Source organism: Corvus hawaiiensis, chromosome 4 (genome assembly GCF_020740725.1).
Source record: "Corvus hawaiiensis isolate bCorHaw1 chromosome 4, bCorHaw1.pri.cur, whole genome shotgun sequence".
NCBI lineage: Eukaryota > Metazoa > Chordata > Aves > Passeriformes > Corvidae > Corvus > Corvus hawaiiensis.
In genome coordinates this window covers 46,425,246-46,486,193 of record NC_063216.1, presented here as the reverse complement: position 1 = coordinate 46,486,193, position 60,948 = coordinate 46,425,246, and the positions used below count along the sequence as shown (strand labels likewise).

The window sequence follows — 60,948 nt, the reverse complement described above, 5'->3', positions numbered from 1 at the left end:
ACCGCTCCGAGCCTATTGGGAACATCGCGCCAGCGAAAACACCCGGAGTGACCACTTTTGAACAACATCCGACTCCCACTTTCCCATGTTTCCCAGATGTTCCCCTGTCTCGCGGTTCACTGCCGCGGGGGCGGGCGCTGCTCCCTCGGCCCCACCGCGCACGGCTCCCCCTCCGTCCCCGCCGGGCGGGAAGGGCGCGGTGGCTGCGCCGCCCGGGAGGTGCCTGGCCCGCTCCGCCTCCCCGCGCCGCGGCAGGAAGCCGGAAGCGGCCGGGGCGCTGGGCAGGCCGGCGGGAGGCGGCTGGTGCGTGGGGCTGCCGGGCCGGGCAGGGCGGGTTCGGGGGTGGCCGCGGAGGGCCGAGCCGAGGTGGGCTGCGGCGGCTGCTTGCCCTTGCCGCCACCGCGCTGGTGCCGAGGGGAGGCGGCCGCCGCCGGGCGCGGTGGTTTCAGTTTCCCGGGGCGGCGGTGGGGCCTTCCCGGGAGCTGCCGGGTCGCGGGCGGCGGCGGCGCGCCCCGAGGTAGCGGCGGGCCCGGCCGTGCAGCCCGGGAGGGACGAGGCGCGGCCGGCCCGTGGCGTCGGCGGCGTGCCCGGGGCCTGGCCTTTGCCCCGGTCTCGGTGACATATCCCCGTGAATGCGCCTCAGTAAGCGGCGTCACCTTCATGGCTGTAGGAGTTGTTAAGGTTTTACCTCGGGAATCTCGTCCTGCTGTGGGGATGAGCCCCGGGGATGTTTCCGCCGTACCCCACGTCTCTGAGAGAGGGCCGTGGCTCTCCGTTGGTTTCCGGGAGCTGCAGTCCCAGACAGGCCAGTCCTCTTCCTGCATTACGGACTGGACATGCCGAGAGTAGGGGTGATGAGCAGCACTGGAGCCAGGCTTGCCATTTGTTTTGTGTGCCTTTGAAAGAATGTGCAGTTTCCTTAGGGTTCAAGCAGCACCATGTGTGGCTAAGGGCACGGTATTTCCATGATTCAGATGCTAGCTGGTGGACTAGAAACTCCTGTAAGGAGGTTGCAGCTGAAGCAAGCAGGAGCTTTAAGGGAGGAAACTTCTTTTCTAAGCCTTGAGAGAGGGCATACAGGGAAGTATAAAGTGTTAATAGTTACCAGACTGTAAGTAACATTTATTTGGAGCCTCAGCACCTTGCCTGTTGGCTTTGGTTGCCTATAGGATCTTGCCCTTAAACAGAAAGAGCCATCACTTTAACTTCATCATCTGTCCTTGCTTGCCTGGTGAAGTTGTACATTGCAGCTGTCAACAGGGGAGCCATACCTGCTTTGTGTGCTTATCCCGTGTGCCTGAGGTAACAGAAAACTCCTTCATATTAATTAGAAGCAGTCAATACTCCTGCTTCAAAGCATTGGGAGTTTTTAAAAAAATCACATTAGCAATGCAGTCTTTTTTTATTACAATCCCCTCTGCTAATAAGTTAAAAAAGTAGTAGCGTGACCAGAAGCAGAAAAATATTAAATAGAAAACACCTAAAAAGCAGCCCTCAAGCCCCTGAAATGCTAATGAGTCATGGGGGCCAATAAATCAAGCTGCTAGCTGGAGAGATTTCTTTAGATGTATGTGAGGAGCTTTTGACTCATCTAATACCAAGCTTAATGACCATAAGTATGATGTGAAGAAACAGAAAATTCAGCATTAAGTCTAGTGACAGGATCAATCATACAGTTAGAGCTTTTTTTTAAATTTATTTTAATAGGAAACCCTTAGTGCCTTGATTTAGGAATATAGTGGAAGAAATTAAAAGAAAACTTGACATGCGAAGTATTTAGCAAAGATCAGTTATGACTTTGTCAGAGAATGCAAAGTATTAAATCAAAGGAGGCCTAATGTTATTCGATCTAATTGTTATAATTTGAAGGTTAAAGCTGAATGAGACTTTATACCTAAAAAGTGAAGACTGCCAAAAAGAGCGTACTCTTTCAACAAAAAAAGGGTAACAGTGCAATACTGACTTTGTTTTGTTGCTTAATATGTACCCTGGGATTATTATTGATATATTTATATCTGTAGTTTTAAGAGTGAAAAAAACCCCAGACCTTGAGAATCCATTAAATGACTTGCTGGTTTGGGGTTTTTCTTAATATCTACTGAATGATACTGAAGATCATCTGTTGCAGTCATGTCCTTTTGTTTTTTCATCCACTGACCTTTGTGCATACTTAATTATAAAGTAGGAAGGTAAAGAAAAAGAGCTGATCTTGTACGTAAGCTGCCTTTATCGTTTTGGGAAAGGTAATAATTCAGTTTCTCAATAGGCTACTAATTTTTGTTTTTATTTGAATAGACTTCGATGAAGAATTTCTGTGCACTTTCTGTCTGATTAGAAAGGATTTGTTATGGTTCTATGTCTTGGTATGAGTCTAATGAATGTTGCTTTGAAGTAAATCACAAAATACATGGTTACTGGTAATGTGCCAGCTGGCTTGTTACAAGCAGGGTTTTAATTATGTGAGGAATGTTTTAAATTGAAAATTTTACAGATGGTTTGCAGAGCAGGCTGTGCATTATTTCTTTGCATCCTCTCTTCCTTACCTTCTATGTCTGCATCACAGATAGCTCTTTGGCATCTACAGTAACTGCCCCGTGGGAGAAGTCATCTTATTCTACTTTTGCTAATTGTCTTGTCAGAGTCAACCAAGAGTTGTAAAGGTTGGGGATGTGGTGTTAGGTTTTTTTGTTGTTGTTGTTGTTTAGATTTGACATAAAACCTTTTGTCCCTTCTAGAGGCATTAAGAACTTTATCTAGATTTTGCAAATAGCATTGCTGCATGACTCTCAATTCGTTGCAGAGTAATGTCAGGTCTTTGCATTGTGTCTTTGCATTCTGTATGCTACTTGTTATCGCCTAGATGTTTTGGGACAGCTTTGCAAGAAACTTCACATCTCACATGAGCAAATAGCTAAATGAAAATGTGCAATCTGCAGTCACTACACGCAGAGAAATGTGCTCAGAGTCATGAGAACGCGTGTGCCTGCAGTGTAGCACGGTAGGATCAGGAGCAGTGCCCGGGTGTGTGCTCCAGCTGCCTGCCGGGGCAGGGTGGGTGAATGGTGGGGGAATGGTGGCTGGCATGCGGCTTGGTCCGCTCTCCTGCGGTGTGCACTGTGGGACTCCTGTGTCACCTTGTGCACCAGGGAGCTCTCAGAAGGTGCCAGTCACCTTCTGGTGACAAACACAGGAAATTCTGTCATGCCTCTTCTTCAATAGTTACAGAAAAGGCTTCTTTCTTTGAGTATCAGTCAGCAGTTTCCTGTCAAGTATCACGTGCAAGGAACATGCAGTGTCCCCTGCCAAGCTGAGCAAAGACAGCTACAGCTACTGTAGGAGCTTCCCCTGGTCCAGTTGCCATTCTGCTTTTGAGATTCTTTAGGTTTGGGAATCTTTGATTTTAGAGCCTTTTGCTAGGTTTAATGGCAAAATCAGTGTGTTAAACCAAAAAGTTAAGCATATTCACCTGCATCTCTGCTGTTTTGGCAAACAGGAAGATCTGGCAGTTCTAATGTTTTATTTTATGTTAATAATTTTAATTTAATCAAAATTTTTTTCCTTTTGAATTTGTGAAGACATTTGGGTATTTGACAGTTCATATTTCAGGAAGAATGGGAAAGCCAGGCTGTCTCTCTAGATGTGACATACCCCATATGAAATTTTAGAAATGAGAGAAATGTCCTTTAAATTCTTTCAGTAGTAATTGCTGCATCTAGCAAGTGAATGAAAATACTTGCGTTGTGACTTTTTTTGAGCTCATGTAAAAGGAGCATTCTGTGAGTTGTTAGTCCAGTTCCTTTACAGTTCTACTGAAATGCAACTTCCAGAGCCAAAGTAATCTAAAATATGTGTACTTATCTGCCATCATCTCTAATGTCTGTTCTTTGGGATATGTACAGAATAATGGAATTCAGTTACAGGTCTTGCTTTCCTTTAGAAGATCTTGTGCACGTGGTTTTGACTCTTTTCTATATATTTTGTTACTTTATCGTTTAAACACCATGTACAACACTAAAGGGATTATAAAGCTTTCACCTTTCCAGTTGATTTTTCACACAAAGTTTGGGGAATATAGACCTTAAATGCAGAGAGGTGTTGTGTCAATGGCATTAGTTTTGATTGTTGGGCTTCTTTTTGTTTCCAACGTTTCACCTCTTATTCCTCTACTTGGTTGTCCTTAATTCTCCATGTCTTTGGAGTTACAGTTGGGGTTTGGACATTTATATTTCCTTCTAATTAAAATAAGTCCCTTTCATGTATTTTACTACATTATAATTCAGTGTATTGAACTTTCTGTTTTTAAGGTGAAAAAGAAAACTGTCTAATCAAAGAGCAAAGATGCAGAGCACTTCAAATTACCTCTGGCTGTTGTCTGACATTCTAGGACAGGGAGCTACTGCAAATGTTTTCCGGGGACGACAGAAGGTTTGTGAGGAACTTTCATATGCAAGTTGCTTCTTGAAATCAACAAAAAAAGTTCAAGATTTAGGCCTAAAGCAAATGTATCTGTGTAATTGTTCATGCTTAGTTTTTAATTTTTAGTATTTGTCCATTGAATTAGAGTTCTGTAGTTAGATTTCTAAGGATTTGTTTTTAATGTTGTAATGTTGTACTTGTTGTAATGTTGTATTATTTTTCCTTGTAAAATATTAACTGTTACGAATTCTTCATTCCTTTTTCTTTAATTTTATGGAAAAAATAAACCTTGTTTAAGACTTTGAATAGGAATAAATGACCTACCAGTTTCTATTATACAATCCTATGATTTATATCTTCATTAAATTGTCTTTTAATTTTTTTTATCTGTTCTTTTAAAACCTGTTTTGGTGATTTTTATTATTTCTGTGCATGAAATATTCTTATTGTAGTGGATGAAGCTGTTGTTAGTTGTTGTCTATAAGTCAGTGCTTTTTAAATGTCTTCTTGGTGATGTGCCTTGAGTAATCAGTGCAAAATAGTAATTTTTTTGCCATGTAAATGATACACTGATGTATGTGTGTGTTGCAACCTGAGTGAGGGGTTGAGATGACCTTACTTGTGTAGGTCATTCTATTCCTGTGAATTTCACAGTATGTCTCACAAAGTGAAGATAAGTGTAGTTGTTAAAAGTTCCCTTACAGTAATGACAGTCTGTGTGAAATCAGTACAAAGTGATTTATAGGCTATAGTGTTTCTGTGTTCCACGTTTAAGTGTGAAACAACTGTAAGCAATAATTTAGTGGTTAATGTCCTTTTCTGGGTGAGTGAATTTCAACACAGAATGATTCCCCTGTAAACTAGTTTCATGGTTGCACCTGTCATCACCCTCACTAGTCTGAGCCTGTGACCTGCAGCTCATTGTCAGTGGGAGAAAGCTCTTACCTGGACACCAGTAGTGCATGTGAGTGTTGCTGCAAAGCACACCTTGTCGAAGCATAGGAAGGCTGTGTCCTTAGAAATAATCACTAGCGCAAACTGCTAGTGCAAGCTTATTCCTAGAGTGGGTACAGGGAGATGCTTTGCCCTGGGAAAGGGACAGAAGTTACCAGCTGGGGCTTAGTCTGACTTGAGTACAAGTGTGATTAAGCTTGTAATTGTGCTTCTGACACTTACTATGTGGGTTTGAACTGCTTCAGGATTTTACATGAGTGGCATGTAGTGCTTGAAACTGCCTTTAAAAAATCAAAATACTGGTTTATCAGTATAAACAGAACAGTAAAGAAAGAGAGAGTAACGTTCAGCTACCAGAAATTGTCTTTTAATTTAAGCAAGCCAAGTATGTGTGTGCCTCTCATTGATAAGTGCAAGTAACTTGCTGAAAAAATATTTTTCAGCTAAGTTTATGAGTAATTCTTAAATGTGTAGACTTTCTTATGCTAACTGTTCTTTTTTTCAAAAGCACTTAGGTTTTGTGACCTAAGGAGTTTCCGTTCTGCTAGTCTGTTTGCTTCTAGTCTATATTAAATTAAACCAATTAAATTTTTTTAGCAGAACCTTTATTTCCACCTTAGCACAAAATACTATTTTGAAATATTTCTAGTCTGGGTATGCTCACATGTACAACAGAAGATCTCAAAATTCTTGGATAATGTCTATGTGTACATTTACAATCTTTTGCTTCTGTTTGATGAGTAGTTTGTTTGTTTTCAACAGAAAACTGGGGATTTATATGCTGTCAAAGTATTTAACAGTATAAGTTTCCTTCGTCCTGTGGATGTTCAGATGCGAGAGTTTGAAGTATTGAAGAAACTAAATCATAAGAACATTGTCAAATTGTTTGCCATTGAGGAAGAGGTAATGCATTGTTGTAGTTGTGATCTGAGATACGTGGAAGTAACCGCAGTTACTGTTTTTTTGTTTTATCCATAAATATAGAACATAGAGTTACATTTTTAAAGAATGGTATCATATATGATGATTCAAATACTCCCACCCAACCACCACCATATTTTGGTTTTCTTTCTTCTTTGTCGTTGTTGCTTTTGAAAGAACATGCTTGCTTTCAGGAGGTGAAACACCTTCAGTGTGTAGGCACAGGTTTGTGTTTGATGATTCTTCATCTCAAGAAGCCTTTGTCCTAAGTTTTATCTTGAATTAGGATTTTTAAGCTCCCTACATGTATCAATATTTAATAGTTGAATAATGGAACTGTTTATAGTTGAAGGTGTTTTGGTAATCCTGACAATTTTATGTTTTTCCTTTGCTACCAACTAAATTGGTGACATAGGATACTATTATACAGTAGAACTGTATAATAGTGTATGTAAATTGCAGCAGCTGAACTGAAACTGAGACTGATCAAGTGAAATGACCGAGATGCTGAGATGAGTAAAGAGTAAAGGACAGTCAGTACTCTCAGCACTTATGGTGTGTAGTTTCTCACTTGTCCACCTGTCAATACTGCTATCAACCTGCTAGTGCCTAGAACTTGAGGCTTTCTCAATTATTTTTCCCTCTCCAAGTTGGAATACATGAAACAGTTTAAAAATCCACTTGTACTTCTTTTGAAGATCACAAGAATGGGATTTATGATATAGCTATAGATTTTACTTTGCTTTTCTTTTTTGATTGTAAGATCTTGTGGTTATTGATAATTTCTGACATTGGTGTCACAACAGTCAGATTCTTAATCTCTTTTGATTTTTTTTTTTTCAGACAACTACTAGACACAAAGTACTAGTTATGGAATTTTGTCCATGTGGGAGTTTGTACACAGTTTTAGAGGAGCCGTCTAATGCCTTTGGTTTGCCGGAGTCTGAGTTCTTAATTGTTTTGAGAGATGTGGGTATGTAGACTTAGGTCTAATTTGTTGACTGAAACAAACTCATACTTGTTTTGTTTATCTTGAAACAGCAAGAGACAAATTTAAATGACTGTCAACTAATTGAACAAATTAATATGGTCTTACGGAATCACATCTTTCATTTGTGTCTATGTTGGTGTAGGTAGCAGCATTAAGAAGCCATTTCTGTGTAAAGTATTGATGTAATTTTTTTTCTTTATTTCAAGATTATTTTTCACACATTGAACTGACTTCTAGTGATAATTTCAGAAGAGTAAAATAGAAAAATAATATGATTCACTTGTGTTTACCTGCTATAAAATTTTCTTCCTAATTTACCTGCTATAAAAATTGCTTTATGGGAAAGATGTTACTGAGAGCAGGAAATGCTGTAATTTAGCTGTTTGGAAAGAAAAAAAAAAGCAATCTGTGGTCATGGTCTTTTTGTTAATTGAGTGTCCCTTCTCATTCCCATTTCCCAATGAGAACATAAGCATGTCTTCCTAGTTACAATTCAGTGTTTGCCCAGTCTGTGTCACAATGTATACATGAATTCTGTGTTTATTTTCTCAATTGAAGTGGCTGGGATGAATCATCTCCGTGAGAATGGAATAGTGCACCGTGACATCAAACCAGGAAATATAATGCGTGTTATAGGTGAAGATGGTCAGTCTGTTTACAAACTTACAGATTTTGGTGCAGCAAGAGAACTTGAAGATGATGAACAATTTGTTTCTCTCTATGGCACAGAAGAATATTTAGTAAGCCCATATGATTTAATTTAATTGAAGCAATGTTTGAAGCCTGAGGCCCTCCGTGATTATAGTTGAATAGGTGAAGGTCATGTTGTTGGGAATTAGTATTTAAACCTTTGTATTATAATTGTTTTTATAACTTTCCGTTGGGCTTTTTCACCTTGGGTCATGCCATTTTCTGCTAAAATACATCAGCCTTGAAATAATTTCCAGGTCCAACTTCAACTGTTGCCTTGTGTGAAAGGAGGAACAACAATGTTTTAGTTATGAATATATTTGCCTTTATCTCTGTAGATGGGTTTTAGTTTGTGTTTGAGCTACTTGGATGACGTTAGGTGCAGTTAAGATTCATGTGAAACCTTGGCCAAAGAGAGGCAGGTAGAGAAGTATCAAGACAAGCACCTTAGCATGATTTTCTTCCTGACATGTTTTCTCACATGTATATCATAACTGATACTCTCCTCTACTATGGATCTTTTTTCAATTTGGTTTCTGTTATTTCAAAATCATCTGGAGGAATACTGAATTTCTTCTCTTCTTTAGTGGTCTTTTATACTAGTAGTCACTCTTCAGCTGAATTTTAAAATATTTTTTGCAAAGTTTTCAATAAAAGTGACTGTCACACCTAGGAATATAGTGATATTTGTCAGAATAGCTTAAGGAACTTCTATGATACAGGCAAGATTTGCTTTTTAAAAGAACTGAAAGCTTAGACTGACAAATTACCTTGCTGTGGAAGGATAGATTGGGTTTTTATCTTTATAAACTTTCATAAAGCATTTCTAACATTTTTTTTTCCTCTTTAGCATCCTGATATGTATGAGCGAGCAGTTTTGAGAAAAGAGCATCAGAAAAAGTATGGAGCAACAGTTGATCTGTGGAGCATAGGGGTCACCTTTTACCATGCTGCAACAGGGAGTTTGCCCTTCCGACCTTTCGAAGGACCTCGTAGAAACAAGGAAGTGATGTAGGTAATCTAGAAAGAGAATTTTATGTTGGTAAATCACATCAGCCCTTTAAATGCTTTTTACCAAGAAATCCTCCACACATACAGTAAAATTTAAAACAGTGAAAATATTTAAGGAAAAATACTCATTTGTTGTGGTATAGCCCCAGTAGGCAGCTAAACATAACACAGTTGTTCGCTCAGTCCTCTGCAGTGGGATGGGGAAGAGAATTGGAAGGGTGAATGTGCAAAAACTCATAGATTGAGTTAAAGACAGTTTAATAAGTAAAAAAAAGCCCCACAACAAACAGCAACCCTTGCCTCTTAAACCCAAAGGGAAACAAAACCAAGAAAAACAAGTAATGCAGAAAAATGCCCAGTTGTTCATGACCAGCCAACTGATGCCCAGTCAGTCCCTGACCGAATGCCACCCTGGCAAATTCTTCCCCACCTTCTCCTTAGCTTATGTTGCTGAGTAATATGGTGTGGTATGGAATATCCCTTGGGTCACCTGTCCTCCTGTATCCCCTTCCAGCTTCTTGCCTGCCCCCAGCCTACTTGCTGGTGGGGCAGTAGAAAAGTAGAAGAGGCTGTGATGCTGTGTAAGCACTGCTCAGCAATGGCTAAACATGCCTGTGTTATTAACACTGTTTTGGTCACAAATACAAAATATGGTACCATACACTACCATGAAGAAACTTAACCTATCCCAGCCAAAATCAGTAGAAACATTCTGCTTCAACAGGGATTTTACTGTGTGACACCTTAAAATCTGAATTAAGCATTTGAATTGAGAAGGACCTGAATTAAGCTCCCCAAAATACTGATGTTTTTCCACACATCTTTTCTTCAGCCTGGCACTAGGCTGGTCTGTTGCAGTGTCGTGTATATAACTTGGCTACTTGGGCAAAATTACGGTATTCTGAAATGGGTTTTCAGTGCTGCAAATTTTTGTTGTCCTTTAAATGGTGGTCTTCCCCAGCAGTCTTGAAATGGGTGCACTACCCATGAGACTGACATTTGAGTAGTACAGTTGTGGACTGCAGCTGAAGATAACAGGGGTGGCTCCTGAACGGAAAACAGAAGTTGTGTCTGTGATGTGATGATTGTATTTGATTCTTGTTTCATCTTGGTCTGATTCTATTTTGTTTTTCTGTGTGTTGCATTTTAAAAATAAAGCAAGGTGGTACTTGGGACCTCTAACACATCAATAACATCTCTGTTCTGGTACTCCGTGTAAAGCTGACTCCAGTTTCCTTAGTTGAAGAAATTGCCTATCTTGTGATTTTTTTTTCCCTGTAAGAATTCTTGTCGTAGATGTTTGAGAGATGTTTTATATACACCTTGTCCTCCCCAAAGAGAAAGCACAACTGAAATTTTCTATTGCAAAAAGCCTATTGCTCCTCATTCGTTTCATGAAAAATTTGAGAAATACTTACCTGTGCAATGCAAAGTTAAACAATGCCAAATTGTATCCAGATTTCTGGATGTTCCTTCTATATGCCCAAGCCACCTTGTGGTGGCTAAATGTCATCTCTTGCTATAGAACATGCTAGAAGTTAGCATTTTAATGTGTAAATTGAACTAAATTGACTTTGATTAATTAACTCTTGTGAAAACCTTTGGTTTCCTTCAGTATGCTGGAAATATCTCCTGAACTTTTCCCCAAGGCTGAAGTAGACAAAGTTACTTCTCCAGCTAACTCTTCTAGCACTGCTCTGTCAGCTTGTAAGTGAAACTTCCTAACTGTTGCACCATATACAAATTTAGGCCAACCTGTTGTTTTAATTTGTATTATTGCTGCCCCTTTGAGAATTAGTTACAAGACCTATGTATGTATAAGAGGTAGTAGTTGAAGTCTCCATTATTTTTGTAATGTGTTGCAGGTATAAAATAATCACTGGAAAGCCTTCTGGTGCTATTTCTGGAGTACAGAAAGCAGAGAATGGACCTATTGAGTGGAGCTGGGAGATGCCTATTTCTTGTAGCCTTTCAAAGTAAGTTTGAACAAAAAAATGTTCAAAAAATGTTTCAATGCCACTTGATTGGACTTTTCCAGTCATATTCTAGGATTGTGTCTTTGGAGCAGAGATTTGACGCAGTTTTTTCTTTGAACTCTTCAGTACATCTGTACAGTCTGATATTTGGTTATAAAGTGGTTTTTTCCTTCACATCTGTCCAAATAGTTTTATGATTGCTAATTTACAAATGAGCACATCTGATGTGGTTTGAAAAGAAAGATTATTACTGCATTTTCTTTACCCTCAGGAATGAAGAATCAATACCTTTGATGGCCCTCATTTCTTGCAAGAATGTGACTTCAGACGTGACAAAGATTAGGCAGTAGGAAGGAAATGATGAGCAAAGACAGTTCAGAGGCTTATTTTTTGCTAGGAAAAAGGTCACAGCACATTTTAACACATATTCGTATCTCTTCAATTTTATCATCATATTTTTGCTTTTTATGTCCATAATATTCAATAGGAAGAGCCATGAAAGATGTAATTTTGGTATGACTTGGAAAATACCTCCCATAACCCATTTACCTTCCTGAGACTTCTTCCGTACTTTAACGTTACTAATCCTTCATGGTAAAGGAGGAAATAAATTCTTCTATGAAGAGACTCTAGAAGCAAACTTTTCTGAAAGCCAAATATGTACATCTTTAAGGGGTGTAGACTCAAAGTCTGGTTTATATCCATTCATTAGTTCAGAGTGGGCAGAACTTGCGCTTTGTATGTGGTTTTTGTAGTACTGCTCATTTGTTTCCTCTGCTTATTCCGTATAATTGAAGTGCTTGAAATTATAAAGGAAGCAGATTTTTTCATTAAACATCTCTTCACAGTAATATTTTTAAGTAGCATTCAAACAGTATTTAGTGTTATAAGTTTAGTACTAAAGTGAGTTTGAGCACAGCATCCACTGACCTCTAATGGGGTCAGCAGTGTGCTTGCAAGCCGCTGCAGCTTGCTTCAGGACGTTACCTGTTACCCTGGCTTGATGTGTACATAATGTTAAAATTTTGGAGAAGTTGTTCATGATAATGCACGAGTGGGATCCATAAAGATCCATTCAGGTGCCTAAGGTAGAAATGTGAGAAATTTAAGCTGACCTTTCTCCTAGAACAGTAACAACTGTAAGGCAATAGTTGCATGGGTTCTTTTGCAGCATTCAAGCTGCATGTGCAGAGTATTTATTTAGCCCCATCTCAGTCAGGATGAATTCTTAGTGTTGACAATTTAAATAATGAGTCTTTTCTAACCCAGCTGATTTTGATTGAAAGCAGCAGTGTTGCATCTCCACCAGCAAATCCTAAATGGCAGTAGCTTGCTTCAGAGTGATACACTGTGGTGTGGGGGGTGAGCTGGGTAAAATGCTACTGCAGTGGTAGAAGGTAGCCTCAGCTCAACAATGTAGACTTACTAAATTCTATGTAATTTTTGCACTGTCTGTGAAATATTTCAAGTACCAAGAAAAAATACTTGATAGTTAAGCCTAAAAATGAAAGATTTAAAGTAAGTGTGTTTATGAAAAACAATGGACATTGCCATTGAACATTTTGTTGCTCGCTGTAGGAAAAAAGGCGCTGACATATTCTTGTAAGGGAAAATAGATGTGTATTCATGAGGAAGTATGAATTCATTTGGATAGGTCAAATGAATTATTGCAATTGGTTTGCAAGGTAAAATGTTCCAAGTAGAACCAAGTTGTCTCATCTCTTCCTGGTGTCTTCTAGGGGTCTGCAAGTACTGCTCACACCTGTCCTTGCGAATATTCTTGAAGCAGACCAGGAAAAATGCTGGGGATTTGACCAGTTTTTTGCAGAGACGAGTGACGTACTGCACCGAATAATAATCCACATCTTTTCATTACAGCAGATGACCTTGCACAAAGTTTATATTCACAACTATAATACGTAAGTGTTCTCTATTTTCATTACTTTGCTCTTGTTCAGGCTAACAGCACTGTGACCTCAGATCACCACAGTTGCAAATTCAGTAGCCTGTGACCTCATGTCACAAATGTTACAAATGTTACAGATTCAGCAGCCTTTCCTTGGCAGTTTATCTGAGGAAGCGAAAGGGCGCAATTCTCCTGTGTAGTCATAGTGCATTTAGAAGCATGTTGACCAAACATAAATATAAAGTCATTGAAGGTCAAATCAACTGATCTTACACTTAGTCTTACTTAGTGTCAGAACACAGACTTAATCCTGGATGTGTTAACAATATGTCTGTTTTCCCAATAGAGGCCAACTCATCGCCCATTTGTATATGTTCCTTATTTACAAAGTAGTTTTCTGGACACTGTATTCATCTCTTGCTTATCTTGTCCTCAAGCATGCAAAATGCACACATTGTCTCTGATGTAAAACTCTCACAGGGTTTCTGAAGTGGTAATTTGTACAGTTTAGGATCCTGATTTATATGGGGTTCACTTTATGACCATGAAGTGCTAATGTTAAAAGCTGTAAGGTATACAAATATATTCTCTGCTGTATTACAGATAATACAGAGCATGTGTTTAGTTCTAATACATGGATACATCCTGTTATTTCATCAAATGTGTAAATAAATTTCTGTCCACTTCAATTTTTCTTTTCTATTCCATCATTTTTCTTTTGAGACAGCCCAAATAGTGTTTCTGCAGAGAAATTTTGCTTCTATTTTTAAATTTTTATTTACATGTATGATCTTCTATAAACTAGCTGTAGTATTAAGAAGCTGTAGTGTACTAGTGCTGCACAGGAGGCAAACTGGTCCTTCCTGTTAGTGTACTGAAGGTTTTTCTTCTTTGTGGGAGGTTTTGCTCGTTTGGTTTGGCTTGGTTTCTTGGTTGCTGTTGTGGTGGTAGGTTTTTGTGGTGGGGAGAGGTGTGGTGGTGTTATAAGTTCTTATCCTTGTATCTATTGATTGCTGTAAATAAAATTACAGTGTCTTTGTTCTTCCTTATCACTGCTGTTTTAGGAAATAATCTGGCTATCTGTTAGCCTACAGGCTGAATTTAATTTTTTGACATGTAAAACACCAGACTTTTCTTTTGGAGAGACCATCCATCTCCTTTGAAGAAAAGGGTACGCCTTAGAAAACTTAAGTATGCTTCCTTCCCCTCATCTGTTGTTGCCTGTTTTTACTGACCTTAAGACCAGAGCAAGTTTGTTTAGATAGACGTGCTTTTGCGAAAAATCAGAGGTAGAAAGGAAGTTTGGTATTTTGCAGGAAATAGCATTTATTTTTGTAACACAGCAACCTGGAGCCTTAGGCAGCATGCTGCTTTTTTTCTACTTAGAAGTCAAGTGCTTTATGTGTAAACCCAGTTCTTAATTAATCAGAAATAAAAGCAATTTTTATTTAAATAATACAAAATCAGAATTGTTGAACTATCATAGTGAGCCTAACTGCTACCAATTATATTGTTTGTGTTATAGAGCTGCTGTATTTCATGAGTTGGTCTACAAACAGACAAAAATACCATCTCAGAATCAAGAACTGATATATGAAGGTCGGCGCTTAATACTAGAGCCTGGCAGATTGGCACAGCACTTCCCCAGAACAACTGAGGAGAATCCTATCTTTGTAGTAAGCAGGGAGGCTGTGACCATTGTTGGATTAATCTATGAAGAAGGTATATGAAAGTAATTTTGCTTCTCTTACAGCTATCTTTTAAAAATAGTTTGGGATACTTAATGTAATTGTTTTATGTCTGTTATGTCTTAGTGTTGGAAATTTTCTTTTGTTGATATCTGAAGTTCTAAGTATGCAGTCCAATGTTTTTCAAAACTGCTGATTATCCAGAACATTTTTACAGAAACAGTAGGTGCTTGTAATGTTCCAAGTCCTTTGAACCTGAACATTTGTGTGCTAAGACGTAGTGGTGCTTATGGAGTTCTGTGCGTTTTTGAAGCATGACACTTTAAACAAGTACAAGGAAACATTATAGAAAGTAATTCAAAGCTGGTTCTTTTGTTCCATTATTCACTACGTGGAAAGTCAAGTTTTACGTATTTTTTTTATTTGTCATGAATGTGGTTAGCCTTTGGTTAGTTAACAGAAGTGGTCTTACTATAACAGGGAAAAAAAAAAAGAAATTAAGGTTTTGATTTTCCATTTATCATTGAGAGGTTTTTAGAGGGATCTATGCTAGAGCCCTTTTTTTAATAATGATGAGCTGGAGGACATGGCTGCAGGTGAGAAGTCACTATTGCTTTTGTTACTGTGTCCTAAATTCTGACTGCTCAGGCACTCTCACAGACGTGCTTGAAGAGTGTGGGTAGGTGAGCTGTTTGTGGAAGGATCAATAGGGCCTTTATATTGTGTCACAGAGCTTTCTGAAGGAGCCAGTGAGCATGAGAACAAAGGAGATAGGCTGATAGGGGCTACCTGAGGTTTAGAAAAGCTTTTTGGTGAAGTCCTGCCCTTAAGAGCCTCAATGAAAATAAGCAGCCATGTGATAAAAAGGGGATGGTCTCCTGTGTGGGCAAACATGGGGCTGAAGAACAGAGACAAACGGTTGGCCCTCTCAGTGGAGAGAGATTGCTGGTAGAGACCTGCATGAAATCTGTGCTGTGCAGCATGTTCAGAAGTGAGTCTGGAAAAGGAAGGACAATTTGCTGAAGATATCAAGTTATTTAAACACTCAAGACAAAGGCTGGTTTTAAAAGTGTGCATGAGAACCACATGATATTAAAAGGCATAAAAGCAGAGTACAGGGTGGGGAGGGAAAACAATCTGAACTTTTGAAGTCTCTTCTGGAAAATAATAAAATACAGATACTTGTTTTATGTTTCAGTTTTACTTCCTAAAGTACATCAACGTTACGATTTGGATGGGGATGCCAGTATGGCTAAAGTGAGTAATTACCATTTTAGATTATATACTTGTCTTGGATAATGATACTGAAATGAAAGCTACGTCATTTTCAAATTAATAATGTTAATAAAATGATTGTAATATGCTAATAAGGATTCTGATAGAAATATATTTGTTAACAAGGGATCTAAAAGTATATTAAAGCCATACTTTGTATACAAAATATGGCTTTTTTTTTTTAAAAAAACCAAACCCAAAGTCCAGTCTTCTAAATTCAAAGTGCTCTGTTACTGTATAATTCAGTGTTGGGGGAAAAAGGAGCCTGACACTGTGTGGTCCTGAAGTTAGTTAGAAGCTTCATAACTTCACTTTCTGATGGTGCAAAATCTAACATTAGAAAAATAACTCTTGCTCCATAGAGAGGAGTCTGTAGGACTCTGAAGAAGGGTGGAATTTATTTTGCCTCTTAAAAACTTTCAGAATCTGTGGGAGACAAGTAAAGGACGTTTCATTCTTTTGGTTGTTTTTCTAAAACTACTGAATGTATGCACGGCCATGCTTGACTTTGTGACGACCGTTTATACATGTGAAATACTGACTGCTGAAGAGCCTTGTATTCAGACATGGAAGTCCTGAAAATGTATGTCCCTTTAAATACCAGTAATCTTGAAAATTAATAAACAGAAAGGCATCAGTGGATACTAATTATTTAAAATATTGTAAAGTATAATATCTGAAACTTTGTTCTCAATTCTAAATAATATAGCAATCTTGTAAGTGAAATTGGGTAAACGAAGAGACTTTCTAGCCTTAGAATTAAAAAGGGTCAGTTTTTACAAGTTTTTTGTAATGTATGTGCTTGATTCCTAAACTATAAATGAAATGTACTTGTGACTTTGACAGAAATAGTAAGTTGTGTCATTTTTGTTTGTGAGATTTGTTTTCATCCCTAACAGATGCTTCAGCGTAAGTGGAAAACCCATGTTTAGCTCTGCCTTCATAATGGGTGTTTGGTTGTTGCCTGACTAAAGCTTAGGCCAAGTTATGCATTTTAAACTACCATCCTCATGTTGCTCTTTTTTTTTTTGATCTTTCTTTGTTGTGTTGTATTGACTTGAAGCAATTGTTAAGTGAATGCCAGATCAGTACTTATGTTGTGGTTTTTTCCTCCAGGCAGTGACAGGTATTGTATGTTATGCCTGTAGAATTGCCAGTTCTCTGCTACTTTACCAGGAGCTGATGCGAAAAGGAATTCGATGGCTAATGTAAGCAACTGATCACATTTTATGATGTTTTTTTTTTTTTTAATTGAAATATGCCTTGATTATCAATACATAGTTCTGTGATCTCTTGATATCTTGGGAGGTTTCGTTTATCCTTGAGTAATGACAGGCTGAATTTTCTCCTTTTTTTCTGTCATTAAGGAAACAATTTTTTTTTAACAATAAAAATGAAGGTGTTTGTGAATTTAATTCACAAATTAATATACAATTAAACAGCTTGCACAAGGTATTTCTATATGAGGATTATGTTAATGCATCTCTAACTGAAAAGCAATTCCTCCTGGCAGTTAATGCTGCAGGTATATTATTGTGTTACTGATTGCTGGTAGGATGGCAATTGAATACTTTTTTTTATAGACTAATGCTTCACTTTTTTAGTGAAATAATCAAGGATGATTACAATGAAATGGTTCATAAAAAGTCAGAGATTGTCATCAGGCTGGATTTCTGCAGCAGAAACATTGAGAAAGCTGAGAAAATGTGAGTAGAAGTGCTACACCAGACGCACTGATCTTTCATTATAATTTTTAGTGACAACAGTGGTTTAATTTATGATTATTTGCAGTGGTTTTGCATTTAAAAATTTAATTTGACTCAGCATGGATTTTCTGATGGCAATGACTTAAGCAGATTTAGTCATATGTGTTACTCAAATTAGAGTGTTAATTTTGCTCCTTAACCTAAAGAGAACAAGCAATTACTAATGAGTGGTAACTGAGTGTGTTCTTTTTCTCCTTTCTTCTCTGACTCAGCTCATTTGCTCTTATTGACTCTAGAAGCTATAGTAAAGTTTGGACAAAGAACCAAAGAACATAGCTTTGCTTTCATTAGTGCTTTTATCACTGAGTTTGGTTGCATATGACTTTAAATACTGCCCCCTTACACGGTTTTAAGACTGCAGCATTTTCTGTATGGAAGGAATTTTAAAGTTTAAATATAACATAGAGCAGCTGCAAAAAAAACCCCAAATAACCAAACCCACCTCCCCTTGCCCCCTCCCAAAAAGGTGTTATTCTTATGCGGTGTGATAGGAACTTTAAATACCACCTCTTCTTAGCATTCTCCTATGGGTGGTAGTTTTCCTGTTCAACCTCCTTCCAGTCTTCCCCAAGTGCCGTCTTAGTCATAGGATTCTCTAGACTTGCCACCAGGCTGCTCTGAAAATGCAGATACCCAGAAGATGATTAACTCACATATGTAGAACCACTGGCTTTGCAGAGTAGAGTTAGAAATAGACTTAAACCTGTTGGAGCTGCTATGCCTGTGCTCATTGAACACCTTGTGTGCAGTAATTGTGGATACCCAGGTGTTTGACAGATTTGCTGTGTGTGTACCAAACCTACCTTAAAAGCCAGGTGTGTCTGTATTGGCTTCAATAACACCACAAAACCACAACAGTGAAATGTGAGGTTGGTAACTTGCAAGACAACACTATGCCTGTGCAGCCTGGCTACAGATGGTCAGGGCAGGAACCCAAACTCCCCTTCAAGCCCATATGCACTAGTTGGCAGGACTAGATCTTGTTCAGTCTTTTGTTCAGATAGTTTCTTCCCGCATTCTGCCAGAAGAAAGCCACTCAGAGCTCAGAAGGAACCACTGTTGGTTCTGATTTGTGACTCTGGTGCACTCAAGGGTAACTCAGCAGCAGTTTGTAAAAAAATTATGTTCATTTGTGAACTGAAGTAGTTCTCATTTGGACAGAAATTTTCTATGTGTTTGCACATGGTCTTCTGGCCTCTTACAAAGGGGCAGGATTTTCAGTTTGTTTGACTTTGCTAACTCCATAAAAGTCTTCTAAAGGACATGTCCTCTTGTTTGTCCTTCCTTTTCAAGGCTGTGCTTCAAAGCATGACAATGCAAAGTCTTTGTTTGAAAAGGTAAATCAAGCACTGGACTTGACAAAGTATGTATTTTTTGAAAGCAGTTGAGCTGTTTGTGATGTTGTTTTTAAAAATAAAATGTACATGAGACTCAACAGGAAAAATATTGTCCTCAATAATTTATTTGGCACTTGAGCTATGGTCATTGGAAACTATCAATATGAACAGATGGTCCTACTATCCCAGCCTGTAAGCATTTAACCCAGTAAGTTTTCTCAGAAAAGCATTTTGGTGCACTGAAGTATTAGTCTGTTAATGACTACTTTAAGTTTAAAAATTACTTGATGAAAGGAAATATCCTTTCACCACCTGTCATGTACAAGTAATGAGACTAGAATAAAGAATTCAGGAATGGAAGTTTCAAAATTTATTTTAACCGTTCCAATGTAGGAAAAAATCAAGGAATGTTTTTTTTAAATCTCAAATGTTTCCATTGTTTAATGGCCACTTAAATTTGTCAGTTTCATGGTTGTTGCTTGAGAGAGACTGTATTTCATATACAAAAAGAGGCAGTTACTGAATTCAAGGAATACTTCGAGTGTATTCACTGCTTGTTTATTTTCTTTTTTAACTGCTTTTTTTTGCTGGTCAGATATGAGAATTTGATGCAGATCAACTTGGAAGCGTCAGAAGTGGATGAAATTTCAGAGATACACACAAAACTCTTGCGCGTAAGTGTCTTACAAAGTTACCCTGTCATTGAAAATGGTGTTTCTACAGAAATAGCCAAATGCATGATAACACAGGCTTCTGTGAATAACAACTCTGAATTTTCAATGTAATTTCTAAATTGCCAGTAGTTGTTAAAATGTCCATACTAATGTGAATATCTTTCTGAAAACAGAGCAAGTACTTTTGTATTAGCTCAGTGTAGTGAAAATAAGTTCCTGAAAATACATTCCTGTTTTCTAAAATACTCAAGAATTATAACCCTGAAGTATATTTTACTATGCTTTTTTTTCCTTTTCCATTTTTTTCCTTTCCTGAAGGAATTATTTACTGCTTTTTTGGCTTTCTAATTTGTTGCATACAGAAACACACTTCAGAGTGATTTGCTTTGAAATATGCATTGTGTTTCCAGACATGTAAGGAAAAACTGAAAATAACTTAATACACTAGGAGCAGGTATAAAGTTCTCCATTCTAAAAGCAAAAGATGATTAGTGCATTTTTATTTTGAAGGTTGTATGAACTGTAGAGAAAGGAAGGTATGAATTATGTGGATAGTGAATTCTTAATAAACCAAAAGAGAGTACGGGTAGAAGTAAATAAGGGTTATATGAAAGGTTGAAAGATATTGTTGAAAGAAAAGAAATTTTAACTAACAGAAATGCCAGTGTCAAATATGATTCTTTCTTTAATAATACCTTGCTTTATCTGCTTCTAGCATAGCCTAGGCAGATAATTGGACCTATTTCTTTAATGGAGATCAGTGAAACAAATGGGTTTATAGTATTAACATGCTAAAGTAATGCTCAAGTAATTTTTCACTTTACTCAGTGATAAGATTGAACCTTCTTGCTCTTATGTAGCTCTCCAGCTCTCAGGGCATAATAGAAACTAGTCTTCAAGATATCAAAACCAAACTTTCTTCTGGTGGTTTACTGGCTGACACCTGGGCAAATCAGGAAGGCATGCATCCAAAAGACAGAAAGTGAGTAACTGTACTTATTGTTCTAATATGTATTGAATTCTGCATTTAGTTGTAGTTCATGAAACTCATTAATAGGTACTTGAGTTTATGTATAAAATATCTCATTTTCTTTCTTTTGTCACTCTAGTCCAGAAAGGTTGCAGGCACTGCTGTCTTCCATCACAGACATCTACTATCAGTTCAAAAAAGACAAAGCAGAACGAAGTAAGTAACTTATGTGATTCACTTTTAACATAAAATGTGATGCAAAGGACAGTTTAGTCTTAGTTTGACTAGGGTGTTAGTGGTAGGTATGGAGAGTTAGCCCCAGTGCATTTGTCTGTAGGTCCTTCTAAGCGTGATACCATGCTAAAGCCCATATGAGTGAAAGGCCACTATTAATAGCATTAAATTTGAATTGCAAGACTGGAGAGGAGGAAAAAAGTATATGACCACTTTGACCTATCAAAAGAAGGAAAGTGTGTAGGAAATGAGTAAACCTAGTAGAGTTTTGCATAAATACAGGTAACAGAATTAGATTGGTAATGTCTGTCATCTGCTCTGATCCTAGGGCTTCCTTATAATGAAGAACAAATACACAAGTTTGACAAGTAAGTTTTGAAGTTACCTTTTGGAACTACCATGATTGCTTTCAGATCCTCCAGGTGCTCTTGCCAATGACCCATTCTCTTGATTTTTATTGTAAATCGTAACCTCTTTAGGATTGCTTTGTAAAAAATTTCTTTTAAATATCTTAAATACATAGGGGGAGGAGTGTATGAGAATAAGGTGCTTTCTGACTGTAGAGTTTTTTTGCTGATAAGCCTTCTAAATGCAAAATACCTGTTCATTATCTGAGCATAAATGTTTTATAGGAAGTACACTTTTTTCCTGGTTTTTTCAGGGAGGAAAAAGCCCTGAGTAGGATTGAAATGCCTTTGTGGCTAAGGTGGATATAATTTTCTACAGATGAGTCAAATATGGACTAGCTGAATGAAATTCTAGAATGATTAAATCTTACAGGAAATACAGCACACGAAATTAATTTTAATGCCATTCTCCATGCCTGTTTAAAATTGTCACTCATGCAAGGTGTCCACATTAAGCAGCTGTGTGTAACTTGGGTCTCTAAACTCCCATAGTCTCCACTGATTCTATACTGTTGTACTTGTCTCAGGATTTATTCAGTTCCTCTCATGCAGATGCCTAATGCCATTTAAATTGCCCTGAAGTATCTGAGACATGCTCTGAGACTGGGAGGTAGGACACAAATCAAATGGCAAACCTACACCTTTCTGGACAGGTGATCAGAAGCAGGGCAGGGTATCTTTGCTGGAGAAGAGAAGGTTACATGGAGTCCTCCTAGCAGCCATCCAGTAGCTGAAGGGGGGGGCCTACAAGGAAGCCAGAGAGCGACTCTTTTATCAGGAACTGCAGTGATAGGACAAGGAGTAATGGCTTTCAAACTGAAAGAGGGGAAATTTAGGTTGGATACATCAAAGAAGTTCTTCTCTGTGAAGGTCACGAGACACTGGAACAGGTTGCCCAGAGAAGTTGCATCTGCCCCATCCCTGGCAGTGGTCTGTGACAGGGCGGGTTGGAACTAGATGATTTTTATGGTGCCTTCCAGCTCAAACCTTTCTAAGTTTCTATCTTAAATGATGCTAGCTGCTTATGTGTAAGTGAATAAATTATTCTCCTAGTGGCTGGTCAGTTGTGTGGTTCCCTAGACTTTGCTGAATGCGGCATGAATTTAGACACCACTTATGTAATTTTCTAAAAAGTCTTGCTCTTGATACCATGAGTGTGGCTTCACTGACAATTACAGGTACAAAGCTGTCATGGAGAGGGCACAACCATGCCACTTGATCTTCCCATAGTGAAAGCTAAACTGGATAACTGCCAAGCAGAGGAGAGGGTTTTCTACTGCTAAAACCATATCCTTGTATATGATAAACTTCAAATAAATATATTTCATTTTCATGGTTTGAATACCAGTATATTTTTTACCACAAGTATCTCCCTGGGACTGTACAGGTTTGAGATCTTAAGTCCATCTTTTTTATACTTGATTCAGCCCAGAGGGAAATGGCAGTGGCTTTTGTTAAGGACTGTGTGCTATTATCAGCAAAGGCTGGCCTTTGTAATATTTACCTCTAGGCAGATAAGGGAGCAGCACTCAATTTGAATTTTTTTTTTCTGGTTGAATGATAGGTACGCATTCCTGATGACCGTTCAGCTACGCTCTAGCTAGAATTTAATTAACCAATATCTGCCATGCAAGACTTAATGAAATACCAGAAGTAGGTGTTTGTAGTGTTCCTGTATCCCTTACACTTACTGGTGCAATGCATAGAATGGCAATGCTATTACACTGGGACTACTGTCTGCCATACTAACAAGAATTGGGTTTTGTTTTCCTTTCCTTTTCTACTTGTTTCTTTTTCCTCTTGTCATAAAATTAGGCTGACACAAAACTCCTGTTCTTTTTTTTACGTGTATGTTACTCAGCAAAGGATTATTCATATATGCTGGAAGTTCCAGGTATCTGCAGTAGGAAAATATGAAATGATTAGGACTTTTGTCCTTTCTATTTAGAATCCTTAAATACATCAGCTGACTCAAAGACTACATTTGGCCATTTATTAATATACAAATATGAATACAAGTACAAATTAAATGCTTCAAATAATTTTTTTTCTCCCTGCTAGGGAATATTTTTGAGACATAAATTGTCAGTTCCTGTAGAATGTTGAGTTCTTACACCTTTCAACAGCATGAATGAAGGCGGCTGCACAGATTTGAAGTGCACAAACCTTTCTCCAAATTTCAGAAAGTTAAAGGAATGGGGTTTTAAAAGCAGGGTGACACTGTTTTGGTTGTTTCTGTGTTGCAGGCAGAAGCTGTATTTGCATGCTACAAAAGCCATAGCTCTTTTCAAAGATGAATGTGTCAGCAAGTATGATACATTTTTGGACAAAGCTGAGGACTGGACAAGGCAAGCTATTGATTTCTTTAATATTTGGTAATGTTCACTGCACCACTTTTATATAGGGTAGCTCTTAAAACTCTTTTTCTTTTAGGAAAATGCTGCACACAAGGAAGCAGTTACTGGCTCTCACCAACCAGTGTTTTGGCATTGAAGAAGAGGTGTCCAAATACCAGGATTATATAAATGAGGTAGAATGCTTCAAAATTATGTGAAGCATTTGCATAGATAAAAGATTTCCACGTATTTTCATGTCAATAGTGTTGTTTATAGTGAATCTTATATTAATGCAGTTGTATTAAAATACAGGGCTTTGTGGGTACAGAATGTGGTCTACAGTAGCTTCATTGCTATGTCAGAGTGGACTACAGAATGGTGTTAATTCTTGAATAATTTAATAATGTGATTTTTCGAATTGTGACTTGATTTTGGAATTTGGTGCGGTTAGTTTGGTTTGGGGTGGGGGGTTTTTTTATTTGGGTGAGGTTTCTTTGGTGGGGTTTGTGGGTTTGGATGTTTTGGGGTTTGTGGATTGGGGATTTTTTTGGTAATGTTACCCTTTCCTCCCCCAAAAAACCAGTGCAAATGGATGTGGGTTCATTGAGAAATGTGCTGTGCAACTGTTACTATAATATTTTCAGAGGACCTAGAGGATTATCCTAATTCTCTTAGGAAGTACAAAAATGCTACTTCCATAGTCAAGATTATGGGATACACACTTAAGGATGTCAAACTAATGATTTGGACAGTGACTCTACAGGATGCAAATTTATCAGAATTACCTCAAGATTGAGAGAATAAGAACATTTTCATGTGGTAAAATTCTTATTTTTTTAGAAAGGAAAGATAAATGAAAGAAAAGCCCTTGCTAAGTGTAAAATCAGTTTAGGAATGTTGGACAGCTGCATTTTACTTGTTATTTGTATTTTAGTAGCACCATCAATCCATTGATTAGGATCCAGTTGCCCTAGGATATCTACAGACATAACAAATAGATAATTCTTCCTTTCCAGAATTTATTATGAAAGTATTAGATAGGAAGATGGAACAAACCAGGGAATTATAGGGTGTGTCAATACAAAACTTGCTGTGATGTTCTCAGCTTAGAGCATATCAGCCACCTTAGTACTGTAATGAATTTATGTGGTATCACAGCAATGGAGCATTTTAAAAAGGATTTTAAGGTGGGCATCAAGATATACATGACAACTTCTATTGTAACTTAAATTTCCTTTTTATCTGTTACAGTTACAAGATGCCCTGCCACAGAAAATGTTTGCAGCTTCCAGTGGGATGAAACATACAATGAATACAGTCTATCCAAGCTCAAACACATTAGTAGAAATGACTCTTGGGTGAGAATTTCGTAATGGGATTGATGTAATATTGTATTCTTGCTATACAGGGAAATTTAAAAAAATTAATTGACTTAGTGATTGCTGTATTAAGATCAAGAATTTTACATTGCTATGGTGGTGGCACAGAATCAGAAGTGAGTAGGGGAGAGCACTAATATATCATCTGTCAACTTACCTGTCCCTTATTTTGTATGTAATGGCAAGTTGCTGGAAACTGTGGTGGTGAGTGATCAGAGCAGGTAACTATCCCTATAAAAACTGTAACCTTTCTTTTGCTTCTGGTTACTACAGGATGAAGAAACTAAAGGAGGAAATGGAAGGTGTTGTTAAAGAGCTGGCTGAAAACAATCACATTTTGGAAAGGCAAGCAATTATTTTCCCTATTGGGGCTGAAACTAGGCTTAATTTGGTATATTCTATAGATCCAGAATTTAAACTAAGGGAACAATTCTATAACGTCTTTAATTGTAAACATATTTTGGACTTTCAAATGAAGCGTAACCAAAAAAAAAATTCAAAACCTTGGAACATTGCTGTAAAATCATTCTGACACAATTATTTTTGTGGCGTTTTTGTTTCATGTTACTTTGGTTTAGCTAATAAAAATTCCTGTTGCAGAGACAGATCAATTCTGAATTTAAACACAACACTGTTGCAGCAATGCAGTGGTGTCTTTTAATTCCTCAGTTTTAGATGTTATTTTTAACAACTGTGGAATTACACCAATCTGAATTAATGATTTTGCAGTTTTCAGATAGCTTAAATAAAGTAAAGAGTTTAAGATTTTCTTAAAATCCTGAGAGGGTATTGTCATTATCACATACAGACTGATGTTGATTTTTTTCCTATGATGATGAGAAAATACATAAAAATAAACATCTCCAGGGTAAATTGCTGGTAGAGTGGAGTTTAGCTTCAAGCTGAATTAGTTTTATTTTGTTCCCTACTCCCAGTCCCATATTTGCAGCACAGCTTCCTCTCTTCCATCTTCTTTGCAGATACAAAAGTTAGGTATAGATGCCTCTGTTGGCTTGTGGCAAGGGAAAGGAAAACCCCATAAGTAAATTAAAGATTGATTCCATAAGCTAGTCAACTGTCTAAAAATATACTGGTTTTTTGGTTTAGATTTGGTGCGTTGACCAGGGATGGTGGCCTGCGGAACGTGGACTGTACCTAGCTTCCAGAGGACCCAAAGAGGACTTGTAAATTTTTTCAATGGGAAAAAAATACTGTTGGGACAGTTAAAGGCAGATAATAAATCTGTATCCGGGCTTTTTTTTTCCTTCAACAACTGTAATATTAAAGAAAATGTAAATATGTATAATATGTAAATACAAAAGAAATATATATCTTTTCTTGGTCACTTTTAGGATAGAATAACTTCTGGCAGGGAATTGAGCCCTTTGGAGGATCTCTGAGGAGTCCTAACGGGAAAAAGTATTGTTGATGAAATTGACATTTGTCTACTTTGAGTATTGCCCCTTTTTTTCAGAATGCAGTTTAGTCTTCATTACAAGAGGACTTGCAGTACTCCAAAACACTCTTGTATAAAGGGTATTTTGGATTTCCTTTAACAACCACTATTATGTAGGAGTTTAGCTGAATGACTCTGATCATCACAGTACATGATGAATGTTTTAAATGAGATGTTTCTAAATGAGTGTGAGTAGGGACTAAGAGCGCAGATAGGACAGAACAGAAATGCATTTCTCTTTCCTTCACATCCAAACTGTTAGTTCACTTCTACTTGAGAAAGCAAATTCACAATATTTTTTTAAGTTCTCTCTGTATTTGGTGCTATGTTGTCTGTAATCACTTGACTGCTCAGTATATGGAAGTTTTGCACTCCAGCTTGTCAGAGTGAATGTAAAAATTCATTTTTTGGAGTACAGCATTTTCAGACTTTCCCTGAAATTTTGTTGCTCACCACAACAACAGTGGGTACTTCAAACAGCTTGTTCTTAATCTTATTTGCAGGTATAATTTTTTAGAAAGGTTAAAAATTTGGTATGAGAAGAATTTGTGGGCAGTCAGTAGACTGGATAGCATCACGCCTCGGTAGTAACTGAATAATGGAAAATAAGGTACCAGTCTAGATCTTTAAAAGGGACCACTCCCATTGCTGACTTAAAACTGAGGTACCAAACTTTGATGGAAAATTTAGTGAGACTGTATATTTATTTTCCAGCATCAGTAGTTACTACTTCCAGGATAGAAAATACATTATTGGGTTGCAGAGATGCAGAGTGAAACATTCTGCTCCAAAATACACAGAAGAAAGAGAACAGGAAAACAAAACCTCTGGAAACATCCCTTTGTTTGGATACTACAGATTTACATACTTGTTTCAGAGGAGCATGCAAATATTACAGAACTTGTTCTTTCCTTGTGGAAACCTGGCCATGGATGTTCAGTGGCATCCAATAGCACTTCTCATTGCTGCATTACACCTGTAAGAGCTGGACCAAGTATATTTAGAATTAATTACTGGTGGAACATTTAGGTGTAAACCAAACAATATTGACCAGTGATAGCATCTGGCAGTTTTGTGATGCTTACTCCCTGCTTATCTGTCCGGGCCAGAACACAAAACATTTTCATTTCCTTTTTAGAAAATATTTGGAGAGAAACTTAAAAAATTTATAATCTAGTCTTTCATTTTAAAAGAAAAGGAAATTCACTTGCCTTGATGTCCAAGACCTGCTTTCCAGTGTTCTTGGTGAGAATCAAAAAAAGGGAATTAAAACATTTTTACACTCATGTGAGCAGCTTCTGTCTTTGTCACCCAAAAAATCTAGCTATGCAAAAGGAGTGCAACAGTTTGTCACACATCTTTTCTTGGCATTCTTAATAGTTTTAAAATGCTGGAATCATGTCTAACTGGAATGTTTTAATGCCTGCTTGTACATTTGTTCATTCACATCCACAGTCTCACTGAGTATCACATGAATAAATGTTAAAAGAACTGGGCTCTCTAGCCATGCATAAACTGTATTTTGTTTCCAACATTATAATGCTTTGTTGTTTCAAAGTTCTTAATCTTGAAAGAAGTCAAATGCTAGGTGGAATATATAATTTCCAACTTCCTTATACTGAAGCAATCTGAAAAAGAAAATTAATTGTAGTAAAAGTATAGTCTGTATGTTGAAATATGTGCAGCTTTCTTTTACATGTTTGAAAATGTTTTGTTGCATTTTAGATTCATTTTAAACATTGCTGGCTTTAGTCTTGCTGAATACATCAGTAATCTTAATCATGTTAAAATTTCTTTTTCTAAAGCAATTTTAACAAAGCAGTAGCTAAGAAACTTGAAGTAATCAGTTCATAATCTTACTATGTTACTATGAAGCAAATAATTTTTCAAGTCAAAGCATAGTGTATGGTACCATCAACTTTTTGCTCAAACTAAGTGTCCTGATGCTATGAGTCATGCTATTGATTTGCCAAAATAAGTAATAGAAAGTAATATATGGTTCTTCTTCCTAAAGCTGGTTTACTGGTTTGGGGGGTTTAGCTGAATATATTAATTATCTGTTACTTGAACAAACCTATCTTCATATGAATTGTGAAAATGCATGAGTGAACAGCTTAATGGCTTAAATACATCATCAACCACTTATTGTACAGTGTGTACTTCTTCCTTTTCATAATTTAATTTTCTGTTAATTTCAGAATTGTCTTATGAGTTTTATTTCCTTGTAAGCACAATAGACAGCCTGAAATATGAAGTTGCAAATTGCAGCTCAGTTTGCATTATCCAGCTGTTCAGAAAATGTGCCCTGCACAACAGAATCACTAGCATAGGCAATATGGTAGAGCCACTAATTCTTCTGATTTTTTTTAACTACTTGGTTGACATGTGTTCTGAACAACGTTAGTACTTATAATGGTGGCAAAATTCCTAGTCTGTGCTCAGTATGAAATCATCCACTGGTAGAACTCAATCAGTTCTGATGTAGTCAATCACTGTAGAAGTGGTGATTATAGAACAATTCTGGATAGTTCAGAGCAGAACTGGGAAAAAGAGGAGTTGTTGGCTGAAGGAAGAGAGTTTTGGAAGAAGAGGGAAGTAAAAGTCTTTGGTAATCTACAGGCTCTTTCAGAAGATCAGCATTCACTGTGTCTGTGGTGAAAGGGTTGTAGATGATTAATATAAACTGTAATGCAAACAAAAAACCCCAGCCTACAACTTTGGAGAAACCTTTCTAATGGTAAAGAGAGGCAAGTGCCAGAATAGATTGTCCTGGGAAAAGCAATACCATTTGAAGAGGGTTTATAGGAACAGCTTGACTGGTGGGACCTTTTGTTACTGGTTCTGCTATTGGCAAGGCTTCACAACCTTCTGATTTTCTGTGCCCTAAACAGCTTCTTTTTTTTTTCATCAATCACAAAAAAAAATGTGGTAGGGGGTAGTATCCCTCAGTGGAATTTCCTATTTTGTCACTGGTACCAGCTCAGACAGCAGTCGTTGTAGGTGCACATCTTTTGGAGAACTTCCCTGCGCGTGGGCGATTAAGGCCGGCAGTGGCAGGTTGAGCTGCTGGCGTGCTGCAGACAGGGGCACGGTGCCGTTCTTCAGCGTTGTGTTGTGCTCCCGGACACTGACACAAGTGTCGAATGAACGCTCTGACTGCCCATCCAGGTGTGGGTTATGGCACCACTGCCCAGCTCTGGGAAATACTCCCCCCAGTAGCTGCTTTAAGGAACGGAGGCAGATAATTTTAATGGGAATCTACTGAAGCACATCACCAGCTCTTGTCAGCTCCCCCTGTGCCAGGAGCTGCTTCAGCATTCCTGAGTACGTTTATGCCGAATGATGCGGAGTTTGTGCCTGCCGGCTGCGGGGCCGGCAGGCCGGCGCGAGGACTCGGCAAGTCGGGGGAAGGACGCGGACGCGGTGCGGCGCCTCCTTCGCTCCCGCCGCCTCCCCGCGCCCCTCGCCCGCGGGTGCCGTGTGCGTGAGGCGGGCAGAGGCGCCCGGCGCGCCCCGCTCCGCATGGCGGCGGCCGCGCGGGACGGGCGGGAGAAGCCTCGGCGGGGCCGGGCGGGGCCCCCGCAGCCGCCGCTCCCGCAGCCGGACGCGCCCGCCGCCGTCCCGGGCCCCGCGCTCCGCGGCCGCCGCCGCCCGGCGCCGCCGCGGCCCCGCCACGTCCGCACCATCTTCGAGGCGCCGCCGCCGCCGGAGCCCCCGCACCGCTTCGGGCCGGCGGCGGCGGGAGCGTGGTGCGACCTGTGCTGCCGCTTCGTCCTCTCGCACGGCCTGCGCTGCGCGGGTGAGCAGCTCCGGCGGGGAGCGGGGCTGGGAGCGGCGGGGCCGGGGGGACGGGAGACCCTCACAAAACCGAGGGGCGCGGGGCCAGGTCAGGCGTCTCCCGATCCGCGCCAGGAAACGCGTTCCTCGTCCAGCCCCGACGGGAGCCAGGGATTCGCCATGTGCAGAGTTGGAGCACGACGGCTGCCGAGCGGGAGTTGAATGGCCGGGACAACGGCCTGGCATGGGGGTGGATGCAGTGTGGTCCAGGTAAAAGTGCTCCGTCTCCACCCGACAGGAAGGTAACGCGTGTTACAGGGGCTGGGGAGTGCTGGTCTGAGGGGTTCCTGTGTGCTCCCAGCCCCGCCAAAAGCCATGTGCTCTGCTCCCTGTCCGTCAGGGTCAAGCCCAAGGCAAGGCTGTTAGTGTGTCGCATGTCCCATGTACGCAGTACGTACATGTCCTTTCACTCTCTGGGCTCTGATTCATAGCAGGCAAAGGTGCATTTTCCTTTTCCTACACAGAAAACAACTTTCCTCCTTTGCACCCCTTCCATTACCGCTGCCATTCTCTAAAATACAGTGATTTCATTCACCTCCTAGCTCCTGTCCTTTACAGTAAGACAACATACATAATCTAGTGCTGGTGAAAAGTCCTCTTTTGCCATCCCTTGATTGATTGAAAAGAGTTGGCCACGTTGTTGGGCTTCATGGTAACCTTGAGGGTGATTTCAGCACAGAACTCCATGGGCGTGTTCACTTGGCTGGCTGTTCCTTGCCCATGGCTGCAGTGCTGCTGCACTTTCTGGGACAATCTAGTGCTATCCCTAGTGGTGTGACATGTTCAGGTGTGTGGTTTGCTTTTGATTTATGTCACTGAGCCTTTGTTTAACAGCTGATATTTGAAGCACAAGGTGGGAAAGAAAGGTCAATCTTTTCTTTTTTTTCTGTCTTAAGGAGATGTAATAACCTCATACTGTCCTCTGCTGATTAATATAATTTATGTTATGACACACTGTTCTCACAGTTACACTCACTTTCCAGTAGCTCTATTTTTACAGTTACTCTTGGAATGGAAATACTTTGGCAGTGAAAATAAAATACTTTTTATTTATCATTTGCATTAGTGCACTGTTTGTTCTGACAGGATGTGCAGTGCACTGATGTGACAATGGAACTTAGAAATAATATTTTTTTATGATCAAATGCTCCATGAAAAGAACTTCAAGTGCCACATCGGATTATGTATCTTCCAGCAACATTTTCTCAGAACGACTACAGTTTACAATGTTTTTCCTTCCCTGTCATGACAAGCTCCATTTTTATGAGGCATAGTACTTCAAGCTGCTCTCTTAAATTGCTGTTTAAGTAGCAGAGGGAACATTCAGCTTTTATGATCTAGCATTAATATAATATTTAGAAGCTGTAAAGCACTATGGAGATGAAAGGAAACACCAGCTAAAGCACACAAGGGTTGCTGTGAGAACCTCTGTTCTTGTCCACTTGGAAGGCACAACTGGTAAGCCAGACTGGTGAACAGATCTGGCTGGTAAATTGGCTGAGGGCAACAAAAGTAGGGGCTGGGTCAGGACAGCTCAGAGACCTGAAGGAGCGTGTGACTGGCTACCCTCCTGGCTCAGAGCCGCTAAATCCACTCAGGCCAGACATCCGTCTACACCCAGAGTCACAGGCTCTTCTGTGAGCAAGTGAATATAGGAGAGAAGGATGTCCCCTGCTTTGGGAAGGCAGCAGGTATGGCTGTGCTCAACATCTAAAGTGTGTCTAGACTGGCCTTGAAAGCTGAATCGGATACATCCAGGACTGCAGCTGAATTTGTGGCCTCTATGGTAGCCTCTGTGAAAATGCCATGGCCTCCTTTGGGTATCCCTTGCAAAGGAGATTACAACAGAGGTTAGAAGTACCTTTCAAAGATTTTAATCTGCCTGGCAAGGTGTGACAGTGCTGAAAGTTTCCCAAATAAACCTGTGTTTTCCAGAAGCCACTTTGTGTCATCTAAAAAGCAAAACACAACAGCATCTTCCAGATGGGCCACTGCTAGTGAAGAGGGAGCTATGTACTAAATTCTCATCATTCTGAGTCACAAAGACATAAATACTATATTTATTTAAATTACCCTCTCTGAGTATTGGTTGAAGTCAATTCTCACCAGAATCATTTCCATTAAACATGATCAAAGTCAGAGGTGGTGAATGTGGTGACAATAATAAAAAGGCATGAGAAATTCGCTCTGGGATAGGGAAGCAGTCAAAGGGCACATCAAAGGAGTAATTTCAAAGTATTTAGATACAGACTTTTTTCTAAAGAAAAGTCTTTGACTTCTCTATGGGAATGGGGATTTCTTTGAGTATCTCTGTCCTGGCTTCCCCACAGTGTAAAAGAAAAATTCCCAAGCTGAGCTTCAGTAGAGGCTAGACTTAACTCTTACCATTTTTCAGTGGGTCTCTGGTTGTCTTAGGGTTTTTGTACGCTCCTTGGTGCGCATCATAAAGTGAGGTGGAATCCCTGAAATCCCTTGGAATACCAAGAAAGGGTCTTTCTGCCTTTTGTGAGATTTTTGTTTGGAATTCAGACGTTTTCAGGCTTCTGATAAAAATTGAAAAGATACTTTATTTAATTCAGGGAAGAGAGATCAGAACAGGAAAAAAAGTCAAGATTAATGATTGTCTGTTTCAATGCAGTGCACAAGGTGCACATTATTTAAGCAACTTATTTCTTGAAAAGAAGTAAGGCAGTGCTGATATTCCTGGACCCCAGCCCAAGAAGAAAGCCAAGTGTAATGAAACACCTCTGAAAAGGATACTTTGTAGTATCCGACTTCTTGCGGTTGCTTTGGATTCCTTTTCAAGAGAGGCTTAATTGGTTTAGCAGTCCAGGTTTGTTTTGCTATTCACCTTTTCACCTCTATTATTTGGGGTAAAAACCTGGTGCAGATGCAGAATTCCATTGCCTGTCCTGACTTGTCTGCATTAAGTTGTTTGAGACAGAAGCAGTTGGGATTACTCCATATATAGTGGAATGGTGTACAATAAAGAGTGGGTTTTGTTTTCTAGCATTCGTTTTTTCTCTCAATCTGAAGGTAGTCTGGAGTGAAAATTCTCAGTTTCTTATATCTTAGTGATGGTGCGTAGGAGGTTGTTGCATTGTATCAACATGTGATTTGGCATTTGAAAAATGAGGCATTTATCATGGTTTTGGGTGGAAGTCTATACTGCCAGGCTATGAAATACAATTTCTGAGCAATTTTGCTTTCCCCATAGCCTGGCGAACAGACTGGGTGTGCATAGGTGGTGGGAGTGTAAAGGAATTACTTTGTGTGCTACTTGCTCTGGACTTCCTCGTTAATTTCTGTAACTTTTCTTTTACCTTGCATTTTACACTTTTCCAGTGAACCAGATGAAACCAAATGAAACCTTTTCAGAAGTTTTATTCTTCACTTAAGAGAATATAGAGAAATTACAGGTCCTACATGACTTTATAAAGATATTTAAGCAGATGGTTTAGAGGTACCATAAAAACCATCTGGCTCCTTTCCTGTATTTAGTGATGGGACATGGTTGGAAATTCTCTTCTCTACACCTTTGTTTTTACCCAGACTTTGTTTTTTGAGCAAGCATTCCCTGGCAAGTGTATAGCTCAGTGTCAGGGCCTGTCAGGGCCTTCTCTTTGTTTTTTCTCTACTGAAATGGGCATTTTGGTGGGAGCCTTGTTCAATTTCTAACATGTTTTTGTATTGGCTCTGAGTATTCAGTAGCTGACTCCTGCTTTAGTGCAGTTGAAGAACAGAGGTGTTATGCTTTAATATGTAGTATAGCTCTCCTACTACAAGAATTTTTAAATATCTGTGAAAACAAACAACAGAACAAAAACCTTAGAAAAAAATAGCACATATTATCTAAATGCCTACTAATTGTCAGGAGTAGCAAAGAAATAGACTCCCCTGTAGAGAGTAAAATATGGAGGAAAGGAACAAACACAGAGATTTGTGGTTTTTTTACTTCAGAAAGATACATTTCTGACCACCAAATTTGTGTAACATATGTTTTACTGTTTTTAACTAAGAGAATAGACATTGTCCACTGCAGAAGGACTCTTATCTCTGCGGAAGGACTACATTCATATTGAATTGCATGTAATGAGGGGGTTAAGTTGCTAAAACTACAAGAGTTACTACTTGAATTACCAAAGCTGTTCAGAGTTGAAGGAGCCTCTTAAAGTTTTATCTATAGACTGAGCACTGGGCATCAGATTAGAAATAACAGTGGTGGGAGTCTGCTTCCCTTACCCATTCTTTCTGCAGAGAGTTGTTTAATGGTGCACAGTTCTCCCAGTGCTTTACATTTTCTTTTAAATCCAAAATTACCTCATTTTCTCAGAATCCTTAGAGGCTGGAGCAGCAGGAGATGACAGGGTTTGGGTTTGCTGGTGGAGCTCAACGCAGAGAAAGCCCTGTTTTCCTCCTTGTTGGATTTGAAGGAGTGTGGGTGGTCTGCTGCCCCAATGGTTTGCTGGAGCTTGCAGGGCTGGTAGAGCTGGAGAAAAAATTGGTCCCTATGCAGTGCAGTGGGCACTGTGTCCTGCACAGGGCAGTGGACTGTGCCTGGTGCAGGGTGAAAGGCAGAGGTGTGGAAATGGAAAGAAGCAGCAGCTTTGGTGGAGCTTGCTCTTCAAGAGTAATGCATGCTGTTTTCCTCAGTGCCTCTCTGCCTCCTGGGGCTTTTCTGCGGTCTCTGTAGCCACAGCAAGGTTCTCACTGCTCAAAGCTGAGATCTTTCCCGTGCTGTTTGCAGGGTGTGGTAACTCCTCACTGAGTTCCTTGGTTACTGTGGATCCTGTTTTCTTGGCCTCTGACATTTCTTTTCCTGTGTGAGGCCCATCTTCCATTCGTAAGCCATACACTGTCCCATGTAGAAGCTTTCACCTGTTTCTGAACACCTTCTTTGTTCTTGTTTTCACCATCTCATGAATAAATGGTTAATTATTAATTATGGTGTTCTTCAGAGTCTGGGTGTCTCAGATGCAACTCTAAGAGACTACAGAGAATACAAGCAGCTGTTTTCAGGTTGCATGGCAGTGAAGAGAAAAATTTTCAGAATCACCCGGTAACATTCATATGCCATCACTGAAAGGCTTTGAAAATGCTCTGTGGTTTTCCCACTTGTCTCCTCACACTCTTTGGAGCCGCTCTGGGAGCTCCTGCTGAGGATTTTTTCAGTGGGCAGGAGCCTCCTTTGCCCAGGGCATCTTGATGTGTAGATACCCTGTGTTTCACACTCAGGGGGGAAGAGCCCAGATGCCAGAAGGCTTGGTTTGAAAAAAAACAGTATTTGAGAGATGATACAGGAGTAGAAAGGGGTCTGCTAAAAAAAAATTTGATAAAACAGGTATTTTTGCAGGCAGTGTTCCTAACCTTGGATGTATTCAAGATGTGTAATAAAACATCAAAGCAATGATGTGTTTAGAAAACCAAAGATCTTAGTAATAAAAAGATTGACATTACCTGCTAGTGTGATTGCTCCCAATGGTCTGCTTGGAGAAAGTCCTGGGGAACCAAGGAGAAACTTGATGTTGTCATGGGAAAGCTTTGAAGAGCTTCCTGTGACTTGATGCTGGTTTTGTACAGTTATACCATGCTCAAAGTTCAACAGATTAGCACTGCTTGGGCAGGCCTTTGGGTCACTGTGGGATGTAATGATACAGGTGCCTTTTAAATTATGTTGTGCCTGCATGCTACATACATATTGCTAGTATCTGTGATTTTAACACACTGGAGAAAAAGGTAAAACTGAAGGTTTTACTGGATAGTGTGTCTTTTTGTTAAATGACTAACATATTTTGGGGGTTTTTTGCATTTAGGGCTAGCAGTAGGAGCTGTTGGCCACTCTTAAGTCCTTGACAGAGAGTATGCTCGTACAGGAAGAAGCAGTCCTCACTTTGAACTGCTATGAGCCAAGCAGACAGAGATGGAAGCACCAATATATTAAGTAACTTTTTCAAGGTTACCCATGAGGTCGCTGGTCAAGCCAGCATTAGAGCTCAGCACTTGTCCAGGGACTGCGGTCATCTCTTCCTTGTCTTGTTAAGTGGTATTGACCAGAAATCTCCAGCCTTCTTGGAAGGATCTCTTTATCCAGACAGTGAAATGCAGGTCAGCAGTGCTGGCAGGGTGGCTTTAGGAGCTGCTAGACATGCCTGTTTTCTCTACACTGGACTGACTACTGAGGAATGCTTTTTTATTTTGCTCAGTGAAGGAAGAGTGCGTTGTGTACAGAAGCTTGGGTGCCGTAGCCAGGCAGTGAATGTAGGAGCTTGGAAGAAAGGATGAAGGGTTACAGTGAAAGTCTTCTTGTACTGTATTTTTCTCTTATACTCCTGTTCTAAACATTCACTTATCTAGTAGCTGCCATGGCTAAAGTAAGAAATATTCTACTTTTCTAAGAGAGAAGAAATATACAAGGTGCGCCTTTGTTAATCTCAAGTGCAAACAGCATGTAATCACTCCTACTGCAACGCAGAGGTCTAAAGAAGGATGGTCACAGCTTGCTTGCACCCTAAAAAATGATCAGGTTTTAAGCAGACCAGATTAGAATGAACAAAGTAACTGTTCTGGCAAATTTTAACACTTGTTTTTGTTTTTCTGCCTCAATCTGTCTTCTGTTAATGATAGTTCCCTGCAAGCTCTTACTGAGAAGTCTACTAATTTTGGCACAAAGTCACCCGAAGCCCACAGGCAAGTTGGTCTATCATGCGCTGAGTCAAATCCTATGTGTCAAAGCATGTTACAAGGCAACTCAGTATCTTCTCTCCGGTTTTAGCCTTGAGTTTTATTTTTCCTGTACTATGAAGTGTAGCTGTTTACATAGAAAAGTAGTTTTCCTAAAGACTGTTCAATAATTTCCCTGAATTTGCTGCTACTAATATAATAAAACTAAAATTGACATGAATCTGTTATTTTCACATTGCACTACTATTCTCTGCATCTGGCTTTTTAATCTTATATTCAGCTTTAATTTTGAAGCACAAACCTACAGACATACAGTAAATCTATAACCAAATTACATTAAAAATGAACGTGTGCAGCATGTTGTGCCAGCAGCAGTCTCCAGGAAATAGTGCATTACCTTCCCAAAGCTCAGCTGCACCAGCACAGCAACGCCCTCCCTCACACACTTCCCTCACAGTACTGTGTGGGTCCTGCTTGCCTCTGCACATTCCCAGCATCTGGAAAAGAACATAAAGCAAATTACAACAAATTTTACAGGTTGAAGTATTCTAAACAAAACAGGGAATGACTGTACAGTGCAATGGATGATAGTGAGAAGAATCAAGAAGAAATATTGCTGAAATACACAAAGAGACGTTCTTTTCCATGTAACGATGCAGGAAAACATTTATTTACATTGTATATATTGTAGAATTAAACAAGAACTAACCAGATGTGAACAAACGTGCTTTGGAACAGTTGTTTTCTTCCTCAAAATCCCGGATATGTTTCATTGGAGCTATTGCTAAGAAGAAACCTTCCTACTCCTTACATCTTAAGGGGAGAAATCCAATTATTCTCCAATAATAGTCATTAATAGATCATTAAATCTGATAACAGATGTATTTCACATCAGTTTGAATACTAGTTTTTCAATTTCTACCTTTCAAAGGGAGGCAAGGTGTTGGAAGTTGCAGACTGCCAATCACTGTTTAATTTTTAGTCCTTTCTTTTTGTGTATGTGCAGCTGCTGAGAATCAAAAGTTTTTTTAGAAAGTTCACAAATATAGCCACTTATTTGGATTAGGGGGGGGATGAACAGCTGAGCTGGAAATCAGAAGTATTGTGCTAGTTTTGCTGGTTTAAAGTCAAATACAGCAGTTTTTAGTTTCTTTTCTTTCAGTAGCTGTGTTCTTTATAAACTTCCGAGCAACTGCATAGGCTTGTCACACATCATGATGTTATAAATTATGTTTTGATATGAAATTGGTGTTGCTGTGTCTTGACAGTGTTACGGTAATGCAGTAGTGCTGAATCTCAGGGACTAGTTAGGCAGGATCCTTTTTTGATAGTTGGATAAATGTTACTCTGGCATACAGCTGAACAGAGTTTAAGGAAGGATGCAGCTTTTGTTCATAATTTCTAGGTAAATATGTTTCATACATTCCATTCTTTCAGTGCATGGGTACAGTGTTTCTCTTCATAATGCAGTTCTAGATTGTGAAAATCTTGTAGTCTGTTTCAGATCTCCGTCAGGCAAAAAAAAAAAAAAAAGAAGTGAAACAGTTTATGGAGGTCCGGAAATCTCTTCCTTCTTCTCTGGAAACTCAAGGTCCATTGATATGGAAAATACCCTTGTGAAGGCTGGCTTGTGAATACTTCTCCATACTGAACTCTGCCTGTGGGTGTGGCATATAGCCTAGTGACATACATCTGCATTGGGACAGGTTGGAAAGACACCACCTTCTTTTCCAAATACATTATTGCCTACAAAGAACGCAAAACCCCATTTTGAGCCCAGTTTGTAGCCCAGAAACGCCCAAAGAGGGACATTTGCTAATGCAGACAAGCAGATATTCCATAATACACTCAGCTTTTCCTACACACAGCTCCTACTGTGAGTAGGTGTGTGAGGATCCTTGTTTCTGAAACAAGACTAAGCGGAGAAGTTCCAGTTGAAGTCAAAACAAATGAAATCCTTTACTTATCCCAGCCATTTGTTACCTGAGAGCTGGGGGGTGTTGAAATGGCAGTAAGTCCTCACTGAGGGAAAATGCTCTTCTGCTCTGGAGCAGAGAGTTCTCCATCTGCCCCACATCTGCCCCACATCTGGCACCACTGTGGGTGCTCCTTCTGATTATTAGACTTCATTTTTATGGCATCTCAGCACTGCTGTGTTGTGCTCAAAAATGCTTGTTAGCAAAGAATTTGCTTTCAAAGTATATAAACTCAGAGAGTATTTCCAGTCAAACACTGCTGGTTTTTTACAGTTCATTATTTAAGCGTGTTTTATGTAGCAGTGAAGGTTTGTGTGGGGTGTTTTTAGCTCTGTCAATGGGCATGGGAGGGCTGCAGTAAGGCAGCCACCAGGTCTCTGTGCATCCCCCTCTGTTCAGAGCTGGTCTGTTGAGCTCTGTAGGTCAGGGTAGATGGGGGCATGTCTAAACTGCTGGAAGTTTCATGCACCCCTTTGCTTTCCAACCGGTGTGCACAGGTTTCCATGCAGGAAGTGGGCTGGGAGGCAGATGTAGAGAGCAGCGTGGTGTGCCCAGCTCTCCTGCCAAGGTGGTGACTTGCTGCGCCAGGCACCACACACATGAAGAGTGTGTGGGCATTTCTGCCCTGCACAGGGGCCCGCTGAGGGCTGACCTTTGCACTGCTGTGGGGAGGTAGGAGGTCAGAGGCTGCCTGCATAGCAGAGGGGACAGCTGCTCACCTCCCTTCCCAGGCAGGTGGGACAGCAATGAAGGCAGCAGTCATTCCCTCCCCTCCTCCAGACACTGCTTAGATGAGCAGAGTATGACCTGGGGGTTGAAGTCTGTTGCAGTAAAAAGCCTTACATGGTTTTTTTCCTTAAAGCGACACAGGGATCAAGAGTCTGAGTCTGCTCACATTTCAGGTCCTTTTGTCCTCCTGGAAAGTATCTCTGTGCAGTCTCTCTTCGTCAGAGTAGATTGAAAGGTACATATGTAGCCCTGTGTAGTACCTTTCTAATACAGTGAGTTCTTAGCTTTAGTAATGCATTGGTATAATGTGAGGAATCAGAGTTGCCTTAGGAGGAGCACTGTAGACTTTCCCAAGCCCAGCTGATGCAGGCTGAGAGCAGTGCATTGCTGTGCAGAGCACAGTGGCTCATATTCTAAAGTTAGCAGTTCAGGTTGAGAGGAACCCCCATCATCATCGCGCACACCCCTCATACCAGAGCTGTGGGAGACAGGTTGTTGTTCACTGGCTTTACATTTTGGCCTAACAATCGCCTAAAAATGTAAAGTGATGGAGAAATTGTGAAATTACTGGATTCTAACTACCACTGCTGTTCAGTTTATCTTGAATTCAGGTCTGTATTCTGCTTGAATTCAGGTCTGTATTCTCATCTGTATTACCTGGTTTGTTGCATAGTATAATTGTCAGATGTTGCATAGTATAACTGTCACATTCATCTCAATGACTTTTTTTGTGTAAATTCTGTTTGCTTTAAAATAATACACAGTGTTTTATGCTCTTGCCTATTTTTGTTTCACTAAACATTGTAAGGTATAAACTTCCACAGGTTTGTTATTCTCATCAGCAAAGTCAGATATCCCCTTATGTTGTTCCAACTGGATATGTTTTACTGAATATTTTTTTAAGCCTCATAAAATACCAGTATAAAGATAATGTATCTGCTTTTTCTGTTAAGCAAAAAAAAAATTCCTGTGCCCTTCGCATCCTGCTAAAGGACATATATATCTATATGAATTCTTTGACAAATTGCAAAACTAGTCAATTTATTACATACTTACTTATGGTGTGAAATAGAACAGGGTTTTTTATGCCGCTTCGATTTTCAATAAATTTTATATGTATAAATTTCAGGAAAAAAAGAAGTAATTCTTTGATCTTGTATTTGGCAGATGCCAATACACATTCAGACCCCTGCTATTTCCTGAGAGAAGCAAGTTGTCTGTCGGGCCTTTAACTCTGCTCCTTGCCTGTTCTGAATTGGGTGACAGACCTACTTGTGCTAAAACCGTCACTTTGCTACTAAATTCCTTCTGGTATGACAGGGTGGAGCTCAAACAAGAGGCAAAATCCAGTGGCCTGCCTTCTGCTCTTTTCATTGACACTGGCTAAAGAATTGTGACAGATACGGTATAAATGGAAATGTTTATTTGTTTTCAGAGACATACTGAGAACAGGAAATGCAATCAGAAACCAGTAGCTCAGTCCTGAGAAGCAGCAGTATGTTTAAAAAGTCAGATGCATAAAATGTGGTTAAATACTTCACATATTTTAGCATAGAAAAATACATTGTGAATTCTAGAAGATTTATTAACTGTATGCTGTGAACATAGCTGGTGCAACAAAGCCCTTCCTTTCTGTAGTTTAAAGGCTGATACAATAGGATCTTTGTCTTGTAATGACATTAGTCTTGATTCTCCAGGGATTTCTGCCATTCAGATCTAGCAGAAGAAAAAAAATCAAATCAAATGTGAGAAGCTGGACACATAGTCAAGGAAATCATACCAGGCTTGGGAAACGGTTACGAAGTCTTGCTGTTTAAAAGTGTATACTAGAAATCATGCTAAATGTTGCACAGGGCATATATTAGTTAATAGCATCTCTGGATTTACAATTTAATATGTACCATGACTGGAGCATGTCTGGTCTACCTACTAAGATGCTGTTAATTTCTTTGGATAGTGATATATTGATAGATGCTCAATTTTTAAGTAAACTGTGGCAGTGAATGACTTCACTCTTATGTTTGCCTTAGAATTCATTAAGAAGAAGTCGCATTTTGAACACCATGTGTATCCATAGAAATCTGTTAAATTTATTGCTCAGAACCTTCAGAAGAAAGTCTTTCAGAGATACTCTCTCTAGCAAAAATTCCATCGATTTACATTAAGGGATTTTGAAAGAGGACTTGTCACTATCAGTTTTGGTGTTTATTTGTTTTCAGCCTGGAAAAGGTAGCTAGAGATGAACAAAGGAGCCCTTCAAAGCCTTCCTGCAGAAAACATGTCTTAACATCATTGGAAACACAGTAACAGGTTAAGACTCTGAAGCACTGGTCTTTCTTTAGCTGAAGCATCTATTAATATAGCTGCTTCTTGTCATAAAGAGGGAGGTCTGGAGGGCTCCGAGCAGAGTGACGGAGAGGGAGGGGATTTAGGACTAACAGGTGGTCCTGAGACGCTCTGGCTGACGCTGAGCTCAGAGCGAGCGCACTCGCTGTGGGTGTTCGTAGGCTTTCCTCTCTCCGTCTGGATACATGTGCCTCTTGTTCCTGGAGTAGCTGTGGAGCCCTTTCAGCCATGGCAGTAAGAAATGATCTGAGCAAAACCATCAGGAGGATAGTGCGGTTTTTTTACTGGTTTCCTAAATCATTGAGCAGTTCGAGGAGAAGAACAGTAAAGCTTCTCTGGAAATCTCCCGGTAAGTCTGTGGCTGTGTTTCTTCAGGCTTTTTGTCCTGCTAAAAAAACCAACATAAAACAAAGGGAAAAAAAGAATTTGTTTCCACTGAACTGGTTAACTTTTCCAGGCCAGAATTGTTTGCATTTTTTCATTCTTGGAGGCTCATTAGACAAAACTGTAAAAATATTCTGATAGGTTCATCAGGCTTGTTCAGACAAAGAGTTCCCTTGCAGCTGTATAATTTATCCACGTCAATGATATTTGGTATCTTGCTTTTGCCATGTTTATCCCTTAGGAATGTATATAGGAGCTCTAATATGACTGAGATAACTGCCTGAAAATTATGTGGAATTGCCTTGAGCTGTTAGTTGATCTAGAAGGCTGTGCAAGGACTGAACTGACTAAAGACTTTAACTCATTGTACCAGTGTTCACACAAAGTGATGAGCTGCTTAGAGAGGCTTGTGTTCAGCAGTGATGCACTGGCCTCCTCTTCCATTTTATCAGCTGCAATACAGTACAGCTCAGCTCACCAGTTAGTAAAAGGCATCGCTCCTCACAACAACTCAGTGCTCTGATCCTTGTCCAGGCCTCTCAGGAAAGTGTTTGCCTCTCTCATATTAACATTCTCATAAACACCCTTAAAGCCCAGATATGGTTTTGTCCCTTTAGCATGGTCTGTCAAGGCTGGGGCTGAGGTGTGTTCTCAGGGCTTTGGAAGAACATGCACTGCCATAGCATAGGAAGCCGAGTTCTCTCTGTTATTCTAAAGGGACTAAAGGTACAAGGTCCATTTTCTCTTGATTGGGACTCTTTGGAACAGAATGGTGAACTTGTCAATTCTGCAACATTAGAAGCAAATTTGTATTTGGATGGGGTAGAATTTGGGTCAGTTCCACAGCTGAGCAGTTTAGTGTTGTACTTCAGATAACAGATCTGTGACTCTTGAAAAGGGTTGTACCATCTGAAATCTGCCACAGAAACGTTGTTAGGCCCCATGTCTAAATGACACATGACTTCTTCCTGTGTGAAGGAGTCCACAGATTTCAAATATTCAGGAGGAAATCCCAGCATATTGAAGTCTGTATGAAACGTTTTTTGATGAACCTGGAGTTTTGATTAACCTCTCTTTGAATACTGGTAATCTCAGGTCCTCCTAATACATCAAGTCACCACAGGGCTCATAACACATCAGATCATTCCTGCATCTCTTTTATTACTGTAAAAACTATCAACAAATGTTATTGAGAGCTTTAATTGCCAGCTGGTTACATACATGTGAAAATGTTTGCATGCCAGTTATCTTTCCCCCTAGTACTGCAAGAAAATAATTGCATCCATGACATGTAACAAGAAACAAGGTGAACTCTGAGTGCTTTAAAAATAATACTTTTTGTGGGTTGCCTTCCTTCTCCCTCTACATCTAGTGGTTTGAATAAGATTTGCCTTTTTACTACCGTTTTAATGTACGTTTAGCATCTCTTTTCAACTGAATTTGTAAATAGTGTCTGAAGTGTCCTATATGTCCTTTGCTACCTGTGCAATGAGATATTTGTCACAAAATTGTGGGTTTGATGGAAATTTGTCATTTTAGCAGAAGGTTGACTCCAAGCAGAAAAAAATCTCAGTGTGAAAATTCAACTAAAAATTCTTGTAAGTTTGCAGAAGCCAGTCTCATAAACTAGAAGCTAAAGTCCTGATGGTCCTCTCACAGGGGAGGAGATACAGCTCCTGATTGCTCTTTAGTCTGTTCAAAGACAGCAAGTGGCACGAAACCTTAGCTACCCTGAAGTCCATGAACATATCTGCCTTTTTCTTCAGTGTCCGGAATTTCCCTTTAGTTTTTGATGAATAACAAAATTACCCACATGCTTCCTCAACTCCGAAACACCACTTTTTGGTAATTCTTTACCAAGTTGCCCTTCTGTCCTTCTGAGAGAGTTGTTCAACACATAAGCTTACCCTGAGCAGTACTGACCATCTAGTACCATCCCTTGGTACACACAGATTCACCCTTGCCTCCAGCATACTAGAATCCAACTTTTTCTCTGCCTCTGTCTTTCTGATGGGTTTTACTCCAGGATTGACACTAACAGAATTTTTTATTCAGGATGAGCCAGGACCCAGGATGTCCCAGCAGAACAATTCTGTGTCACTAGGCTTGTTCCACAGATGAATAACCCAGCTGGCAATTAAAGCTCTCAGTAGTACTTACTGACAGTTTTTAACCGCTTGTGCTGTAATAGATAAAGTAACAATTTAACAATGGCAAAAGAGAAAATTTCATAATTTGGACATGTTAGGAAGATAAGAGATTATGTTTTCTATTATGCTTTGTCATAGATTTTGTGTGTTATCATTCATCACGTGAACCAAGAGATGGGCACTGTGCCTCTGCACGGTACCCTCAGACTTATTGGTTTTGTTCTGCTTCTGTCACTCCATGTCTCAGCATGCCTTGTCCTCTCTGCTTGACCCAGAAACAAAATCTGCCAAAACACAAAATTAGTTTCTAAGTATAACAATGAATTTGGTACTGCTGTAGGTCACTGTGTTCAGAAAGGTACATTTGACACAATTTTAGAAAGGGCTGTCAAAGCATAATTAGGTTGCTGTTCCTAAAATTCTTAGCTTTTCAGCCTGTCGTTGGATGGATACTTTGGGATTGTTGACCACAGACTTCTGCCTACAGCTAACGTGCTCCTTTCTAAGTTCTAAAAGAAGGAAGAAAATTTGTGAGTGTTCTTCGGTACCTGATTTTGATTAAATTACTTACTGAAGGATTAAAAAAATACCTTAGACGTGATTCAGAATATACTAAATGTAGCTGATAACCTTTTAACAGCATTTAGTTTAATCAAGCATGCATACCATTTTATAAGAGGTTTAAGCTGAGGGATACGATGTTTAGGGTTCTGGAGCCTTTACTTCTTTGAAATATGTTTGAATATTTTCCTACAACATCTTAGGGGAATTTATGTTGGCACATCATGTGACTAGAAATTTTATCATGATAAAGTACATATGTACGGGGAGAGATATTGAAAGACAAAGGAATTGGAAAAAACTTCATGGAGGGCTGTGGTAAGACTATAGAAAGCAGTGACGCAAAATTCAAAATAGACAAGTAACTCTTGTTTTCTCTGTCTCACAGCAGAGGAATAAGGTGAGGGGTGACAAATGTAAAGCAGATAAAAGGATTTTTCAAAATTATTTTTAATTCAGCATGTAATTAAATTGTAGAACTCATTACCAGAGGATGCTGCTGAGGTCAGGAATGTAACAAGATTTAAAGAGGGTCTGGAAAAGTAAGAATATTCAATATTATGATAATTGAAGCTACAATAAAGGCTTTGAAAAGACACATAAATCTTCTTCCTTCAGGGTTTAAGATAATTTTTAACAATTAGGGATTAGTCTGAGATAATTTTGTGGCTCAGATCTCACAACTGTTACTGTGTCATGCAGTTTCTCCTTAAGCGACTAATGCACCCCCCTGGAAGAGATTATTTTATGATCTGCACTGATTTAAACTTTTATGTTATTTTTCAGGCTTACACAAAACAAAACCAGATTTTAGACCTGCTCAGAAAAGAATCCCATAATATCCTGTTGAAAACATAAAAAGCATAATGCTTGCTGTCTTTTTTTTTTTTTTTTTTTTAACTTTGCAAAACTGCCCCAGTGGCAAACCCTGCTTGTTCTGCAGCCTTTATAGTAAGTAAATCACTACAGGAATCAAGTCTGTCTGAGATGGGTGATTTTGTGTCATGTTTGTTGCCAAATTCTGCTGGCTTATGAAGACCTTTATTCCGAGCTCTCGTCTGGTGAAAATTCTCATCATTTTGAGCTACTGTTTCTACTAGGTACATTGCAAGGTTCTTTCAGAGGGCAGAAAGTGAGAATTTATTGACAAAATCTTTAACTGTATTTCAGGCAGCTGGAAGTTGATTTTTATCCATTGCTGTTGGTTGACATTTTTTGCAACTTTTCTGCTCTATTGAGTTATTCCTTTAGTCCCCCTGTAATGTTAAAGTTGGAATATTTTTATTGATTTCAAAGGACTTTTGGTCAGAATGGTCAAGCACCCAATATAAAATTACATTTATGTAAGCATATGTGTTATGCAAAATAAGTGAAAATCGTTACATGGGTATGATGATATGCTTTAAACTTGCTGCCTCCTCAAATAAGTAACATATTAAGCTTTAACTGATCATACAGTACAAAATGTCAACCTTTCATCTCCCTCTCCAAAATATATCCAGCTGACAAAATAGATCTATAACACATATGGGATGGGAGGACAATGTTAGCTCAGTATGTCAACTTAGATTGTCTTAGGTTAAAATATTTGTAAATTAACTTTTTTTTCATATTTGGCCAACTAACATATGATGGCTTATGCTGTCGGTGCCCACATCCTTCTGTGACCTCTTTAACTGGATTATTCTGGGAATAATTTGGGTATGTAGAGGCAGCATACCTTCATTTGGGAGACTACATAGCCAGGAAACTAATGAACAGATAATGTCACTGTATTTCAGTGCTCTTGTCAAAAGCCAGTTGGTGAGAGCCATTGCCTCCCTGTCTCCCTCAGGGCCGCGGTGTGCCACAACTATGCAGTCCCTATGGTCAGATCTGTGTGTCCTGCATGGATACTGTAACTTTCCAGTGAGCACCTATGAGTCTCCTGTGTTTTTAGCAGACGGAAGTTCACCTGGTCATCCCCACAGTTCACTGAAGCCCTTGCAGTACCTGGGTTCAGTGCGGCCCTTGCAGGCCAAGCTTGCAGAGGGGTACTCAGAGGGAGAGTGGCCATCTCTGGGAATGATGGACAGAGTTTTGGCCTAACACAGATGATAAATGGAGTGTAGAGACATTTGGGAACTGTATCTCTGAAGCATTCAAGCTCACATGTTGACAAGATGGTTGCCCCCAAGGGAATATAATTTGAAGGCTTAATTAGCTGTGTTTGGGAGAGGGAGCAGAAGGACACTGTCTCAGTGGAAGCCAGCTTGGATATAAATCAGTTATATTTAAACTTAATGCAGTAGCAGACAAAATGAGATTATGACTGCAGGTGGCTGTTCTGGGGCGTGAATCCGGCAATGAAAAGTCTCATCTTGCTGAGACCTGCTGGGGTGGGTAACCAGGACTTCAGATCTAACTTCTTCAGACTGCTGTTTGTTTCCTGAACATCTGTTTCATGGATATGATTTACATAGTGCTAGAGAGGGGTGGGATGCTGCAGAAGACTGGAAGCAGATAGGAGACGATGGCATTTTACCATCAGACCGTCAGTGTGCAGACCTTTCAACTCATATTGTTTAATCTGCTTCAGATATTTCAACCCATTTGATTTGAATGTTTTTGATCATCATTGAAGAGCCTATGTCCAATCTTCGTTCTGTGTAAGAACACATGGATTGTTGATGAAAGTGTGCCATGAAAAGATCCTTTGTGTTGTGAAAACATGATTTTAGTTTCTAGTCTCCTTTCAAGAGCATCTCTACATGTACTTTCCTATCTCTTTTCATTTTAATTTAATTTGCCTTGTATGATTTGCTTAGAAGTCCACTTATGTAGTTAGAAAATAAGCTGTGCCAGCATCTGTAATATAAAAACATCTGTTAACAAAATAAAAAAGATGGGTGTGGGATGTCAGTGTTGCCAGGTCATCAGGATCACTTAAAGTGAATTGTAGAATGCAGTAGAAGAAACACATCATACTGAGTAAATATAGTAAAACATAGCTCAGTGTGGATGAATATGATCTAAACCATGTGGGGAAAATGCTGACTGCAGGTATAGAGCAGTGGCTTCTACTTTAATTTTTATCACTCGGAAAACAGAGTTAATCAGGTGGATATTTCTCTGAAGAGACTTACCTTCAATGTTCAAAAAACAAAGTAAAACACCAGAAAACTGTGCTGTGCATATGCACATCATATGAAGCAGTTTGGTCATCCTGCCCTCTTAAAAAGGGTATAATAGTAATTGAAGATAAAAGCAAACATTTTGAATTATTGAAGAGGTTAGTAAACTCCTACAGGGCTTCTTCCCTTGATAAGAGGCAGCTTCAATAGAATATATTTTCCTACTAATAAGAGCAGTGTGGAGAATTGCAAACAGCAGAGTTATTTACCATTTCTTATAGTGTAAAAGCCAGGGCTACATCATGAAATGGCCAAGCAAGTGACTCTTTCATGTACATGTGCAAGTACATAACTCAGTAGTGGAACTGACTGGCACAGGATGTTTAGAAACTAGAAGACTTGTATTTGTTCAAGAAGGGATTAGATAAATTCATGGAGGAAATAGCCATCAAGGGATATTAAATAAAAAGGTGCAAAAACAGCCTCTGGTTTGTTTATTTGCTTTAAGTTGCAGATTGCCAGAGAATAGAAAGGCACAGAGAGAATAGAAAGGGGGAAATATCACTCCTAAGGTGCCCTTTTTCTTCCAGATGTGTTCCCTAAACGTCTTCTGGCAGGCTCTTCCCAAGACAGGCTACTGGCCTAGGTAGATCTTTGATCTAACTCAGTCCATCTGTTCTTGTGTTTTTCAAGTGCAATGCTGATGAAACCTAGGGAATATGAATGCCTCTCTTGCTGTTGTTGATTCCTGTGTAGTTCTCCACCCCTTAAATAACTGTTTAGTTTTTCTGTTACTTGTGAGTCTGAACTTTTCCAAGGGAAGTGCATTCTGTTAGCGTCCAATAGTCCACAGCATGTTTGTCTGTATAGTGGTTTTCATTCACAGCCAGTCATGTGTCTTTTGCAAATTGCATCATGTTGATTTATTCCATTTCTCAGATACCTAGATGAGATGAATATGGTGTCATCCCAGTAAATTTCTTTCTCCTTGGTTCTACCAGTTTTAAATTAGACAAGACAAATCTCTGTCTAATCTGTCTCCCATCCAAAGGAAAATCCTGATTTGTGCCTGTAAAGCTATTAAGAATTTTCATAAGTCTGTAACAAAGATAAGAAAAAAAAGTCTGTCCAGAGATTGAATTACATCTCATGGGCTCAATTGCTGCATGGATGAAGGTTACCAAAGTGAATGTAACACATGCAGAATTTCAGTATCACCAGGAGATAGTTGCTAATACCCTCTATGTCTATTGCGGGCTTCTTCTTCTGAACTATTTCAGAAGATTTCACTTCTGCTACATTTCTTGTTTCTTTTGCCAATGCCAAAAAAAAGCAGTTGGAAGATGCTGTTTCTCTCTGCTGTACCTCTTTGCTGCCCTCAGTGCTAGTAGGAAGACAAGCGGAAGAAAAGACAATGACCAACTGTTGCGCATTAAAGTAAGCGTGTCTCCAGTACAGCTGCTTCAAGATCCACTATCAGGGCTGGCATGATGACCTATAACACTTGAAATAAAAGCTGTGGATTGGTCATTTATGAAGAGTAACATTAATAAATTAGTAGTGTGGAATTACCTGTTTTAAAGAGATAATGTAACATAAGAGCTTGATAAGTAAACATAGACCAAGCTTGGATGCAGCATGCAAAAGCATGTTTAGAATTGAGCTGTACCCAGTGTTAGAGGTGATCTGCCCAAGTGCAACTATTTTTGTATTAAGCTTCATTTAATTTGATGGGTTTGGTTCAACTTTTTTCTCCTCTCACATTTAAACAGAAGAGACTACAGGTTTTGTTTGGCGGGAAGTCCAAGCTTTGAAATTTCATGTGATCTGTCAGTTAAAGTTCTGGCTTCTGTCCTGCTGGGATATAACTGCTGTTTAACTCCTCTAATGGAGTGATCATTGATCCTTCAGCAGCTCTTCAGAATTAACTCCCACTCCCAGTGTTGTGGCCGGGTAAAGCAGGGAGCTCTTCCGAGTTCTCAGAACTGTTTTGCTATGATCCATCTCCTCTGTGAATTTGAACTCTTGTTTGTTACTAATTCCAGCAAGAAGGGGGAGTTTGGTAACTCAGGTCTGGTCAGGAACTCACAGTTCTGGGAGTGTACAAATGGACAGACCTAAACTATACTTTTCTTTCCTGTTCTTGTGGGTTTTTTGTGTTTCTCCTAAAGGGAAAACAAAGTGCTGCTTTGTGGGTGTCTGTAATGCTGGCTATTTTGGGGATTCAGCGATAGAGGGCACTAGAGTAAATGCTTTCAAAAAGCAGTATTTTTATTGCATTTGCATATAAAAGTGAAAGCTCACTTTTGGTTTTTTATGTGGGAGGGATATTCTACCCATTTATTTAGGTTTTTAACGTTGGAAAGGGGATAACAGTCAAAGCAACTGGAAGCCCCAAGATACCAGCATGACACATGGTGGAACTGCATAAATACTTTGCATGAATTTTTGACTTTTTAAACAGAAATTCTGCTATTTCTTTTCATCACATTTGCAGTGCAGAAGTGTATGCAGCAATGTGTTCCCGAGCCAGGTGTTTATTGAATGTAATATGTAATGCCTTTGATTCTGTCAAAGGTGGATTTCAAATGCATTTTATGAAGCCACCACAAAAGGAAAACCAGGTGTGAGAATCTGTGTAGACCCACATCTCCATTCTCATTCAGGCTCTGTTCCCTCAGAAGTTGGGAATTCAGCGTGTGCTCTGGGCTGCTGCATTTTGTGGTTTCCATATGAAAACTGAATTTAATTTAAAGACAACCTGAGTTGCTTTTAGACTATTGGTAGAATTTACCGGGTCTGGTGGATTAGGTTGGTAGCTGGGATTCAAATGCCTGTGGACAGGTTTGTCAGAGGAAAGAGGCCATAGCTGCCCTTTTACCATTCTAGCCACTCTGCTGCCACATCGCTGCTGCAAGTGTAGCTCAGTGCAATGCCAGGACACTGCCTGGCCTTATGGAGCAGGTGGGAAAAGGTGGAGCAGCCAGAACTCGTTGGGGAGCTGCTGTGTGGTACAGCTGGATGCTGGCCAGGGGCTCAGCCCTCTGCTTTTCCCCTGTGCTGCTTAATGATTTGTAGAAATACCTAACAACTATTGCAGTCTTGCGTAAGTAAGCTTAAATCAATAGTTCTGTAGGAAATTAAATGTAAATAAATTATTGTAAGCTGATATCTAGGGCAGGTCAAATCTAGGATTTTATCTACAGGGCACTTGTTTGTGTGTGTGGCATAACTTCACTGCAGTTCAGAAATGAAGAATAAGATTTGTTTTCTGTTCCAGAAATGCAATCTGTTTGCTCTTGAACCGAAGAATAAATACAGTTCCTATGTGATATTCTGGTTTTGTCACTGGTACCTGTGGTCAGTAAAACCTGTCACTATCCGGGTCCATCAGATTTTCTGTAGCTTATGAGCCTGTGTGGGATGGGCGTGTGGTTCACTGGGCCAAGTGTACAAAAAGCACTCTCAGAAATTTGTCACGAAAGGATAGACATGGTGATACCTTAAGGCACCTGCCAAGTTTCGTCTCTAATTCGTTGTTCAAAGTTACTGCACAGAGGAATTTGGCCTCCCCAGCCCTATGTGGCACGGAGAGTAGGAGCCATCGGCTCTGTCTGCTGGCCATAAAGAGCAGTTGTCTCTCTGAGGTCTCTTCTCTGGAAAGAGAGAAGAGCAGGAGTTGAGCACTTAGTCATTCCCTTTGCCTTTGCTGCCAAGTGTGGTTATGATTTGTTAGCTTTTGCATTTACTAACAGGTTGAGTCTTACCAGGTCTCACCACCCTCATGTGTGGAGCTCCAGCAGATGGTAGGAATTGCAGTGCCACAGGGTATTTAAAAAATCCACCAAATCTTAAGGTTATCTCAAGATTTTGATCAGATGACAGAGTTCCTAAAAAGGGACCTCAGAAAACTAGCCAGATACACGGGGAGGAGAAGCTTGCTTGCTTGAAACCCTCTTTTCTCAGTTTCATTGTGTGGAGCTCCAGCAGACGGTAGGAATTGCAGTGCCACAGGGTATTTAAAAAATCCACCAAATCTTAAGGTTATCTCAAGGTTTTGATCAGATGACAGAGTCCCTAAAAAGGGACCTCAGAAAACTAGCCAGATACATGGGGAGGAGAAGCTTGCTTGCTTGAAACCCTCTTTTCTCAGTTTCATTGTTTCATGTTTAGTCTCAAAGCTCGGGGCAAAAGCAATGTAATCAGCCCAAGGAAATTGCTTCTTAGGCTGTAGCCTGGAAGTTAAAAAAACTAAAGAATGCCATAGATGTGTATATACCAAGAGGACTAAAGGAGAAACGAGGCCTCTCCTTTCCCTCACCCTCACATGCATTTTTGCATGGTGTTCCTGTGCCCATGTACCTTCAGGGGAGTCCTTACATGGAGGAGGCTGTAAGGCTTCTGGGGGAGGGGGACATCAGCTGTGTATCTCTCAGTCTGCCTCCCAGAAACTGGCATATCTAAGAGCTCCCAAAATCACAATAGCCATGGAATAGCCTGAGGAGGGGATGTGGTCCAGCTCTCCAGCTAGGTGCGATGCTGAAACAGATAAAGGAGATTGTGAAAAGTAAATATAACCACTACTTGAATTATCTTGTCTTGGGCTTTTGTTTTTAAAGTATTTCCACTATTGTAAATTTATATTTTAACCCATACCCCAATTGAATGAGGTAAATATTTTCAGCCTTGTTCGCAAACAGATTTTCAGGCCAGTCTGGCAAACACTGGGTGTTCTGTTTCTGTGGGAGTGGTGACTGTAAACAGGACTGTATGCAGAGCAGTATCTGGCCAAAAGAGGTGTAGTAGTTTTCAGGAGCAGAAGCCTGTTTATAGGCTGGTTATGTAGGATCCCAGGTTTGTGCAAGAGTCTCCTGTGACAAGTCTTAGCTGGATCCTGTTGGCAAGCACTGGAAGGAGGGAGAAAACTCAATTGTCGTCAGATTGATAAAAATACAAAAGAGTTTTACTAACCAATTAAATTGATTTTAATTCTTCAATACTCCAGAGTAAATCAATGGGATTTATGCTCCAATGTCACTTAGGGCCAGGTGCTCAGAGGCATTTAAGCGTCTGAGAACCAGTGTAGATTTCAGTAGCTGAATAGCTAACCTTTCTCGTGGTTTTTACAGTCACTGGCACCAAGAGTGGAGAATCCTCCCTTAGTCAGGGACCTTCTCTGTGGCAGGTGCCAGCAACCTTATCTGGCTGACAGTGGTCTCTCGGAGATGCTTCATCCATGCAAACACCTACATCCCAGTTTTTCAACGTGCAGCTAGATGGCAATGTCTCCTTCCACTTCTCGGAAAGGCTGGTGGGCTGCCTTGGGATGGCAGTCCTGGCCAGCCTGCCTCACCACCTCCCCCCCGGCTAAGGATGACCATGACACAGAATGCATGTGTTCTGGTGTTTATGTTATCTAGCAAACCATCTGCCACAAACCAGGTTAACGTGAGTTCATACCAAAAAGAAGTATTTAAAGGCTCCAAAATAGATGACAGTATTTTTGAGATTTATAAAGGTACCAGCATCAGAAACTGAAAAAAAAAAATCCAGTTTAGGCTGTTTAATCTAAAATACCTGTCATTCTTTCCTGTTTTGCAGTTGGGAAGCTGAATTTATGTATTAACCAATTATTTGCCATCTGGTGCATGAAATCAGAAATATGGTCCCTGAGTTCCCAGGTGGCAAGGACATCAAACAGTCCCAGGTTCATGCAGGTTGCTGATTTTTATACCTCCTTTTCTCCTTTGGGCCTCCCTTGAAGTTCTCACTTAGTGATTCACTCAGGGAAGTGTTTTCTTTTCTTCTCACCAAAAGGCTGATCACTCCCTCCTGCTTTACCAATGTAATGTTCTTCGCATGTGGCAGAGTCAGGTTGTTGCCTGCCTAGATGATAGACAAACTGTTATCTAAAAACTCTGAATCTGAAACTGGTGAGTAATATGGCAATTTTTTTATGCAGTACCCAAATTCCAGCTTGGTAAGACACTTGGCAAACAAAAACACCACAAGCATTTGTGTTGGATCCTGGACTGTTTGATTAAAGCACGTGTCTTCAGTTGAGATCCAAATATATGAACTCATGATGTTGCAGGTCTGTGCCATAGGCTCTCTGGTTAATTTTATCTCAATCACCATGAGTAGCTCGTAATAGAGACTGTTGCAGGAGCTTATCCTGTTCCCAGGCCAGGGTTCCTGACCCTGATAGGGCTGCAGTTCAAGTGCTTCTTGGAGAGTTTCCCTAGACAGCAAGTTAAGCCAGCTCTATGGTCTTCCTGTCCTTGGGAAAATGATAAGAGGATCCTCTCCATGGGAAGTGTGTGTCCCAAAAAGGGCCTCATGACCTATGGCTGTGAATGGCCATTGTACCTATTGAGAGCAGAGTCTACAGAAACACAGCAGAAGACCTTAAGTGGTACCTGTGGACAGTCGCAGCTTTACAGGAGTTTGGAAGATGTGGGCTTTGCTGGACTTCAATCTGATCTAAGCCTTGTGTAGCTCCACAATGGGGAAGGAGCACAAAATACACACAAAGATCCCTCGAGGGAAAGGACAGCCATAAGGACCTCAGAAATCCTCTCTTATCTGTAATAATAGGGATCCCTTAAAAATCACTAATTGGGAAATATGGTTAAAATTTTATTTTAATCTCAGACTGATGTTAAGTGTAGCTAACAGATAAACAAACAAGCAGAAATAAAGAGTATTTCGTAGAGATAAAACAGCAGATCTCCACCTCCTAGTAGCTGTGCTTAGAGCTTTCTGAAGGCTGTTTATTCAAATAGGTTTCTCATTCCGTTACAGATTCGAGTGAAACTGTTGAAAAAGATCTTTGTAGTAACTTTAACATCAAACTAGAATGTAGACATTTGAGCATCAGCAAAAAAGAGAGCAACACAACATACATTAAGCAAAAACTGAAATGTGACATGCTGATAATCAATGTATTGTAGAAAAAACACAGTTCAATTCTTTCTTGCAGGAGAAATATTGCTGAACTTCATTGTCCTTCCTTTTGTTACCTGCTGGCTGAAAATGGATTAAAAACTAAAGCACTAAGCACCTTACATAGCTTGAATAATTTTTCCAAGAAGCTTTACAGGCATACTTTCCATAGAGCAAGTACAGCAATAAACTCTTCTGATTGCTGGGAACCAAGCCACAGGTTCTCATGTAAAGCTGATTTTACTTGCTAAGTTCCCAACACAGTAGTAGGATCAAGTTGTATATCCCCTCACACTTTTCTAAAGACTTCTTCAGTCTTACTGTGGTTAATAAATAATGCAAAGGTAATACAAATTTGGCTTTGAACTTTCCATGTGCTTCAGTTGCTCAGGCACAACATACATTCTGCATATCCATTTGGAAGTTAAATTTGTCTGGGCCATCATAGAAATGAAATCACACATTTCCTAGGCAGGGGAGACCAGAGCAGGATAGAGAGATTTTGCTACTGAGCCTCTGCCTGCCTCTGCTGGATTGAGTAACACTTAGTTACTAGGGTCTGATGTTGGAGCATCTGTTGGGTTCCTGCCTGTTCCTTCACTTGCTTTCTGCTGCACTGCCCTGGAGCAAATCAGTTATGGTAACAGCTATTTACAAGCTTTCAGGCAAAATCAAGTTTTGGGTGAAGAAAACCCAAACATCAGGTGGGGTCCATTCATATAAAATGAACATGTTGAAGCCTCACAATTCACCCCTATGAGGGCAAGATAGGAGGAGTGTTGACTTCTTGCAATAGTATAAGTTACTTTTTTCTATGACTCCAGTCAAGCCATTGTTGCTATAGAATAATAAATCATAAGGTGCTTCATTATGTCTCAGTAGTTGACAACTAAACTTCTAAAGCATAATATTTATATGTTTAATAAATAGATACTTTGCATTTCCTAATAATTCAGGACAATTATGCATATTCAGTATGCATTGATGCATCACTTTCATAAATGAAGTCAGCGTACATGACAGTCTGAGCATCAGTAAAATAAAACTATTAGTTTTTCTAGGTGTCAGTGAATGCTTTTATCAAATGTGCTAAGTTAAAGCTCCCAGAGCTCTGATTTCAAAGAACAGGATTCATTTCAGACCACATCAGGAAAGAGCACCTGGTTCTGATTGCTTTCCAAGCAGAAATGATATGGCAATCCATGATCTAATGACCAAAACAGTCTTTCCAGAATTATAGCTACTTTTTGAACTCATGGAAATTTTGGGAGTGCTCCAGTAAAGGATTACCAGAAAAAGGTATTTTTAAAATTTGATGCTGTCTAGACCTTTGTGAAACACTGTATGCCACAATTGGAATGAAATAATGTATTTAAAGCTAAAACACATATGAAAAATAGATCATATATAGATCCACTGTTTTAGACAAAAACCCATCCTTTTTCTAATCTTTCTTATTGAACTTATAAACTTATAAACAGTATGTTAAAATCTATCTTAAGGTTGAAAGAATTTTAGAGATGAAGATTTATTAGAGACAAAGCTTTCAGATTTTTTGTAACTATGCCTATAATAGCCAGGTGGAAATTATGGACTTGTCTTGCAAATGACATTATGGACTCACAAATGAAAATTAATATAAATGAAAAACAAAATAGCATTAAGAGATAATGTTTCCTAACTTAATAAGTAATCCTGCTTCAGAACACTGTTTAGCTAACAGATTTTTTCCTAATACTCTTTGTGAATGCTCAGTACATGCATTTGCATAGTCATAGGAAGTTGGGAAATTAGCGAACCCTGGTGTCCTACAGATTTGTGCCCCATTCCCCATAACCTCCTCACCACACAGGTGATATGCAGTAGCTGGTTGTCCAGACATTGACAGACAATGGTGTAATGGCTGAATTTTGCCAGCTTTGCCCTGAGAGTGGGTGTTAGTTTGGATCTCCCTCCTTTAGCCAGGAGATAATTTTCATAAAACTTAATTAGCTTTTAGACCATATGTAGTTGAAATGCTCAGCTTTGTCAGAACTACAGGGGGTGAATTGAAAGGTGGACATACAGCAATCTCATAAGCATTTTTTCTAAAGAAGATAACTGAGCTTGCAAAGTAAAGAACACTGAAATTAAGGAAAAAAAATTCAAATATTACTTTCATTTGATCTTCTTTATGCCCTGTAATGTAATTTTTAATTAAGTGCTCCCATCCTGGCTTTTTGGAGCTGCCTGTTCCCTCACCTGATGAACAATGTCTCCAAATTTTATTTATTCCTGTTGGCTTTTCCACTGTGTCTTACAGGGTCCCTTCACAAAGACAAAATACTTCTTTTCTCAAGGGGTCCATGGAAAGGAGTGTTCTGTCTCCTCCAGAATTTCATGAGATGCCTGAGTCATCTGAAAAATAATCCCAGCTATGTAAGCATAGAACAGAGCCCTGCGAAAACCTCATTTGAGTCAAAAGCACAGCTCTCCCTGACTTCAGTTGCAGTTGGGAATACTCCATGTTTACTGACAATTGGATAAAGGAACTCAAATGCAGAACCCAGGAGAAACTGGACAGCAACTGGAGCAAGCCTGACATGGCCTGCCAGCACCAAACAAGGATGTAGGGACAGCTGTCATTTCTCTTGGGCACCATACAGCTGCCTTAACCATTCTTTTTTTATTTTTCCCCATAGTCTTCTGCCTGTTTTGCTTTATGTGTTTCAAATTCTGCATTAAATACAGTGACCATTTTAAAGAGTTTGAGTCTTTTTTCAGTGCTTTGATTTATACTGCAACAGGGTCCTTTGTAACCCATAATTAGCTGTAAGCTATTTGTTGATGTCTCAAGAGGAGTGCGACTTGAGATACAGTGATATTGTTGTGATATAGTTGTTGTGATGTAGTCAGTCTGTTTTAAGATCAGAAATACCCCAGTTATCTGCCTCAGAGTGCTGATCCAGGATGGACTCACTATGCTGGGTTGCTGGTGTTGAAAAAGTTTTGACAGGTTAACTTTGTGCCAAATAAATACAATTAATCTTGCCTTAATGCAAGTGTAGCATAAATTCTGTATCAGGCATAGGAATGTGATTGCAGGTTTACACCTTATCCACATTATAATTTTCACTTTTAAATGGTCTGATGGTACAGGGATCTTACGTTAAAGATCCAGACCCTAGCCAAGAGGAACAGCATTTCAGGGAACACGCTGCTGTCTTCCTCCATAACACCACTGATGGGTATGGATTGGAAATGGGAAAGTTAAAGAATTTATTTTTCAGGAATTGCAACAGGAATTTAATCAAACATAAGGGAAACTGAAGTTTTTGAGAGACTGATAAGGGAGCAGAAAAGCCCATCCAGAATTCATCTTTTGCTATAAATCTTGAAAGTGTAAAGCTTTGTAACAACAACGAAAAAAGAAAGTGTAGTTTAGTTACAAAAAATGAAAGCATTTTCTCTAGAAGTCATTCTTGGAAATGGCTGAATTGTTTTAGCTGAAATGTCCTAAAACAAACAGCATAATGTTCCCCAGCATGGAAACTTGAAGTACAAGTGGTTACTCTTTGGCAAAATTATAAGCAATATAAAACCTAAAAATAGAAAGTAACATTCAGTACTAGACAAAGATGGCATCATGAACTCTGCCCAGCTTACACAGTTAACCAGCAAACACAACAGGGCTTCAAAGCAAATACAGCCTGGTTTTGCAAATATTCTTAAAGTGATTCTTTCTTTGAGATTAGAGGGTGCATGAATCACCTATTTCTTACTAGAGATGGGGCCATCTGCCTCTGTTATAATGAATTTAGATTTCTAATAGCTGTCTTAGTTGACTTTGATAGCCAGCAAGTGAAATTTCTGAATTGTTACTGAAGGCAACTATGGGATTTACCAGGTTCAGATAAGCCACTCATTCTGCTTTCAATATTCATGTGCATATTCTTATGCGCACCTAGAGCTTAAAACATGAAAAACCATGTAGCAGTAATTCTATTTGGGTAGAATTTTTTTGTCTGTAAGTCAAAAACGTTGTGTCTTTTCTGAGAACTGCCCCTTTTGTGCTTACATTGCAACAGCTAATACCTAGTTTGCGGCACAGACCTTTTGCAAGACCATCTCACTGAGGCAGCCCTGATCTAAGTAAAGACCTGCTCCACTGCAGGCCTGTCAGTGTGACACTGGGAGGTGTGCTGCACTGTCTGTCACCTTCGCTCCGGTGAATTTACATCTCCAGCACTGTGTAGCTATTATTATCTTTGATACGGGTGGGGAAATTCACTTGAGACATGCTTATTTCTCTGAGGTCACATAGCAAATCAGAATGTGTCTCACTACTAAGTTCTGCCTGCAGAAACCTCATTTCTAAACAACATTTTCATTTCTTCTTCTTTTTTTTCCCCCCCCCTCTTTTTTTTTTCTCTTTTTTTTCCTGGTGTCTGTGTGTGGGTTTTTAAGATTGCAAGTACACCTGCCATGCTCACTGCCAAGACCTGGTGCACCTGGGCTGCCGGCGGAATGGAAAATTAATGGACTGCCTCGCTCCACATGACACCTTAGATTCATCTTACAGCAGCGGTCAGGTAATAGATCTCGTGTTCGTGTAATTACTGCTTTCTCTCGTCAGCTCTGTAACAAAGTGTGGTCTGCCTGCCTCACCTGGCTGCTCAGGAAGAATGTCTCACTTAGGCATCACCAGCAAAGCTGGATTTCCCAGCCAGTGCTGTGATTTCACAGAACAGCTGGATCGAGGTGCAGCTGGCTGCTGCCAGCTGGATCACTCCTGCCCCCATTAATTTGCAGCTAAACTGACTGACAAGTAATCCCACAAAACAGTGTTTTTCCCATTGGTTTGGGCCACTGTGGGGTCATTTACACCTAACCAGTAGAAAACTGTGAGATGGCACCTGTGATAGCATAAACACTCTCCTTTTTTAATTTTTAGGGGGGAGGGAGGATGAAGAATTGTGTCAAGTTTTTTGTGTGTACATTCATTTTTTCAAACCTTTTATTTAAGCACCAAACCCCCCCTTCATTAACCTAGGTCTGGTTTAAACTTAGAGTTTTACTGGTTTAACTGAAAAGTGTTATTCAAAACATAATTAGTGAAAACAAATTGGTATATGCACGTCCACAGTGGTCAATTTAACCTTTTTACTATCTTTAGAACTCATACTGAAGAATGAGAGGGATAAAACCCAAACAATCCCACATCCAGCTATCATTGGTCATGGTCATGTTATTCATTGTAAGAATTTATGTTGTTCACTTTAAGAATCAAGAGAGATTCATAGAACAGTCACACCTACCCTGGCTTTCATTAGCCACAGAATTGCCAAGCACAGGCTGCGCCATGCTCCAAGCTATCAGCTGTAAAATTTGTGACTACCCAAAATTCTTCTGTCTCCAAGAAATGCCCCCCTTCCTTCTGCCCCACCATAAGATGCATAAATGCATAAAACTAATGTTCTGACACACATCAGTTGTACACCCTGTGTCACTTTTCCTACCCAAAGGATATCACGTTAGCAGATTTGTGGATTGGGTTGTTTGGGTCTGTTTTGTTTTTTTTTTTAATAATGTTGTACAGAATAAACATTTTCAATTTAAGTTAAGCATATTTTGGTATCTTACAAATATTTATGCTGAGGCCTTAAAAGACTATTTCCTATGGCAAGAAACTAGAATTCTTTGGTATTTTTTCTTGCAGTATTGTCCATTATATATAGTGGAGGCACTATAACTGCCCTCACAAGCTGCCCAATTATGTGCATGAAAGATTGCTCCACAAATGTATTAACACACTACAGCAGATACCCCTTTTAGACAGCAACTTCTGCTTTAAATTTTT

At 39.6% G+C, this 60,948-nt stretch overlaps 1 protein-coding gene across 1 annotated transcript; it reads left to right on the top strand.

The window, feature by feature from the left end:
• Positions 1-202: 202 nt before the first annotated feature.
• Positions 203-28,537, top strand: TBK1 (TANK binding kinase 1). Its single transcript, XM_048301305.1, has 21 exons — positions 203-303; positions 4,305-4,425; positions 6,133-6,273; positions 7,135-7,264; positions 7,841-8,022; positions 8,823-8,983; positions 10,849-10,959; positions 12,699-12,878; positions 14,391-14,587; positions 15,752-15,810; positions 16,945-17,036; positions 17,433-17,534; positions 19,527-19,605; positions 20,466-20,587; positions 20,715-20,791; positions 21,138-21,177; positions 23,463-23,564; positions 23,650-23,746; positions 24,804-24,910; positions 25,205-25,276; positions 26,039-28,537. Exons 2-21 carry the CDS (start codon positions 4,339-4,341, stop codon positions 26,088-26,090), a joined length of 2,190 nt encoding a protein of 729 aa, XP_048157262.1. The 5' UTR covers positions 203-303; positions 4,305-4,338; the 3' UTR covers positions 26,091-28,537.
• Positions 28,538-60,948: the final 32,411 nt, after the last annotated feature.

Bases quoted from the DNA above. Each gene is read 5' to 3' on its own strand.
- TBK1 (XM_048301305.1), top strand. From the start codon at position 4,339: ATGCAGAGCACTTCAAATTACCTCTGGCTGTTGTCTGACATTCTAGGA. The intron at 21,178-23,462 runs GTAAGTTTTGAA...TCTGTGTTGCAG, and splicing joins CAAATACACAAGTTTGACAA to GCAGAAGCTGTATTTGCATG. The intron at 25,277-26,038 runs GCAAGCAATTAT...TTTTTGGTTTAG, and splicing joins AACAATCACATTTTGGAAAG to ATTTGGTGCGTTGACCAGGG.